Source organism: Electrophorus electricus, chromosome 4 (genome assembly GCF_041902795.1).
Source record: "Electrophorus electricus isolate QZ-2024a chromosome 4, ASM4190279v1, whole genome shotgun sequence".
Taxonomy (NCBI): Eukaryota; Metazoa; Chordata; class Actinopteri; order Gymnotiformes; family Gymnotidae; genus Electrophorus; species Electrophorus electricus.
Genome location: NC_137500.1, coordinates 27,407,324 through 27,477,644, shown reverse-complemented (window position 1 = coordinate 27,477,644; position 70,321 = coordinate 27,407,324). Strand labels below are relative to the sequence as shown.

The following is a 70,321-nucleotide window of genomic DNA, read 5'->3' as shown; positions in this document are numbered from 1 at the left end:
GGCGATACACCAGCACAAATTTAAACGCGCGCGAGCACACACACACATGCACACACATTACTCAGTAGACATTACTCACGGCTCACTAAGACTGCAGTAAATGCAATGTATGACTCAGTGTAGGACATCGAGAGAGAAAAAAACAAGCAAAAATGGCGTTCTGATAATCTGAGATCAATATCCAAAGCCCCGTGGAAGAAGGAAGATGATCGGTGTATTGGAAAGCGATCTGGGGGCTTTTTCTGTAATTATAATTATTTATTTTACTTTGGGACTGTGCCCGAATCCAAATGAATTTAACCATCGATCGAGCGCGTGCCTCTGCAGGGCCTCCATTGCTCATAAAACTCCGCGTTCTTTTGCTTCTTTATCTCGCGCTGGATCTCACACACATCCCGACTACCTCGAGTTCCTTCAGCAATGTTCTTTTTCACTGTTTTCACTTTGTTGGTCATACTTCTATCTCTATCCATCGCGTTTGTTTGTTTTGTTTAATGTGCTCTTTTATTCACCCAAAATCTCCACATCGTTTTATAAGGATAAGCAATAAACACCATTTTCACGCTCATGAATGTAAAAATACCCCCCCACACACACACACACAACTTCACAGTACTCATTGGATCTCAACCATCAGATGCAGTTTATCAATCCCCATGCAGCTGCTCTGACAGCCCAACACTAGCTGTCTGCCAACCTTCTATTGCTTTCATCGCGCGCACACACACACACACACACACACACACACACACACATTGAGAGAGATGGTGAGAGGAAAAATGAGAAGTTGAGAAATGGTGTCTAATATTGCTATTATTGTCATTTTAGTGTCTTCATTATCACTTTCTTTCTGTCATTACTGTAACGTCACTAAAGTCACTTTCAGGCCGAAACAATGCGCTTGGTCTGCCTTATGCTTTCTGAGCTTTGTGGAAATGCAGAGACGCTGGGTAGACTAGAGACAGACCGAGAGAACAGGGATGGATAACATCTGCCACTGAGTCTGTGCTGACACTGGCAGAGTATCGTTGCTGACACAAATCAGCTTTTGTAGCCTTTAGAACACAGTTTTGTAGACAGCGGAGTTAATAGCACATAATAAAGTCCACAGTGTTAAACGAACACCTACAGTGCTCAGATCGAATTAAACATTAAGATTTATGTGTAGTGCACTCTTATTTTGATATGTTGCATTCATGCTGCACCCTGCTCAGCTTTTAGAAATCATCCCTGTGTCACATGATCATAAATTAAGATTTTTGAGAAGTCTGATCTAGAGCCCATCTAGTCTAGAGGGCATCTACTCTACCAACAGGTAGCTTGAATCCAGACTCCTGGTGGTCCAAAAGAAATACACTTCAATGGAGGAGAAAAAGAAATGGAACACGAGAGAGAGAGAGAGAGAGAGAGAGAGAGAGAGAGAGAGAGAGAGAGAAAGAGGGATGAGTGGGATTGAGCACTGAGCCAGAGGGCAGTGGAGGGAGTACTGGGGAGAGAGAGATAAGAAAATGGACAAAGACAGAGAGGAAGGGACAGGGGAAAAACAGGAGAGGGAGAGAGAGAGAGAGAGAGAGAGAGAGAGAGAGGGAGGGAGAGAGAGAGAGAGAGAGAGAGAGAGAGGGAGGGAGAGAGAGAGGGAGAGGGAGTGTTTGGTTGGGATTGAGGGAAAGAGGGCAATGTTGGAAGCAGATGCAAAGATGTGTTCAAGATATTCTAAGACTTCAGTACTTTGGTATGTGTGTGGACTGAGAGAAAGAGAGAGAACTGGATTGGAACTTTGTTGAGTTTGAGAAGAGAGCTGGAAGAGAAGGGAGCTGGATAAGCAGGATCCCAGCACAAGGTCTGTTTGGCAGAGGGAGGAAGTAGCTGTGCAGAGCAGAGGGGAGGGGAGATAAAAACAGACTGATGTCCTTGACTGAGAAGCATGTATGAATTATTTACCCGAATAAGAAACACAAACCAATTTTCTGTATGTCAGCTGGGCTCAGTATCGACCCCTTAACCCTCCAACCCTACGCTTTGCACTCCGAAATCAGGCATACTCCCAGGGTGTGGATGTGTGTGTTTGTGTGTGTGGTGCTTTGCATAAGGTGTGTGTGTGTGAAGGTAATGTTTGTATGAGAGTGACTGGTATAAGATACATCAGAGCTATATGAGAGTCTGTGTTGTGTATATGTGCGCAGAGTGAGTTTGACATTTAATGTGCTAAAGTTGTGTGTGTGTGTGTGTGTGTGTGTATGTGTGTGTGTGTGTGTGTGTGTGTGTGTGTGTGTGTGCGTGTGTGTGTGTGTGCGTGTGTGTGAGTGAGTGAGATCTGCAGGAGAGTCTGGGTCTGAAGCCCAGAAAAAGACAATGAGAGAAACACAGAGGCAGAAAGAGATCAGGGGAAGTAGAAGTGTATAAGAACCCCTCCCGCCTCTCCCCACAAAAGAGACAGGGAGAGAAATGGAGACTGATGGGATACATGAGGGATATGGAATGTGTTTTATTCCATCCTGCCTGACTGACACTCTGTTTTCCTCTAAAAGTTCTGAACGGCGTGCGACTCCAGCGGACTTGCTCTTACGGGAGAGGGTACCAGAGGACGGCAGCGTCTCCCCGTCTCCCTGCTAAATCACTCTCCTCCATCGCCGCGGTGACCGGCTCCCGTCTTGTCCTGGAGTCGTGGGAAGCATGGCTTGGGACATGCCAACATGATTTCCTTCAGCTACACTGCAATTCTCTGGTGCATGTTCTTTTTCTCAAGACATTTTTTCCTCAAAATATGTTTTCAATTTGAAAAATGTTACAGCTGAAGAAAAAACCCACCTAGCTGCGTACTGTTCTATCACTCACAGAGTAAAGTAATTGGTTACTTGTACTGTAAGTAAGTAATTCCCCAGGAAATTATACTTTTAGTACAACTGTACAGACTTTAAAAAAAAAAAATGCTGTTTAGTTTTTTCCCCCCATGTAGTTTGATCCAAACTGCTACATTCTGCGTTTCAGGTGTAAAGTTTTTCCTTTCGTATGATTTTAGAGTTTTGTAGTATTTGATTTAGTTCTGATAACTGAAGTCTCCTTGGCTCTGGTCTAGCTAGCAGCCTCCTCAGCAGTTCTGGAGCTCAGTGTCCCAGTGCAGAGTGCGGGACCACATCCCTGAAGAGGGTGAGGTGGCTCGTAACGATGTCAGTCCACTGCCAGACATCTGAAGGTAAGAACGTGCCTTTCAGCTAGGACAGCACACGTCAAATGGCCTCTGAAAGACAGCGGCTCCAGTCACCAGCCTCAGTACTGTGAGATATGTGCTGTTTCATAATTCATGTTTTTATTAGGATGCATAAAAGCAGTTGACAACTTTTTAAAAACAGTTTAAAATAAATTTAGTTTTCTCTCCATGACAACTGTTGTCCACTTTCTCCAGTAGCTTGGCTTGGATTCCCTGAAATGTCCTATTAGTCACCACCCATCTCTTGGACGAAGCACTATCCTTTGCACTTTCTAATTAGAATTTAGCGTGTGAAAGAGGATACCAGATCCTTGTGGGTAACTGCAAATAACACAAACAAAATAACTATAACCTTCCAACTAACTCCCATCTGTCTTTTTGTTCTGAGTTAGCTGGTTATTTGAAGGTAAACTCGAGCTTTTCTCTGTCCCCTCCCTCGCTCCACAGATTCAGCCTCCTAACAGCAGCAAAGCCTTCTCAGGGGGAATGGCTACATTCTCTATTGGGATTGGGAGTGCCTGCTGGCCAGCCGGCTGAGACAAACACACACACACACACACACACACACACACACACACACACACACACACACACACACACACACACACACACACACACACACACACACACACACACACTTACACACACATGGAGCACTGGAGCTGTTCCAGTTAAGAAACTCAGTGAAATCACACATGTGACTTGAGCAAAAGCTCCTGTGTTTTGTCTTTCTCCATCTCCCTCCATGGCCCATGGGACCTACCCCCTCTTCACACACACACACACACACACACACACACACACACACACACACACACACACACACACACACACGCACACACACACACGCACACACGCACACACACAGTATAGAGTTGCACCCAGCACCTGTTGTTGGGTGATGGAAACGTGTGGCATTAGGGTGATGCTTTCAGCGCAGAGCAGACGAATTCAAGGCCTCCATCTCTGGGAGAGACATCACGTGCTTTGGAGCAGGAGAGAGAGAGAGAGAGAGAGAGAATGCAACAGATGGACAGAACCTTGATGGAGAGGTGACCTCTCAGAGGAAAAAAGGCAAGAAGAGCGTGAAAAAAGAAGACAGAGCGATAGATCGGATGTCATTCTGGATTAATGGTGAAGAAAGCGAGATCTGATAGAGGAGGGTAGCACGCACACAAAGTGATGGATGGAAAGAAAGGCAGATAAAAAGGACTGATATGCAAACATTCCGGAAGATAGAGAGAAACGCACAGAGTAGTAGGGAAGTATGTCTGAGTGAGAGGAGGAGCAGAATGGAGAGACTGGGGAAGGAGAGAGAGAAAACAAAGAGAAAAGAAATTAAATAGGGTGAGAAAAAGAACGAAACAGCAAGAAATTAATTTAGCGCCCCAGGCATTAGTGTGAGTAAGCGTCAGAGAAAGGGAGAGAGAGAGAGAGAGAGAGAGAGAGAGGAAGGGAGAGTAAAAGAGAAGGAGAGAGCGATAGAGCCACTGAGGGAGGAGGAGCGGAGAGCAGGCTAGCGTGACACTACAGCAGGTGTATTAAACATGCTGAACCCTTCAGAACAGACAACAGACCATAAATTACTGCAGCTTCTGTTATTAGTGCGGCACAGTGAGCACTGGAGTATAGAGACACTTCAGTTACCAGCCCACCCCCATACTAATGCAAGGAGAGAGAGAGAGAGAGAGCGAGAGAGAGGGAGGGAGGGAGAGGGAGAGGAAGAGAACCAGAGACAGAGAGAGAGAGAGAGCGAGGGGCAGTGAAAAGAATGCTAAAACAGAAGTAATTACAGCAAAGAATGGAAAATGGGATGAGTGGATGTTTAAATGACAGCAGGAAAAAGAAGAACTGTAAAGACAGGACGTGATGGAGAGAGATGGAGAGAAAGAGAGGGATTAGGAGGCATGAGGAAGGGGTAATGAGGGGGACCGAATATGAGGGTGCGCAAACAGGAAGAGCTTTCTGCTCATTAAAAACACAGGCTCCATTAGACAGTAAACTACCCGTTCGTGTGAGAATACAGTCTGAAATATCTTTCTCATACAAGTACGTGCACGTGGACGCACACACACACACACACACACACACACATACACACACGCACACACACACATGCATGCATACACACACACACACGCTCGCACGCACGCACGCACACACGCACGCACGCACGCACACACACGCACGCACACACACACGCACACACATACACACACACACACACACACGCGCACACACACACACACACACACACACACACACAGAGCGAGAGAGCGAGTATCAGAACTATATTTCTGTCTTTTTTACACACACACATAAGCATAGATTACAATAAGGACTTCAATTGCAAGAAAAAGTTCATGAACTCTTTTGAATCACCTGTGTTTCGGCATGCATGTCTCCTAAAATTATTGATTGTGGATATTAAAAGTTCATCTGTGTCATTTTGATAACTCACGTCATTTCTACAATGTATATCATAAAGATATAGCATAGTAAAATGATGCATGTGCTGATTGGTAAGCAGTCGGGGTTATTTCTGGAGAAGCGTTCACATTGTACAGAAAGAGCCCTTCTAAAGATCACTGGAGACAGCTGTTCCAATTTAGTTCAACCAGTTTAGTTCGACCTATCCCACTATATTAAAAATCATCTGTCCTTCATGACAAGATTCTGTTCTGTTCTGTGCAATATGGACTAACCAAAGTGATGCTGGAGAACCTTTAGGAGAAAAGGATTTCTAAAGACCAAAGCCTGCATGAGGGAAACCTCTAGCACCACTGCTGCCCTGCCTGGGTGTCCTGCAAGGACCAGTCCATCCACATGCTATTGAAATCCTCAAAAAAGAGACGTCCCTGGGGTGATGGCTGAGGGTCTACAGGCCCCTTTTACACACAGTATCATTTCATAAGACCAACACTGGGAAAGTGTTTTATTAAACAGGAGGCCACTACAGAGGAAATAACCACAAAGACATTACTGCTCATCTGGAGTCAGCAGACCTTGGAATACCACATCACTACCATAAAAATGCTCGCTGACATATTTTGCAAAAGTTGAGCTTTTGAATAAATTATTTGGAAATTGCATATTAAACACCTAATACCACATACCACCAGACATCAAAGCCTAATCCCAGCTGCAAAACATGATGGGGGATATAATGGCCTTGGCGTGACATACCATGGCTTGACATACCAGTGAATTATAATCTGTATGAGGTAGGTCTATAACAGTATGGTAGGTCTATGGCAGAATGGTAGTTATAAGGCAGAACGATAGGTATATGGCAGAATGGTAGTTATATGGCAGAGCGGTAGGTCTATGGCAGAATGGTACGGCTATAGCAGAATGATAAGTCTATGGCACAATGGTAAGTCTGTGGCAGAATGGTAGGTCTATGGCACAATGGTAAGTCTGTAGCTGAATAGAAAGTCTATGGCACAATGGTAGGTCTATGGCAGAATGATAGGTCTCAATCATGCCAGGCTGCTTCATGTAGCTATTTCAGAACACTAGAAAGACTGTTGAAGATGTTCTGTAGTGCAGAATGGCCAAGTCTGAGTCTATAGAATAAACAAAGAGTTTGGTGGCAATAAAGGATTAAATATTCATCATTGGACTTATTTGTTTCAATAATTTCTTCAGTATGACAGTGTGCTGTCTGTTAAATAAGAAACAGAAATAAATGAATATATAAACATCTTTATGATGAGGTCATTTTAGGTTCCATTCGTTCAGAAATTCTTGTAATTTCAGTGGGATCATAAAATTTTTTCTGTAGCTATCTCTGTCTTGCTCGCTTCCACACACACTCTCTTTCTCTCCTACACACACACACACACACTCTCTCTCTTTCTCTCTCTCTACACACATGCAGTCAGACGGAGAAGGGGAGAGAATAGCACTGAGCTAAAAGTGCACACAGCTCAATTTCACAGGCTCAGTGAGAAAGAAAAGAATAAAGTCTCTAACTCTGGGTCAGAGACTCACACGCGCACACACACACACACACACACACACACACACAGCCAGGAGAGATAGAGAAAGAAAGCTATTCATCTACATACACGCACACACACACGCACACACTCAGAGACTCAAATAAAGAGGATAAGAGACAGAGAGAGAGCGTCAGACAGACAGCCGGAGGAAGACATCCAGCCATGCAGCTGGCCGGTAATTCGATGGAGCAGGCTGACTGGAGACAGACGCAGGGACAGACGCACCGATGGCAGTGGTGATGAGGTCTGGCTGCCCACTGCCCTTAATGAGGTAACGGTGTGCTGGAATGATGGAGGCTACGCAGGCTGTGGCGTCCTGGGGAAGAGAGGGGACTGCTGGGAACTCCACCACACACACACACACACACACACACACACACACACACACACACACACACACACACACACCAGTGTCCCACTATCAGAACCTCTGGGTTTCTCCCCAGTTCTCTCCTCAAAACAGAATATGAAGTGTCTTCTACCATCACATTACGGATGCTAAAGTACCTGTGGAGCGTGTTTTGGCGACGACTCGCTGGTTCTGTATTGACTAGGTGGAGTATGTGTTTCTCAGCAAGGCTGCGGCTTCGTACAGCTGTACAAGTCAGCGTTTCTGTCCAGTGACAGTAGGACTGTGATGAACACAACACCTTCTTCATGACCCAGCACTTCTTCTCCATATCGATAGGTATTATTAAGAGATGTAATTATAAAGTCTCTCTCTCTCTCTCTCTCTCTCTCTCTCTCATTCACTCTCTCTCTCTCTCTCTCTCTCTCTGCAGTGCAGTGCTGGGTGATAGCTTTGCCTATCAGTGTATTCAGATCTATGAGGCATGGAAAGTGCCAGTGTGGTGCTAAGTCTGTCATATTCACTTAAAACACTATGACCCCCACCCACAGCCTCCACCCCACCCCACCCGAGAACCTACACTTTCCTGCTGCAGGTTTGTCGCATACTTGCTAACCATCCTGCACCTCAGTCTGAGAGATAAACAGCTCAGAAAATGACAGACACTACAGTAAACCAGCCATTACGCTGAGAGGCACATACAAAAGAACATATGTTTCACCAATCACACAGCCTGGACCAGTCAGAACGGAGAGCTATCACACTTCGTAATCCACCCAAGCTCCTGTCCAGCTCAACCACGCCCAACTTTGACCTCGTGACCTGGACGGAGATGGACAGATGTGGAACTAACTGAGGTAATTTCCTCATATAATCCCTGTTCAGCTGGTCCGACACTCATCCTGTTTACACTCTGACTGTTCTGGATTCAGCACTTTCTAAAAATAACGCTACAATTCGCCGCAAAGGCCGTGAAGGTTATGTCTCAGGGAAAATGGGAGAAAATTGCATATTCAAGGGAAATAATGAGATCTGGGGCTATATTTGTTCTACTCACCAGTAGGCATTTTTCAGAATCGCAGGAGTTAATTATGACATGCTTAGGTGATGAGTATCAGTCTTTAAGAAAAGTGTTGATTTTGTCACACTTGAGGATTAATTAAATCATATAGCCTGGGAAAAAAACAATAAAAAGAGGCGTAAGCCTGTTGAGAAGCATCAGCCTGTAAAATGAACAGATAGCGGAAGATTTCATAGCTGTGCACCTATGAGCAGGTCTGCTGTGAATTTATCTCTCGTTTTCAGTGCATTAAAGGACTACAGTATGTGCCAAGTTGATCAATTTTGCCAACCAACAAATAAAGTGAAGTTTGCATTGACAAAGTAATTTGATTAGTCTGCAAAGTTGAAATCTATCACATCAGCAAGATAAATGTTTAATGTGGATACAAACATGGTCTGTTCTTAAATGCTTAAAAGAGTCTTATGATCCACCCATTAACGGATTAAAAGCTTTACAACATCTGTCCCTCTCCAGCTCTCTTGCTCTCTCTCTCCTTTTCTCCCTCTCTCTCTTTCTCTCGCTCTCTCCTTCCCTCTCTTGCTCTCTCCTTCTCTCTCTCTCCAGCTTTACAGATCTCTCTCTCTCTCTCCATCTCTGCAGATCTCTCTCTCTCTCTCTCTCTCTCTCCCCATCTCTTTTTCACTCTGTCTCTCGCTAAGTGAGCATGAACAGAAAGGAGCTTCGCCAGGGACCGAGCAGGAAGGAGCATCTTAAAGCTAAACCTCCCCAGAGAGAGGATGAGGAGTGTGTGTGTGTGAGTGTGCATGAGAGAGAGAGAGAGAGAGAGAGAGAGAGAGAGAGAGAGAGAGAGAGAGAGCGTGACAGAGACAGAGAGAGAGAGCTAGAGAGAGAGAGACAGAGAGAGACAGAGAGAGACAGAGAGAGCTAGAGAGATAGAGTGTGTGTGACAGAGTGGAGGGGATGGGCAGAGGGAGACATACTTCAGTTTTATATGATCTCTTTATTAAACGATAAACCAGCAGACCTGCCACCTAGTAAGAAACAGAGACAGCTCACAATTACAGTGAGATTGAAGAACGCAGAGAAAAGGAATTAAGAACGCAAGAAGAGAGGTGAGTGAAGACGGAGGCAGGCGAAGTGAGTATGCGTAGCAGGCAGCGAGGTGTGGGTGGGATTTTTCGGGCCGCCAGACAGTGGCGAACGCACATTAGCACGAACCCCATCCACTGGGGTGTCTCTCTCTCTCTCTCTCTGAGTGTATTGTCGTTCTAAGAGGCCGGTATCCGGGAGAGACCTGAAACACACAGGTGCGTTCACTCCTGACGCAGACGCCCCTTCTGCCAGGGTGCCTCGGCTCAGCCCCGCGGTACCGGGTAGAGGTGGGGGGGACAGGCTCAGCGGTAGGGCGGGGGTTGGGGAGTCTGTAATCTCATCAGTGGTGTTGTGATTGAACACGGTGGGACAGGGAGCTATCTGATTAATAAGTAAATGGGGTTCGTGTGGCTCCCATATGTCAGAGAGAGAGGGAGGGAGAGAGGGATAGAGAGAGAAGGCGAGAATGAGAGAGAGAGAGAGAGTGAGGTTTCACTGGCGTGACTGCTGCCCTTATCAGAGCTGATGCTTTGATTTGGGCGCGATGCAATTAGAATGCTGGCGAACCCTGGGGAGTTCACAGACAGCACACCCACGTCACCCAACCATACACACACACAAACACACACATACACACATGCACGCGCATGTGTACATACACACACACACACACACACACATGCACGCGCATGTGTACATACACACACACACACACACACACACACACACACACACTCACTATGTAATAGATACTCTGAAGTCCTTGACATTAAACTTGTTCGGGGGGTATGTGCTTACACATCAGAAACTAGAGTTTATGTTTAGAATATAAAACAAACATGCACAACCAACCCCCCCCCCCCCCCCCACTGACACACACACACACACACCCTTGGAAAGAACCACACTCACACTGTCACGCCTGACTGTTTTTTTCTCCTTTTATTTCAGATGGAACATCTTTATGATACACAGCAACAGGGAATCGACCCTTTTGTAATTTTTTTATACACCTGAACACCTGATAGGAAACAGAGCACAGAGCAGAACCTGAATACCAAGATGAGTGTGTGGATGGAGGGGAGTGTGAGGAGAGTGAGCGGAGTGAGCAGAGTGAGGAGAGTCCAGAGCTCCAGGGTCCATAGGACCCCAGGGTTGATAGGGTAAGCTGCCCTGGTCACTGGGGTATTTTATTAAACTGAAACTGGGATTGGACTCCCTACCCAAATTCAGCCTTGGAAGAAAACTCTTCAAATAACGGAGGCTGACGTGACTAATTGATGTGAATTAGACGCGAGTTCCATTCGGACTCACCGCCTGGACATGAGATCAGCTCTCCCTCCGGGGCAAGGCAATGGCTGCCAGAACACACAACAGCCAGGACCGTCAAGTCTAACAGCTTGGCCAAGCTGGCGGTGCCAGTTACCCGTAGACATGTGAGGGTTCCTTCAGTTTTAGCTCTGGGAGTTTGAACTTTGAACCTTAATAAAAGAGGAAACCCAGTCTGAGAGAAACATGAAAGAACAGCAGGGTAAGGTGGGTTTAGAGTGGGTACAGTAGCAGGGTAGGGTGGGTTTAGAGTGGGTACAGTAGCAGGGTAGGGTGGGTTTAGAGTGGGTACAGTAGCAGGGTAGGGTGGGTTTAGAGTGGGTACAGTAGCAGGGTAGGGTGGGTTTAGAGTGGGTACAGTAGCAGGGTAGGGTGGGTTTAGAGTGGGTACAGTAGCAGGGTAGGGTGGGTTTAGAGTGGGTACAGTAGCAGGGTAGGGTGGGTTTAGAGTGGGTACAGTAGCAGGGTAGGGTGGGTTTAGAGTGGGTACAGTAGCAGGGTAGGGTGGGTTTAGAGTGGGTACAGTAGCAGGGTAAGGTGGGTTTAGAGTGGGTACAGTAGCAGGGTAGGGTGGGTTTAGAGTGGGTACAGTAGCAGGGTAAGGTGGGTTTAGAGTGGGTACAGTAGCAGGGTAGGGTGGGTTTAGAGTGGGTACAGTAGCAGGGTAGGGTGGGTTTAGAGTGGGTACAGTAGCAGGGTAGGGTGGGTTTAGAGTGGGTACAGTAGCAGGGTAGGGTGGGTTTAGAGTGGGTACAGTAGCAGGGTAGGGTGGGTTTAGAGTGGGTACAGTAGCAGGGTAGGGTGGGTTTAGAGTGGGTACAGTAGCAGGGTAGGGTGGGTTTAGAGAGGATACAATAACAGGGTAGGGTGGGTTTAGAGAGGGTACAGATGTGTGTATGGACAGGACCTGTACAAACACAACCCCAGATCTTTCCCACGTCATCACTCATGGGAAGCATCCTGTGAAACACAAACATCACAAAACTTAAATTGTGCATGCTGTCATTTCTGTGCCTTTAACTCGGCATGTTCGGTCCTGCTATCACATGACACTGCATCAGATCCGCTGTGAAATGTCTGTGGACAGTATGACCCATCTGCCCCAGGGGTGGCGAAATGTGCTTGGTCAGCAGTGCAGTGTGAGCAGAGACCCCCCCGCGTCAACGTGGACAAAGAAAGACAAACAAGAAAAGACGTAGAAAAGAAAGAACCAGAAATAAAAGAACATAAACGTTCACATAAAAGCTTAACATGACTCCAAGTCACGAAAAGAAAAACAACCACCAATCAGACCTCAATTAGTGAGAAATAAAGCTTTCACCACGACCATGAAGTGTGTGAGTGCACTCCACACAAAAAAAGGCTTAAATATGGCCTCTGTGTTTTGGCTTGTTTTCGAGAGTTCTTCATTAGGAAACATTAGCAGTGTTAATTATGAGCGTGTAATGGGGGGAACAGAGAATGCTACACTCCACCGAGCACACGGCACATGGCTACTGCTGGAGGACAGAGACTGAGGGAAGGAGGGAGAGGGAGGGGGAAAAAAGAGAAACAGAGTGATGGGGTAGAGAGAGAGAAAGCGATAGAAAGGAGAAAACGGAGAAAGGGACAAAGAAATTGAAAAGCTTAAGTCAAAGCTTGGTGAAAGAGGAAGAGTTGGTGTAATACTGAAAATAAGAGAGATGAAAGTGGTCGTGTGTAGAAGTGTTGGGTGTGTGTGTGTGTGTGAGAGCGCCACTAACAGGGCAACCCTCTGGGTTCATAGCAGTATTAGTGCCATAGTGTTAGTCAGGCCTGCTTTATTTGCCGGGTGCGGCTCCAATCTCATCTCATCTCAATACTGCTGAGACGCGTTCTCTCTCACCGACGTCTTTAGAATCTCGTCCTGTCTTCCAGAACTCCTAATCCTCTCACAAGCTTTTGCTCGCTCTCGCTCTCTCTCCCTCATGCTCCTCCTACTCTCTTCTGAGTCTTTCTCGCTGCCTCCTTGTTTTTACCAGTTTCTGAGGCTGTTTTTTCTCCTACTCAGAGCCTGCCTATCTCCACTGGCCCTGGACTCTCAGTATGTGAACTGAAACCTGCAGATGAACACACACACACACACACACACCAAGGAACGGGCATCTCGAGAGAGACTGAAGTGCTGTCGGAATGCCATGCATGCACAAACTCCATGTGCATGTACAACATTACTAAAAATAATATTAAAAATTGAGATTTATATGATGGTTTTCAAGACATTTGGAGTTCTTTCTCAGTGTCTCTCTCCACACCTCGATGTCACTCGATGTGTATCTATTTAATGCTTGGGTTATTTATTTATCTAAAACGCATTAAAGTGGCAAACACGCCTGCCCTGTCTCCTGTCCACTGACATCACTCTTCCCGTGACTTCCTTGCACCGCGCTCAGGGGACGACAAAGCGGGCCTGATAACAATTAAAAAATAACAACAGTCGTCATACAGGCTGACCAGCGCCCAGACGGACGCATCAATCTCCCTGCTCTAACGCGCCTGTTCTTAATTACGGCTGCTGATTGGATGGGCGCCCTGCTCGCATCACTGACCTTGCCGCACAACAGCAGAATAGCTGTTCAATCAGAGCCCTGCCTACGCTGGTCCCCTGCATAAAGGATGAACTTAAAGAGGTCATCGTTGAGACGTGTTTGTGCGGTGGTGTGACGACGGGCAGTGGTGTAGAGGGAGCAGCATGTGACCTCGTTACCTCGCATTAGAATCCTACAAGCCGGCGGAATCGGGAGGATGGGGGGGGGGGGTTAACAACGTTCCTACGTTCAAACCCCTTCTGGAAGGAAGGAAAAATGCTTTCACTTCCCTAGACATACATGAGAGGAACTGGAGAGAAGGAGGGGGAGAGAAGGCAGAAAAACATTAATGTCAGCAACAGATTTATAAGACACGGGAAACCGAAGAAGGCCGAGATGTTCAGCTGTGTGTTTGCGCTGGAGGGTCTATCCTCTCTCTCTGTTTCTCTCTCTCTCTCTCTCTCTCTCTCTCTCTACACCTCCCTCATTCCATTCCTTTCATTTCTCCACTCCATCAGAAGCAATTCTTCCCCCCCCAGAATGCACAAGATAAACAGGTTGCGTTGGAAGCCATTATCTCGGCGAAAGAGAACACGGAGGCCCGTGTGAGGCGTGAAGCACGCAGCGACCGACAGGCGAGTGCCAAATAACTTCCACTGCCCCTGCAGGTGCCAAAGCCTGACTGGAACTCCACACCTCCTGGGCAGTCATTTAGAGATTTATTTATTTATTTATATATTTATCTATTTATTTATTTATTTATTTGTTTACTTATTTATTTAGATTTTGTTAATCATAATCTTTTTTTTGTTTTTTTGTTTTTTTTTGTTGTTGATGTCATTATTTATGCCTTTGGGTTAGTCCACAGCCTGTGCTGACTCTAAAAATTAAAGAACATCGCAGATAAAGCAGTAAAGGAAAAGTGTGTGTGTCTGCACCAAGGCAGCGAGCGCATGTACGAGTGTGTGTGCGTCTGCATAACCTGACTTATGACAAAGAGGTAGGCGAGATGAAGACTCATAATTTGTACTATACCGATTTTTCTTTGATGTTGACAAAGCACAAACGTGAGTGTGAACACACGCGCGCGCGCGCACACACACACACACACACAGACACACACACTCACTCACGTGCACACACACATACACAAATTCTAGAAACAACAAGAAAATCCATAGGGTATCCAAATGCAAAATAAGTGCAAAAAAGACCGAGCAGTGAACTCAGAGATGTGTCATTTAAGAAAAGTGACACTTAGTCCACATCAGCACTCAGCCAGGTGAGTCACACAACAGAGGCCTTATTCTACCCATTTACTGATTCACTCAATAACAGTCGGCCGTTCCATGCAGTTCTGTTCAGTCCAATGAGTCACGAACCAAATGGCATGAATCACGATTCCCGTTCTGAATCATTCTGGCGCAGAATCAGAGAGTGATTCCCCAGAGAATGAGCAGTGAGCATAAAAAATAAAAAACCACACACACACACGTCCCTCTTTAGGAGAAGGAGAAACAGAGTGAAATGAGGCACGTGGGGGGGGGGGGGGCTCCTGTCCTCCTCTTCTCTTCCCTTCTCGTCTCATTCTCTTCTTTCTTTCGTTCTCTCCATCCCTCAGTAGAAAGTCTTAGAGTCTGGGTGCGAGTGATTATTTGAGGAGGGTGTGTGTGTGTGTGTGTGTGTGTGTGTGTGTGTGTGTGTGCGCGTGCGCAGGAGTGTGTATGAGTGTGGTCTCTACCCCCAGCGGAGAGCAGTTAGTAGCAGCAGGAAGAACAGAAGCAGGGGGGCCGATGGGGTCCAGGCCTGGTTCTGGACACGGTCCAGGTCATTGACCGCGGCCTTCTCTGAGAACGGAGGGATGACGTTAAACTCCTCTCCTGTCTCCATCTCCTCTTCTCCCTCCTCTACTTTGTGCTCCTCACTCTCCTCCACCTGAAGGGAGAAGAGAAAGAGAGAGAGAGAGAGAGAGAAGAAATGAAACACCTGAGAGGAAGAGGAGAGAGGGAGAGAGAGAGAGAACTGACAGTCACAGAAGACGGAGAGACAGAGAGAACAAGACAGCAAGTGTGACAGAGAGGGGGATTAGGAAGTAGTGATAATGGGGGGTGAGAAGATATAAAGAGAGAGAGGGATGGAGAGGGAGAGAGAGAGAGAGAGAGAGAGAGAGAGAGAGAGAGAGAGAGAGAGAGACAGACAGATGGGCATGAATAAATTAATACTAATGAAGTCTGACTGATGCACTGGCTCCTGCAAACACCTTTGGCTAATCCTTTCACAGAAGAAGAAGGAAAAGAGAGAGAGAGAGAGAGAGAGAGAGAGAGAGAGAGAGAGAGAGAAAGTGGAAGACAAAGAGAGACAGAGAGAGTGAATGGGAAAAAACAGGAGGAGAGAGAGATCAAGAAAGACAGAGGGGTGTTTGGGGAAGAGAGAACGATCTGGCTGAGAAAGAGAGAGTGAGGTAGAATGACAGCAGAAACAGAATTGAATCCTTTTTGTCTGGAGGCCCAGATTATCTCTAAGCTTCTGTGCTCTATGTATACAAACACACACACACACACACACACACACACACACACACACACACACACACACACACACACACACACACACACACACACACACATCAGAGCATACATATACTCCTGCATGCATGTACACACACATACACACACTGATCACAGCAGTAGGTGCTGTGCACAGATAAACAGTCTGTCACAGTGCCCAGGGGCCTCTGGAATACAAGCCAATGGGTAGAGAGTGTCTGTGGCTTCATTTGATGTCCTTCGTATACATAAACGCAGTCACATGGCCACCCTGCCAAATCCAAATATGGACCAGTGCCAGACATTCCACAGGACAAGAGAAAGCATCAGAGCCTAAGCACATGTGGCTCTGCTGTCTGCCACAGACAAGGATATCAGAATACAGGGAACACACTCTCATTCCAAAACATGTTCTGTTTGGTATGAACGTACACTGGGAACGACAGTTAACCTGCCTGGTGGTCGCGGTACTAGTCAATCGCAGGTGACAGTGATTTGCTGGTTATGAGGAGACAGTCTCAGCTGCACACAAGGATCCACACAAAACATGAGAACATCCAGGAGTGTGCGCAACCTGAGCACTGTCATCCTTAACACACTCATTCTGTCCTAGTTGCCTTTAAATGCAACTGAAAGTTTGGTATAGTGTGTGACAGAATCGAATCAATTCTGTGGAAACTCAGCATGTGGATAAAATCCCCCACTCCAACACAAAAAAAATGCTAGATACTTCTGAGATGCAGGTCCATGAGTCTGTGTATTTAAATATGAGGATAGTGACAAGTTAAGACAAGAAAATGGTCCAGAAAAATGGAGTCTAATCCTATAACATCACCACTGAGCTGTCATCACATCAGTGTAATTCTGGCACTTGGCCATTAGTTAAAAACCAAACTAATCCCTTATTCCAAGACACAGTATAATCTGGGAACACAGCACAAAGCACACCAGGTCAATATTGATTTAATTCTTCTAGCAGTCATTAGGCTGAGGGATGGAGAGTTTAGTAATGGTTGGAAACTGGGCTGGAGGTGGCAGAGAAGGTGCTTGAATGTTGTTCCGGGTTTACACAGAGATCAGCTCTGACTACAAATTCCTCCCCTGCTCTTTCTGTGTAAGGTGCCCTTTTCAGCAAGTGAGTCAGAAGCCTCTTCATACACATTTTCATGCATATTTTGTTTTTCATGCACATTTTCATACATATTTTCAAAAATACTGGCAAATATGACATATTAATAAATATTACCAGTACAGTTTTTTGTTAGCTTGCTTGCTTGTATATTTCATTCATACCAGATTAGTGATATTTCTGCCCCTACTGAGGTGCCCTGCCCATAGAGTCCTATAGAGTTCTATAGCCCATAGAGGCCTATAGACCATAGAGTTTTATAGCCAATAGATTTCTATAGCCCAAGGAATCCTATAGCCCATAGAGTTCTATAGCCCATGGAGTCCTATAGACCATAGAGTCCTATAGACCATAGAGTTCTATAGGACATAGAGTTCTATGGAGCACAAGAATCATCTGAAGAACTGAGACAAATAAAATGGAACCAGTCAACTAAAAGTACGAATTACCCAGTGAATTTATTCAGGAGGGAGTTCTGATAAAGTGACCCGATTTGTGTATAATTACAGAGTCAGAGATATAGTACATTTAATGCTATAGTTTATACTTTTGCACAAATTGAAAAAACATTCAACTTGATAAATGTCACTTTTCTCATTTTATTGCTATTATTATGATTTTTGTCTCTGTTCTTGACTAAATCTCCCATCAAACTCATTCCTCCAGCTCAGCTGTCACTCTAACCAGCCCCACCAACCACATTCAGCTCCCACAGCTCCCGCTGCGGTTGGACCCCTGAGCAAGGCCCTTTACCCTCAGTTGCTCCTGTCTAGGTCTGGGCTGCCAGGCAGTATCCTAGCCTGCTGGTGTTGATGGCATGGCAGTCAGCACTGGGATTCTGTACCGCTGTTCTGCTGTGTGTGTATGACCTGCTTTGTCCCTTTCTGGTTTGTTAGATTAACAGTTCTGTAGTTTTGGGACAGTTTTCCTCTTTGCTCTTGTTTGATAATAAACTTGAACTGGATTTTATCTGTGAGCATCTGTGAGCATCTGAACTCCATACGTTGTGTCACTTTTTTTCTGTAATAATAATAATATTAATCATAATTATTATTATCATCATCATCATCATCATTATTATTATTATTATTATTATTATTATTATTACAGTTTACTTGAACATTTCACATAGTATATACCAACACAGACCTAAGCCTATTTTCTGGGAGGTTTTTTTCCGCCTGGCTCATGATGCCCTGCGTACCACTGTAGTGAAGGATTCATTTAAATCAATACAGTAAACTAATGAAGGTACTCATAGAGCCTACCCTCCCGAAACATGCTCATTAACCACAGCCTCAACACCCACGGCACACTTCACCCTGCAGCTGCAATCAGGACACTATCTCTCTCTAAAACGACATTGCTGTTTTCTGAACAAACACCTTGGACACTGTCCCGCTCTAAAACTACATCTCAGTGTTCTGAACAGATACCTGGGACACTGTCCCGCTCTAAAACGACATCGCCGTGTTCTGAACAGACACCCGGGACACTGTCCCGCTCTAAAACTACATCTCAGTGTTCTGAACAGACACCTGGGACACTGTCTTGCTCTAAAATTACATCGCCGTGTTCTGAACAGACACCCGGGACACTGTCTTGCTCTAAAATTACATCGCCGTGTTCTGAACAGACACCCGGGACACTGTCTTGCTCTAAAATTACATCGCCGTGTTCTGAACAGACACCTGGGACACTGTCCCGCTCTAAAACGACATCACCGTGTTCTGAACAGACACACGGGACACTGTCCCGTTCTAAAACAACATCACCGTGTTCTGAACAGACACCCGGGGCTCTGTATCGCTCTAAAGTGAGATCCCCGTGTTTTAGCAGTTGGGCAGACGTGGGGATCACTAGGGACTACCACGGTGGAGTCAAACCACACTGTGCGTTACCACATCAGTATCTGTCACTAATATTCTTTTGCCCTCTACTTAGGCAGTATGTTCAAGTATCATGTTGCACTGGGTAGTGAAGTAGTGTGGTGAATATCTCATTATTGCAGTATATTATGAACTGTGTTCAGTAGCATAGTTTGGCAGCGTGTTGGTCAGTGTGTTCAGTACTTCAGTTTTGCAATTTTGCCAAAACGTGTGCCGAAACATGTGCTGAAATATGTGCTCAGCGGATTGTTTTTCCAACGTGTTCAGTACCCACCGAGTTGAGGTCAGGCAGCAGGTTAAAGTTCAGCTCGTCATGTTGGAGGTGGGGGGAAGGGCGAGGAGGGGGAGGGGGCGTGCCCTCTACAGGCCAGGGGGTGGAGCTTCCCATGTTATCGATGGCATTACCTGCACCAAAGAGGGGAAAACACAAGGGGCAAATGAAATAGCTTTGATCTTATAAGACCAATGTCCATCAAAGCAAAATTCGAATCTATGGGGGACACACAGATGATTTTAACATGAACTATTATGACACAAACTGATTATTCCAGAATTGTGCAAGTGGAATAACATATGCAGTAAATGATGATGATAAAAAAATCACAAATTCCACACACAACAGCTGAAGGCACAGGGCCTGTATAAACACCTAACTCGACATATATCAGTTGAATGCATTTTGCTTTTATAAACACCTTTACTGACATAGAGCAGCTCTGTGCATTAATAAACACCTTATTCGACATATAGGAGATGAATGCGTTCAGTCAGCATAAGTAAATTAATGTAAACTGAAAAACTCCCTTCCTCGCCAAAACGCTTCATATGGCTAAATAAATGAATAAATGAATGAAGAACTTAGTTGAATTGCTAGACTAGTATATGTGATGTTTGAGTACAGTACATGTTTTCGTGAAGGCGGGCCCCGCTGGGGTGCAGCTCCCCGTACGGGGGCCCCCTGCACTCACGTAAGCAGGCGTTGTTGGTAAACATGTGCAGGATGCGCAGACAGTCGTGGAGTTTGTTCCCACTGCTTTCACAGTTACACCACTGGGACACATCCGTGCTGCTGTTACTCACGTAGTTTGGTGTCATGATTGTACCTGCAGAGAGCAAGAGTGAGGGGGCAATGGAAGGAGAGAGATGAAGGAAGAGAGGGGGGGAGAGAGAGAGAGAGAGGGAGAGAGAGAGGGAGGGAGGGAGGGATTGAAAGAGAGGAGAGAGAGAGGGAGAGAGAGAGAGAGAGAGAGAGAGAGAGAGAGAGGGAGGGAGGGAGGGAGGGATTGAAAGAGAGGAGAGAGAGAGGGAGAGAGAGAGAGGGAGGGAGGGAGGGATTGAAAGAGAGGAGAGAGAGAGAGGGAGTGAAAGAGAGGAGAGAGAGAAGGAGAGAAAGAGAGGAGAGAGGGAGGGAGGGAGGGAGGGATGGAGGGAGAGAGAGAGGGAGGGAGGGAGGGATTGAAAGAGAGGAGAGAGAGAGGGAGAGAGAGAGAGGGAGGGAGGGAGGGATTGAAAGAGAGGAGAGAGAGAGAGGGAGTGAAAGAGAGGAGAGAGAGAAGGAGAGAAAGAGAGGAGAGAGTGAGGGAGGGAGGGAGGGAGGGAGTGAAAGAGAGGAGAGAGAGAGGGAGAAATAAGGAGGACAGAAACAGAAAGAAAAGGAAATAATAAAAAAAGAAAAGAAAAGCAGATAAGTGGAGAAGTACGAAATAAGGAGTGTGAGGTAAGACGGTGATGATCTCCCATCTGGGAGAACCTCCAGCTAGCAGCTCTAATTATGTTAACACATACAACTGCATCATCCCTGGTTTATATGACACATCTCTGGCTCCATTTGGTCTGGCTAATTCCACCTAAGTGCCTGGTGCACTGGTGAATCAGTGATGTTACTCTGGGGACTTAACCAACACCACTGGTTAGGAATGTTCCTAATTACCATACCTGTAGAGTCCTGTTCTGGCCCACCAACCCAGTCTAAAGGTGTGATCACTGATCAGATGTAATTAAGCCCAAGGAAACATGTCCATGCCCACACGCGCACGTGCACACGCACACGCACACACACACACACTTTGAAGAGGTCCTTCTTTGTGAAGTCCTGTTGTGTGCTACATTGCCATTTTGACCACCTCTACATCTTTTATGACAGTATGCCTCAGTTTTTTATATGCAATATACTTTGTAGAAATAGACCTGCTATATATACAGATATGCTTTTCCTTATATATATATATATATATATATATATATATATATATATATATATATATATATATATAAATAAATAGCTGCAGTCCAGGGTTTCTGGCCACCCACTGGACTGTCTAGCAGGCGTTTAGCTGCGTTTGCTTACCGATCAGTCCAGCATAGGCCTTCAGGCAGACTGCCCCGCTGTCCCGCAGACAGCCCGAGGGAGAGTGGGAGGAGGGCTGACAGTGCTGCTGGAAATCAGCCAATCGCGACCTGGGGCAGAGAGAGAGAAGGAGGGAGGGAGAGAGAGAGCAATAGACAGACACAGCAAGAGAGAGAGAGAGCGAGGAAGACGAACGGTTGAAAGAAAAAAAGGGACAGAGACAGACAGACATGAGAGTCACCAATGAGAAACAGAAATATATAAACAGAAATCAGCAATCAGCAGCCACTTCATAAGAAATGGAAACCTTTGGCTTACTCACACAGGACGCTTTATGAAAGTAGACCTCTCTTACAGGACGCTTTATGAAGGTAGACCTCTCTTACAGGACGCTTTATGAAGGTAGACCTCTCTTACAGGACGCTTTATGAAGGTAGACCTCTCTTACAGGACGCTTTATGAAGGTAGACCTCTCTTACAGGACGCTTTATGAAGGTAGACCTCTCTTACAGGACGCGTTATGAAGGTAGACCTCTCTTACAGGACGCTTTATGAAGGTAGACCTCTCTTACAGGACGCTTTATGAAGGTAGACCTCTCTTACAGGACGCGTTATGAAGGTACACCTCTCTTACAGGACACGTTATGAAGGTACACCTCTCTTACAGGACGCTTTATTAAGGTACACCTCTCTTACAGGACGCTTTATTAAGGTACACCTCTCTTAAAGGATTGTACAGGACACTTTAATAAGTTAGACATGTGTGTGTGTGTGTGTGTGTGTGTGTATGTGTGTGTGTGTGTGCACGTATATGTATGTATGTGCACATGCGTGTATATGTGAGTGTGTGTTTGTGTGTGTGTTTGTGTGCGCATGTGTGTATGTATGTAGGTATGTGAGTGTGTGTATGTTAGTGTGTGTATGTGTTTATATGTGTGTGTGTGTGTGTGTGTGTGTGTGTGTGTGTGTGTGTGTGCACGTGTGCATGCATGCATGTAGGTGTGTGTGTGCGTGTGTGTCAGTGTGTGTGTGCACCTGCACAGATCATCGCGGAGACAGTAGTTCTCCAACTGCAGACAGTTGGGCTGGCCGTCTCTCTCCTCGTATGAGCAGGACGGGACAATGGTCTTTCTTCTGCGCTCGCCACACAGTGGGTCAGTGCAGGAGCAGAAGAGCACGCCGAAGCTGTACTCTTCGGGCACGCGGTCCAGGAAGCGCCGCAGGGCCCGGTGGCACTTCTGCCTATTGCAGTGGTCTGAACCTGACGCCGGCTTGGTGCACGCCAGCACGTACTCGGAGCGCAGCGCTCCGCACTTCTCGAAGAGACCACAGTCCTGAGCCGCCTTCAGACAGCGGTTCTGTCCGTCCAGAGGGAAGGAGGAAACTGAGGGAGGGAGAGAGGCGGGGATGGAGTGATGAAGGTGTAGGGAGAGGTGTGAAGAGTCAGCAGGAGTGTCCGCAGGGTGACAGACAGTGTGTCACACACCTTTTTTGGCCTGATGACACAGAACACGGAAAGCATAATTTTCCTATTGAGTGCGGACTTTAGAAGAATATAACCAACTCCGAGCTCAGTATTGTCAGCTTCTCCTGGTACCACAACACTAGTATCACTCACTGTGATCGCATACTGCGTGATGCTAGTAATACCCTCACACACACACACACACACACACACACAACATATGGCCATGGTAACGTTTACTCCTTCTTTCCCACTTTGTCTTGTTGTGAAAGGAAAAGGGACTAAACTAACCTGAATGAGAAGCATACACACACACACACACACACACACACACCCTCCTCGTCTGACCACACACACCCCACTGGCTCACAGTGTGTAACACCATGTATAATAATGGAAGTGTATGTATTACTGAGGATGTGCAAGTACCTGCCACGATCGAGGCCAGTTTGGATGTTTCAGCATTTCTGACCAGCTCCAGTTCAATGTCTTCATATGGGGACATCTCAATATCATCATACCCTGGAACACACACACACACACACACACACACACACATATATATAGAGAAAAACACACACACACGCAGACACACACACAGGAACACACACACACACACATACAGGAAAACACACACACACACAGCCTTTTCAGTCCAGATACACACACCCTTTGTATCTGAGCCAAACAACAGGCAGAATATTCCACACTAATTAAGCCTGCAGAACTGCACCATTACCTTATCATTACAGCTAATTAAGACTCTGTGTAATCCAACCACACAGATTATACGATGCTTAATACATAATATCCAATATCCCACAGTTGTTACCCATATTTTAATAAGGATATTCTGTGTGTGTGTGTGTGTGTGTGTGTGTGTGTGTGTGTGTGTGTGTGTGTGTGTGTGTGTGTGTGTGTGTGTGTCTGAGGGTGTTTATTTCATGGCTTGCACAGTTCAGTGCACAGTTTTGTACTTTGGCTAAAAGTAGTTGACCAAAAACAGATTAACATGGCATAAGTGTGACATCACTAACATGCCATATGTGTGACATCACTTTGAGGTCCCATACACACGCACATTCCCCACACCACCTCCAATGTACACACACACACACACACACACACACACACACAAAGACCTCATGTTTCATCTTGCACATCAAAACAACACACAGTGTTATTTTTTTATCTCCATCTTGCATGCCAAAAAGCAGAAAGCCAACAAGCAGAGGTTCTGCTAGGCAGGGAATCGTGCAGCACTGTAGCTGAGGCCAGATTAGCCGCTCAGGATTGTGTGTCCCAGAAAGCCTGACGCATGACGCCACCCTGAAAAGCAGCAAAGCACCATGCCTGATGTCCATAGCACTGCAAAGCACTGGAGTCCACAGAACTGCAATGCACTGGTGTGCACAGCACTGTGTCTATAGCACTGGTGTCCACAGCACTGCCAACGCACTGCTGTTCTCAGCACTGTCTTCTACAACACTGGTGTCCACAGCTCTGTCCTCTACAACACTGGTGTCCACAGCTCTGTCCTCTACAACACTGGTGTCCACAGCTCTGTCCTCTACAACACTGGTGTCCACAGCTCTGTCCTCTACAGCACTGGTGTCCACAACACTGTCCTCTACAACACTGGTGTCCACAGCTCTGACCTCTACAACACTGGTGTCCACAGCACTGTCCTCTATAGCACTGGTGTCCTCAGCACTGTCCTCTACAACACTGGTGTCCAAAGCTCTGTGCTCTACAACACTGGTGTCCAAAGCTCTGTGCTCTATAGCATTGGTGTCCACAGCCCTGTCCTCTATAGCACTGGTGTCCACAGCCCTGTCCTCTATAGCACTGGTGTCCACAGCACTGTCCTCCATAGCACTGGTGTCCTCAGCACTGTCCTCTATAGCACTGGTGTCCTCAGCACTGTCCTCTATAGCACTGGTGTCCTCAGCACTGTCCTCTATAACACTGGTGTCCTCAGCACTGTCCTCTACAACACTGGTGTCCTCAGCACTGTCCTCTATAGCACTGGTGTCCTCAGCACTGTCCTCTATAGCACTGGTGTCCTCAGCACTGTCCTCTATAGCACTGGTGTCCTCAGCACTGTCCTCTATAACACTGGTGTCCTCAGCACTGTCCTCTATAGCACTGGTGTCCTCAGCACTGTCCTCTATAGCACTGGTGTCCTCAGCACTGTCCTCTATAGCACTGGTGTCCTCAGCACTGTCCTCTATAGCACTGGTGTCCACAGCACTGTCCTCAGCACTGTCCTCTATAACACTGGTGTCCTCAGCACTGTCCTCTATAACACTGGTGTCCTCAGCACTGTGCTGAGGACACCAGTACAATATCTTAGGGAGCTGATATTTTTATTTGAGAAAATGTTATTCAAAACTTGAGACCAATAAAAGTTGTAGCTGTCTGAGATAAAAACAACTACATTTTAATGGAATATACTGTTGGCCCATTATTTTTCTTTATCTTTTTTAGATATATATTCTGATGCCATATGTTGTCATATTGTAATGACTAACACCTGACACTGACTCCCTTAGTGCGACCCTCCTGGCAGAGTGACTGCATCTGCTAGTGTGTTAACTTTGAAGACAGACTTCAGCTGAAAAATATCTCCCAGCTATTGTTACATTGTCAAATGCCTTTAGTGAAGTTATTCTCCTGAGAACTAAACAACGACCTTAGCACTAAGTGTTTATCTTCTTAGCTTGACCCTGCAGTACACACACAGCAAAACAAGGACGCTCACTGATAACACCAAGAGACATGCACGCGCACACACACACACACACACAATTCAGCTCACCCAGTGGGAATCGCACGGTCCAGTACACTCTAAGACAGCGCAGCTCCATGCGAGAGCCACGCTGGCACTTGCACTCCTGCAGGGGGCGATAGTGTGCCAGGGCATTCTGCACATTCAAGCAGGTGTGGCGGGGATCAGGACCCAGCGGCGTCACGGCGTCCTCATCAACGCAGTACTCCAGCTGCAGGTAGAGCTTCTGACACTGCGGTTCCTCCATGCATTCCCGAAAGACCTCCATACAGTTCAGCGTGTCCGGAAACAGAGGAACAGCCAAGGATACCGAACCTGGGTGGAAGGATCGGGGGGCCATTCTGAATTACACTGAGATTCCAGTGCAGTAGATACTAAGTCTGCCCTGAGATTTCCTCAAGATGTCCCCCACCCTCACACACCCAAGCCAACTTAGAAAAGGATAACTACACATTTAATCATTTGAAATACAAAATACATATAAACTCTGTTGGAATTTAAATTATTTCATTAGCCAAATGCTAATTTGAATATACATTTTTTATTTAATCTTAAAGTTATATTAAGATTTATACAATCAAACCCAATCACATTCTGCTGTACAGTTATATACCGCTGTTATGCAGTAATGACATAAAATGGATATTTAGTGATATTTCCAGTGGAGTGGTATTTCCAGTTGCTGGTCTGTCCCCGCTGTTGATTCATGGATTTGATTTATGTGATTTTTAAATAATTTCAGAACGATTTGTGAAATAACCTCATTTAAAACCCCAATCACAACAATTTGATTGCTATTAAAAGCAAGCGGATAGCCTGTCCAACAACGTTGTTCTGGTGCCAGGGCTGATTAGGTACACACCTACTCTACAGTTGGACCTGCACACTGACTCTGCTATTTTTACAGACTCAGAAGTTAACGGAACGATGGCTGTCTTGTTGTTCTGTGCTTGCAAAGACCTGTTTCATTCCATAAATTACATTTAACCACTGAAAAATAGGAATGCATTATAAAATGATCAGCATACAGTCCATAATTACACCAAAGCGTGAATGATACCATGAAAGGTATTAGATTATAATACAGTGGAGTGTCGGATCTTAAGGTCAATTCAGTGCTCACTCACACCAGATTTCTTTTCTGCATTGTAGCAGGTTAATTTTATCGATAGGTAAAACCTCCCTGATAACAATATTACAACACCATCCACCAGAACTGGAGGGAGGGGAGGGGAGGTCAGCCCAGCTTTAGGGATTAAAAAGGTTCAAATCTTCAGGGTCAACAGTTAAGATGCGTTGGGCAAATTCATCAACGTCATCATACCATGTATGCAGTAAACACAAGTGACATACTTAAGCAACAGCTGTTCATACTGGATATCAGGAGTCCTCTAGCTGCTGCTAATTCCTCTGCTAACAGCAAACTATTTGGACTGTGGGAAAAAGAGCCTTTTTTCAAAACACACTCATGTATAAAAACACGGTATGACTCTAAAGACTGAAAGGCTATTATAGAGTTTTATACGCTGCTCTCCTCACTGGGGTCCTTCTGGTTTATATTACACTTCATACACTTTTAAAACAAAAAAGAAAGAATAACCTCGCGACCCAGACGTGAACCCTGTTGCTGCGTGGCCATAATGACAGCCTTTCTCTCCTGCCACAGCTCTCTGCTTCCTTCTCTATATCTTATTCCCCCACTCCCTCTCTCCCCCTTTATCTCTCTTTCTCTCCCTCTCTCCGTCTCTCCCTCCAGAGCAGCAGCAGGGCGTCCTAATTGCCGCGAGGCCTCATTTTAAAGTAAGTGCTGATTGAGAGTCCGTGGCTGTGGGCTGTAGACTAAACTGCAGTGGAGACGCTGGCCACAGCCTCTGAAGGGAGAAACAGAAGGGGGAAGAAAAGCAAGCCTGTCTCTGGCAGAGAGAACGCATGACCGCAGCAGCCAAAGCAAAATGACCAGTCAAACACAATTAGGCCACTCCGTCATTTATTTTGCCAGCTTCGTTCAGTCTTGAAGATTCTCCAAGCTGCATGTTTTACGATAGCCAGAGGGCTGTTTACATGTGGCCATGATGTGTGGCTTTTCTTGTAAAGATGGATGAAAGGGGATCCACAACCAATCCAAATGGTCCAGATCTGAACAATATCTAAAAGGTGCACACAGGAAGGGAAGAGGAGAAGCTTCCCAAAGCTCCAGTTTACCTGCATGTTCTCACAGAGAGAGGGACTGAAGAAGAGAAGAAAAATAAGACAAAAAAGGAAGAATGAGAAGAGAGAGAAAATCAAAATGTGTGTGTGTGTGTGGGGGGAATTAAAGTGTGAGAGAGAAGGAGAGAAACGGAGAGAGAGAGAGAGAGAGAGAGAGAGAGAGAGAGAGAGAGAGAAATAAACAGAATGACAGACAGTAGAAGCGGCACGCAAGGAAACGGGCTCAGTATGGAGGCCGATTGCAATCAGACACATGCTGGCCTGGGTATTACGGTGTGTGTGTATGCCTACTGAAATCACATTCAGAGAGCAGAAGTGACACGACAGACACACACACGCGCACACACACACACACACACTTGTGCATGCGTGCGCGCACTGAAGGGAGGAAGCACTAGCTGGCATTAGAAAACACTAAATAGCAATACAGTAAAGCACAGACCAATGTGTGTGTGTACAAACCAATTGCACTATAACCAAACAATTGTACAAACCAGCGTGTGTGTGTGTGTGTGTGTGTGTGTGTATGTGTAGATATGCATAGTTTATTGTATGCATGTGTGGTAGCACTTAGTGAGAGCAAACCGGTTTTCCAATATTACTGTCAATATGAGCAGAGGCACCATGATTAAATAACTGGTATAAGGCTGAACCACAATGGTAAACTTGTCAGGACACTTTATCAGTTAAAATAACTAACACAGCCTTCACATATAATTTCCTCTCGAGTGAAATTCACAAAAAACCAAAAACAAACAAGCAAAAAACAAAACAAAACGATGAATTACATTACATACAAAAAAACCATGAATTACATTTCAAACGCGAATTATACCACACAGAAAAGGCCATCTTCAGTTGTCTCTAATATATTAAGAAGGTAAGAGACGGCTCGAGACGGGGCGTCTGCGCGATGTTGTTTCGGGCCGAGCTTCTAAGCTTTTGTGATATGTGGGTCACCGCGGGCCTGTTCACTATTGATGACACGTCACATCAGAGCGTGGCGGCCGCATTAACGCGAGCGGGCACGAGAGGCCTTTGATTGACAGGGCAGAGAAACAGAACTCAAGCCAAGGCTCAAGAGGAAGGCTGAATGGCGTGAACGAGCTGAACGGGCTGCAGGGTTGCTGCGTGCTCCCTAATTTACCGCGCTTAGCCGACGACATCCGTTTAATGATAATTAGATATAACATTATGCTAAAATCAGGCCTGGGTGAAAATAGAGTCTCTCTCTCTCTCTCTCTCTCTCTCTCTCTCTCTCTCTCTCTCTCTCTCTTCTCTCTCTCTCTCTCTCTCTCTCTCTCTCTCTCTCTCTCTCTCTCTCTCATATATTCTTGGCTCGAGTCTTCCATCCGAAGCGCAAACCCAACACCATCTGCCATTTCCATGTTTGCGTTCCAAATCTTTGTTATCGACAAAACACACACGACCCTGAAGGCGCCCCAAACATTTCGTCTTCCCCCATATGTCAAGTTCGAATCTTTGGCAAAAAAATTAAAAATACATTTGTTAATGGCTCTGGTGTCCTGGTCCAGCAGCTGCGTGCATGCGTGCGCGTCTGTTTTCTTGTTCTGGCTCCACGCGCTTCACTCTCTTTGATCCGCCGAAAACGACGGAGTCATTAGCCTGTCTCTAGATGTGTCCTTGGCCGAGCTTGGCCGAGTAATCATCTGAGGCAGTTCTCAAGCGCCGTCTTTGCAGAAACATCCAATTAGTGGATGTACCCACGAAGCACCGCGTAACGTAAAAGGCAGCCTACCCCGGTCCCGCTCACAGCATAATGACATCCACCAGCTTCCCATTTTCCTACACAATTTTGTATTTGTGACACAGAAAAAAATCTACCAATATATCCACTGGAATCATCAATCGCAATCAAAAGGATCGGAACTGTTTCTGTAGTCCGTATTTCTTCCAGGCTTCTTTGCACGCTTATCAACATCTGTTGCCCAGAGGCAGACGCCAGGGCGGTAGCGAGGTGTTGAAGCTCAGAGTGAAGCTCAGGTAGCCTCCTGAACACACACGCACCTGGACATACGTCGGACTAGCGCAAGGCGCACATACCTGCCTGCGATAAGAATAGTCTGAGATTTTTGGGCGTTTGTACGTCAAAAGCAGGAGACTCTCCTCGTAAGGCTACGCTTTTTAGGCCCGTCGTTACATACGCTACCTAGAATAATATTATACACTCTAAAGGGTCGAACACACACACACACACACACACACAGAGAGAGAGAGAGAGAGCGAGAGAGAGAGCGAGAGAGAGAGAGAGAGAGAGAGAGAGAGAGAGAGAGAAACACTGAATTCTTGAACTTAATTTTTGCATATTGATTCTGTTTCTGTCTTGCGCTTTCCGCTATGTGCTCGTTCGTGAGATGAGAGAGGCCGTTCGTTACACGCGACTGATATACGACCCGACCCCTGGGGATGCACACAGCACGCGCGAACACATCAAATCTGCAATCATTAACACAGCTAATAAATAAACCTGTCGATCAGCGCGCGCATTACAGCGTGTCTAGCGGCATTGGAGCGCGACAAGCACCACTCAAGATGATGAATGCGATCGAAAACAAAAGCAGAGACACTCCGCCGCATCAAACTGACTCAGGTGAGCAAAAAAAGGTACTACATCTAAACAGACTCGCAACTGTTTCGACAGTGTATATTTATTGTACCCTTAGGAAAAAAAGTTACTCCTCGTAACATTACTGGTTTTCTTACATGTATGTGTAAGAGAGAGAGGAGATCCCCAACTATTTAGATATATACTGGCTGACAGAGGTCTCGTGACAAAATATGTCTCTGGAACCATATTTCTAAACTTCGCCTGCAGTCGTACTCAGAGTAAATCACACCTGTCTGTACGATCCTGCTTAACTGTTCATTTAGTCAAATGGTAAACCTATTGTCAAAAAAGCAACTAGGCTATTTCATACTGATTGATATCATTCGTAACATTCACACTCACACATTCATAACAGTCAGACAGAACCGGCTGCTAGGGTCATCTTTCATTAATGACCAATAGTTAACTGTCTTCAAAAACTATAGCTTTGAATAAAATAATATGTTCGGATAAATATACCTAAATTGTAACACTAAAATTAGTTACATCGCGTAGTTAATAATAAAACACTACACAAACTGTTACACAATAGTTTCATGGAGACAAATGTATGAAAATTAATTTAAATTTGAGTTAGTTGTCCAAACAGCTGTCTCGTGCCTCCAGTAGAAAATCCTTTTTTTTTTTTTTTTAATGACGCATCCTCTAAGAAGTCACAGGTGATATCTGTTTTGTTTTGCTTCGCTCTAGTTACAACGCACATTTTCATTGTTCTCGAGCACCGCATGGCACTCGTACACCGCTTTACTGGCGTCAGCAAGCCGCGCTAAACAAATGAACCCGGCTTACGGTCTTACCCCTAATGAAGAACAGGTTGAGAAGTATTCCTAGGCGAATCATCTCGACCGTGCGTGAGCCTGTCACGGGAGGCACTCGGGGGTACAGATGCTGAAGCTGGAGAGTTGCAGACTTTAAGCGCGCGCCTGGCCCCGATCGGTCCGTCGCGACCCTCACAGCGACGCCCCGCCGCCCACTACATGCATCCAAACGGGCGACAGTCCGACAGAAGGTCCGGGATCCTACGGGCAGACCTAATCCTCAAATATCAAATGCCGAAGATCAATTTCAAACTTGTCGGAACGTTATCCAGTGCCGTCGGTTGAGTTAAATGAGACGGACTAGCTGAACAGCCATTCAGATATTTAAAAACTTAAAATGATCCGTAACGGTTTTTATACATGCGGTAGAGACACGAGCGATGGGGTGCCGAAACGATGCTCGACTTGCGCACAAAAAAAAACTGAGCGCGTGTAAATGATGATAACCAACAGAGCGGGCGTCCACTGCACAACTCTCGCTGTCCGACGGAGTTGCACGTCTGAGCGTCGCCGTAATGGTTAATTCCCGTACCCTCCGACTGGGGCAGTCGCTATAACGCGGGCAAGTGAGCTCGCAAACTCAGGGATGAATTTCACATGTAGTTGCCGCCTCCTGATTGGTTCGACCATGTTCGGACGCATCCACGCGAAACCCCCACAGACCCTCATCGTGGGTAAAGGTGGGTTTTATTTTGCCTTAACAGCTTCAGGTAGCGGCCAGTGTACAAGTTACTTCTCCAATCAAAAAAACAAAACAAAAACGGTAACTCCGTGCAGTATCAAAGCAAGATTTTCTAATGGCTTTGATGTCTTAAACACCCCAGAAATAGCCAATCAGTTTTGATTTTAAAGTTCAGTAAATTGTACTTTCTTTGAAACCCTGATCACAGCTCACGGGCGTTAACGAGTTGCAGCGTTGTGTCTCTTTTCCGCTCAGCAGTGTTGATCATGCCACGGTTCCCGCAGATCAGCTACGCGACTAACAGCTCGCGCATGGCAATGCTTCACCTTTACAGTCTTTGGCAGAAACACATATATAGAATGACTTACATAGCGGTCAGTCGATCGCTGTGTGCTTTGTGCTGATTAAACCCATGACCTTGGTGTTGCTAGAACCTTATTCCGCCTCTTTCAACACATACACGAGCTTTAACTAGTCGGTACTTAAAAAAAAAAAAAACAAAAAAAAAACTCCAGCAGCACGTAGACGCGCCGTTATTACATTTCGGAGTAGCAGTGTACACACGTTTGCTCACACTAGGAAATCTAGTAACGCAGCACGTTGTGTTTGCCCCAATTAACATCATTTAAAGCATTTGGTGAGATTGCTAAAGCACGGTGTTACGGGAAGGGCCTGCCCTGGTCTGGGGTGTGTGTCTTCATGTCCTAACAAGCGCTACACCTGCGAGAGTGTCCTGTCTTCAGTTAGAGTCAGCAACTGGGGTTTTTACGTTAACACACTAACAGATGTCCATTACACTGATTGCCATAAGGTAGCAGTCTAGTCACCTGTGTGCCTATGTGTGTGTGTGTGTGGGGGGGGGGGGGGGGTGTACACTTTTGGGATGTCATTCACTTCTACTACCAGTGAATCATCTGGTCCCATTCAACTAATCAAGGGAAGTGTTTGAGAGAGCCTGTGTCAGCTGAGGCCTTTACCATGGAGCGATTTTTCTGAGTGCCTCCATCTGGTTGGTCATTGTGGTGCTGGAGATTTGCACACTGCCTGAACTCATCTCTTTATCTCTGTTTAGCTGTCTGTGCCTTTTCATTTGTATGTACAATACTGCACTGCTGTTTCTGTTCCTGGACAGGGAAACACCTTTCAGCCTTGATTTCATTTTTCCTCATTGTCTCAGGGGACCATGCTGTCCTGAGGCTACCTCTGTTGGACAGCCTGGAGCTGGGACGTTCCACTTATGATCTCCCCGGACAAAATCTAAAATTGGGCCATTGGGGGATGGAGTTCTGAGGCTCTCAGCTCTGCACGCCTTCCGCAGAAAGGCATCAGAAAGGCATCTGTGTCGTTGTCATCGGTTCTTCCCTGGGAAGTGCCCAGGCCTGAGGGAGGAGACCCCGGCTATCTCCCGAGATATCTCCCGGAGACCCAGAGATCTCACGACCAGATTCCCCATTCAAACGTAAGGCAGGGGGACATCTGCTTTATTACACGCAATTCTGAACCTGACTTCAGCAGAGAAACCTGCAAAATGGAAGTAAATAAAGGGCAGAATTCCTAACAGTAGGTTTGATCAGACATGATCAGACTCTCCAGTTAGAGTAGGTTTGATCAGACATGACCAGACTATCCAGTTAGAGTAGGTTTGATCAGACATGATCAGACTCTCCAGCTAGAGAAGGTTCTCTCATTCTTTCTCATTCTCTCTTTGTTAACCTCTCATTTTTAAACTCTTCTATTTACACCCTATCATAACCTTCCCCCATCATCCAGTCTCTTTTCATCTTTCTCTTTACCTATCATTCACTCCCTCCTCTCTCTCCCTCTCTCCTTACCTCTCTCTCTCTCAGTCCATCATTGCTTTACGATGCCCGTGACCTTTTTCAAAAGCACTTCTCTATCTGACTCTTATCTTGCAGTGAGCCCAAAGAAGCAGCTATTCATGAGGTCACTTCATAGAAGTGGACATTAGAGATAATGTACTTCCAGTGACTCAGGTGGGTCACACACACACACATACACACACACACACACACACACACACACAAATTCCTGCGCATGCGCACATACGCTCAGGATGACCTGCGTCAGCATAATCATCTAGCTTTCAGTGTCTGCCACTGAGGTGCAGACGGTGTAGCAGATGAAAACGTCCGTAGGTGGAAAGACCGAGTTTGCCATGACATGTTGAATGCAGAAAGAAAAAAGTGAAGTATTTTTTCCTCTTTCTCTCTTTCTCTCTCTCTCTCACTATCACAAATGCACACACACAATTTCTCAGTCCCACTTGGGCTGTATGCTTGTTAGTTCCACTTGAAATGGCAAATGACAAACAATCGGAGGCAGTGGAGCAGTGGTGTGCCAGCCCACAGAAGCAGAGAAACAAAACAAACAAGGCAATTACTGCAATTCACACTACACCACTCCTCCATGTTAAACACACACACACTCACACGCACGCGCTCGCACACGCACACACACACACGCATGCACATGCATACACACACACACACACTCACTTACATGCATGCACATCCGGGCACACAAGTCACTCTGTGTTGTGCAGATATATTGTGTGAAACACACACACACACACACACACACACACACACACGTTATCACACATTTGTAGTCATTCTTATGGAAATGCATTTCTTCAATACATTCTCAGATTTTATAAATGGTAAAAATGACAGTATATCGAAAAGTTATTCCTTCCAAATCTACAAAAACTACTACTGCATGTGGAATAAGATCATGCATTTATAAACAGAAAGAAAATATATATTATATATAAATATATAATTTTCTAAACCATATATGTGAGAAAGGCATGGCAGTTAATTTTTTCCTTACTCTTTTTTTATCATCTGCTCTGTGTGGCTTTGATATCCTACAGCTAAAAGAGGAACTTGGCAGATGTGTTTAGTTTACTGTCTCTGTGACTGCTTGCTTTGCCCAAGAGCCTCGTGCACAGGCGTACACACACACACACACACACACACACACACACACACACACACACACACACACACAAAAACAAACAAACAGAGTTTTACTTGTACATGAACATCAAACCCACATTTATTTTTGTACAATTGTATAGCCACCTTGGTCATTAATGGTTGTACTGTATAAATAAACTTTGATGAAAGAGAGCATTGAACACAACAGTACTAAGATTTAGAAGAGCAGGACCATGAGTTACTGAGACACTAAACATTAGAGACAGAGAGAGAGAGAGAGAGTGAGCTTTGGGGGGGAGGACCAACGGCTTCCTTTGAGGATAGTCTCTAGTACTAATATTGACCAGCATGCTTGAGACAGCGTAGACGTCAAACTCGACTGCGCTGATGACATCAACACAAAACGCCATCGACACATCTTATCAGCAAGGCAAATTACCAACATCTGTTCACCTGATTGCTAAAGCTCATAACAAGCAAGCAGAGGGAATCACAATAGACAGCTGTGCACACACACACACACAACAGTACATGCTATAAGTACTTTAGAGCATGTGGTGATATACACACACAACAGCACGTGCTATCAGTACTTTACAGCATGTGGTGATACACACACATGCACACACACACAAATAAAATGCAATGACACATTCTGAAAACAGCCCACAGAAGGCTTGAGACATAACAGGCCTGTGTTAAATTTTAATGTATGATTGTGCAATAAATTATCTGAATTCAAATAAAATGTAAATAAAGCTACTATTGTTGCTGTAAAGCAGCAAGATTCATGGTTTCAAATTAAAATCAGGTTTTGTTACAGCCACAACACAAGAATACATAAAGGTTGTTAGAAATAAATTCTGTATGTTTTATTGCTACAATATTTCTAAAAGGTCTCCCTAAGTTCTGTGACATGGATCATCACATCCTCTGGTCATCCACACCATTTCATCGCCTCGCATTATTTTTAAATGATCACTATGATCACTCTTTAGTCCCAACTCCCTAACACACACGCCCACACACACCTGACATAGAGGAAAAGAGGCCGTGGCCGTTTATCTGCATTACAAAGGGCCTCCGGTGAGTTTTCCAGCATGTTGCGTTTTTATTCTGAACTGGGCTATCAGCTCGCGCTAACAAGTGTACTTTCAATAAGCACGTGCTATAATTTCGACACGGCACAGGTCAGCGTGAGACACGTGGCAGGTCGCTGTGGCTGAACTAAGAGCAACGCGTCTCCCACGGTTACGGCCGCGGGAAGCCCCTGAGGGGCGAAGAAACTGACTGCCTCGCTTTGCCAGCTGGGCACTTACCTTTCAGTGTACAACTGGGCAGCAAAAACCCAGCAGTTAGAGTGTGTGTGTGTGTCTGTGTGTGTAGGAAAGTCTGCTGCCTTCCCCGCGCTGACAGGTAAATTACTGTTCTGCCTCCCCCTGCAGACGGTGCTTTAGTGGCTCACGAATGAATTAATGAATAACCTGACGAAAGGCAGAACGCATGAGTCCACTTGTGGGTAAGAGAACAATACATTTTAATTCACCTCCAGCACTGCCGAAGAAACAGAGGCAGCAGTGCCTGACGCGTGCATCTGGGGTTGGGGGAAGTGCGGAAGAGTTCGCGGTGTTCACAGCTGAGGACGTGAGAGGTGACAATGGACTTACTGCAGGTTCCTACAGTGAAGTCTGGGGATTGGAGTGGGACTAGGATCATCCATTGTGGCAGAACATATATGTGTTTATTTGGGCGTGTGATGGGGGTTGGGAGTGGGGGTTGTTCGTGCAGGGCAAGCCCCCGGCAACGGAAGCCCTGTCAACATGCAGATGACTCCTGACAGCAAAAAAACTCGTGCACTTGCACAAGGCTGAAAGGTCATAAATGAATAAAAGACAGAAAACTAGTTCATATTCAGTTCTATTTGGCCACAGCTCAGTGATCATTTACTCCACTACACTGCTTGTCAATTATTGGTTGGTGGGTGTGTGTACATTTGTTGTACCTGTTCATCAATCCCTTACACCAAATTAAGAATCCGTTATGCGGTTAAGAGTCAATAGGTGAGGCCGTATGAGAATATGCATAGCCAGAGAGCCAAGGTCACAACACCAGCCCCGAGCTTTAATATGCTTATCAGCAGGACTGCTCTCGGTGCGTGATTGAGTGTTATGTGCTTGGCTTAGTGACCCTCTCTGCATTACGAGGCGTTGATGTGCATACAGCCACTCATAAACAAACAGCACCTACACACCAGATCACATCATTCAACCCAGCCACAGAGACAGCAGGAAAAGAGAAAAGAGCGAGAGAGAGAGAGAAAAAGCGAGAGATTCTGCATTATACATCACCCTTATGTCACAGAACAGTGAATTTACTTTTGTCTATCCTCACAAATGTAAAACGTTTTAGATAGTAGAGAAACAGAGAAACGGAGAGAGGTTAGGAAAAGGGGCGAGGTGTGCCCGGGGAGAAGAGTGGGGGGCGCAGAAAGGAAGGCAGTGGTCCAAGTGCCCTTCTTCGCTTCTTCTCCGAGAGTGAAAAGGCCAGGGCAGCCTTTTAAATGTCTCCCCTGCAAGAACACGGTGCCAGCTGAGCTGCAGGGCATGGACTCCCAGCATGGCGTGGCACGCCACTGCCGCCAGGTGCCACTCTGCAGACGCCAGCTGCTGCCCTGGAGTTTTTAGGGAGGTGGGTAAATGTTAGTTAACAAAAGGAAAATAAGCTACGGAACTCTCATTTACAGCCAAGGTGGGAATGTTTGAACCATTCTGTTTAAATCACCTTTATAGTGTAAATGGGTTTACTCTGGAAGTTCCGTTTAGAAACCCCCAAAGCACAGAACAACTGTCCTACAAAATTAGAAGGTGCTGAATCCACGATCTACCAATAATTACAAGGTAAACAAAGTAATTATAGCCGAAAAGCATATTTCTTTAGGCTATCGGCAATTTACTTCTGCAGTAAGAGCTCCGACCACAAACACTACTTTCTTTAGCTTAAAAGCAAACCAAATGGCGTGATCGTTTTGTTCTAAAACTGCGTTGTGTGGGTTTTATGATTTACACCGGATAATTTATTTTACAGAACCGCCGGGTGCACTTTCAGATTTTAAACAGTGACTATAATCACCAGTGCGTTCACTGTAGCCCTTATTTCAGTCGCCATTCAGTGGCACCTGATTAGAACCGGTCTGTTCGAGCATGACCCTCTCGCGCTGGAGTACACATGATTACACGCGCGCTCGGGGTCCCTTGCAGCCTACATGCCTCGTCTTCTAACACTTCGAGGGTAATCGCCACTTGGACACGTTTTCTTGAACAAAACATTTGAACGAGCGCGTAAAGACGCCTGAGACATACATCTATTAATGAATTCGTCGCTTGCAATGCAAATGGCAGCGTGGTAAAGTGGGAGTATTCGCTCGCCACATCCATCATACGCATTCGCACAAGAGCGCACGAAAGAAAGCGGGAGCTCCCTCATGAACTATAAAATGGCGCGCGTAAAATCAAAAAGAACGTTTGCGTAAAGCTTGCCATCTGGAACGAATTCCCCGTATTAAGATATGCGCCCCGTCTTAGACTTTCATAGTAGGGTTCAAATAAATGCAATACACTAACCTGAACTGACGTGCGAAAATATTCGTATGTTAACTACTGAGCAGCCTACTACATATAACGAACACTTTCATAAAATGTCTGGGGAGAGCGTGAAGTCTATTTAAGGCTTCTGTTTCATATGCTGAAAACCCATTCGACTCGTGAAAAGCAGTCCCTTTGATCACGAGCTGCATCAGGTGTGCTGAAAAAAAAAAAAAACACAACCATGCTGCGCAAAGTCACCATGGCTGCAACGCAGCGTCAATGCAACATGGAGAAAGACACAGACCAAAGTACACGTTCCACAAATCGACCACATCTGTGCTTTTAGAATTACGTTTCAGAGAGCTCACTGCCTGGGTTGAATTAGGCTGCATACAGGCCTTCAGGACGCACCCCGCGAGCTCCGATGACTTCGGAGAGCCCTACTGGTTAATTAAACGAAATTCACTTAACGTTCGTCTCCCTTGCATATCCTGGATAAAAGGAAATCTAGTGCGCTCGGGCTTTCGCGTAGTCGTTGCCTGACATCTTGTGGTGGCTATTATAATAAAATCTCACATCCATCAGACTACGGCTGCTAAGGAAAGGCGTAATAGATAGTACTTAACGACTTTCCCTGCTAAGCAGAGGCGTGCGCGATTGTTTCGCTCAGTTAATTTATCTAACTGTATACCATATGCATGTTTGATCAAAATAAAAAAGCTTTGTATGTGTGCGTGATCTTTTTTTGTGAACTTGTGTGCTCCAACACACATGAGCAGTTACTTTGCTGTGAGTTGACTAAACGCTTCGATGGTAGTCGCCTTTGCCTCCGGTTGGTAGCAACACACGATTAATTGGAGCCTGAAAGTTAAGCGCGCTCCCGCTCCCGGTGCTCGTCCAATAGCCCCTCAAAGAAGCCGAAAGACAAACAGTTCTGAAAATGGAGAGAGGCCGTTTGCAGGTGAACAACACAAAGCCTGTTTGTTTTCATGTTTGAGTTGATAAAATATGCGCGTGCCTAACTCAACATTGTTGACTTCTGCCGCGCGGTGCACGCTTAACCAAGTTGGCGACTGAGGCACACGCGCTTGCCAGTTCGGAATGCGTGTAGTATGCAGTCATTCCAAGACGTTTAGTTTGAAGACGACATATCTGCACGGAGTCATTTCACATTTATATGCCTGAAAGCTGCACCGACGTTTACCCCTTTCTAAGCTTTTATTTTAACAATCTATATGAAGGGTTTAGCTGTGAAATATGAGCGCGCACGGTCTTTCAATTGATCATTTTATGTGAATTTCATCATCTGAATGATTTAATCCCACCGCACCCCCCCAGGTTTTGAGCACACAGAGACGGAGGTCTTTTGAAGACTGGCTTGAGTCAACGTCCATCACCTTGACACAGGTTAATGGTCAACGAAAATATGGCGGTCCTCCTACGGGTATGTGGAATTGAATGTCCGACCTGCTGCGGGTCGTGCATTAGCAGCCGCCTGCAAACTGCCCAAGCCTTTTCAATTAAGGCCCGACCCACGGCTATGGGCTTTCAGAGACGTTTCAGAGAACGTGAATAAGAATCACATATGGACAGGGCTGAGACGAATCAGACATTTTCTTTGTCATTAAGGCTTCAAGCAAACTTAATGGAAGCCCACAGAAAGTAGAACCATGTGTGAAAAATCATTTATCGGTGCTGTGACTGTTTGACTGCGCCTCTAGTTCAGAGTAGTTAGACAGCACTTAACAATAGCCAAAAGGCCCAGGTTTACCACCAGTTATGGTAACTGGTCAGGAAACTGTGTCCCTGAGCACTGTTCTATTACTTGAGACAATTATGTTCCATGTGCTTTGGCTAGAGACCCAGAGACTTAAGTTATAATATAAATAAACTGAAAGCTTTTCCGTTCCTCCCCTTAAGTGCTCTTGGTTTTAGAGTCTTAAATGCTGACGCTGGAAGGTTTTGGTGTTGTCTGAGCGCTAGCAGAGTGAATAACGAGGAACTTGCTTTGGGAATATGAGCTCAGGGAACATGCGGCCCTCTGCAGCACTTTGAGTCTGCAGGATGGGAAGTTGGGGACTTTGTGATGTGCACTTCTGTTGAACAGTTTTGCTTTTAAGTGTTTATTCTTTGGAAGCTGTTTATTAGTTGTCTTCAGTTTCGGATAAATTAATTTTATTTTTAATTTGTTATACTGAATGCTTGTATTTGTTAAATGACTCCACTGTTCATTCAGTGGAGATTTGTTTGAAAGGTTGAAGGGATCTGGGTGAAAAAAGAAGGCAAATGATGTTTACAGTTCAGTCTTTTGGTTCAGAGCCTTTTGGTGGATGTAGTGGTGTTTTATAATAAATTATAATTGACTCTCGCATCTCAAAATCAATACTGTACATGGTTATATTTGTGCTAAAGGTGATAAGCATATCACAGCACAGCAGGTGCGTTCCTGTTTCCAGAGGTGGTTTAGCAGAGGTAACCAATGCTTCTGCATGCCGCCTTTACGCAGTTTGCACTTTCAGTTGCTCTTTGGAGATACACTAATTTTGTTGGGCCCCATAATGTAGCCATAAGACTTGCTCTCGAGGTTTCAGCAATGAGAAATTTAGCAATTGTCCCTATGTGTTTTCACACATATTTTGAGAGTAGTTTCAGCGTGTTTTGTGTTTTTGTGATTTGTTTTACAACTAATGGTAAAGTATTAACACGTTTGAAGGAGAAGACGTCCATTAGGCTAGGGATGGAATGTGTACCAGTGTTCCCATTAAATGTGTTTTACTGGATGAGGGAGATTCTCCACTGAAACTCATTATTCTAAACTGTGGCTTGGCTGCGTGTGAACAGAAAGTCTCATCAAATGGAGTTACGTTTTAATGCCTGAGAGATTAATCAAACAGTGACGAAAGGTTGCGATGTCTCCTCTCTGGTCACATCCATGTCTCTGCTGGGTTCTCCTCATCGTTTTTACTTCACGTTATCTCCAATATGTGTTGCTTGGTCATGGGAATTGTTTAAGGGCAAAAATGGCAGAAATCAGTCCTGGAGTGTAGGAATGCGCTGTTTTTTCTGAGAGGCATGGTCCTTTTAGCTATGCAGTTCTTTCATCATCTGCCGTGATTTGGCTGTAGCCGCCGTGTAAAACGCTTTCACCTGCACAGCAATTGTTGACGTGATTAAGTAACACAGACTCGCTACATCAACGTGTGTCTCTTAAATGAACATGTTTTGATGAATTATTTAAGGGTTCATTTGCCCCAGAGTACTCCGTTAAAAAGGGATCAGTCTGACGTCACAAATGTCCTTTCTGTTAGAAAAGATGGGCGATATATTGTACAAGATGCATCATAAAGTTTGTATTGTCAAACGGCCCTGTGTTTTCCACACGTCTGGCAGATAAAAAGCACAAGACTCTAGTTGTGGGGTAAGAGTTCGTGCATACTAATGTGAGACTTTGAACTTCTTTCCTTCCCCTCCTATTCTCCCTCTCTCTCTCTCTCTCTCTCTCTCTCTCTCTCGTTTGTTCTGCCGCTCTACCAGGCTGGAGAGGTCCTGCTCCCGGCCCAGGCTGCGAGGTCTTCATCAGCTCTATCCCGCGGGACGTGTTCGAGGACTGCCTGATTCCACTCTTCCAGACTGTGGCACCGCTCTACGAGTTCCGCCTGATGATGAACTTCAGCGGGCAGAACCGCGGCTTCGCCTACGCCAAGTACGGGCGCCCTGCCGACGCCGAGGCTGCCATCCGGGCCCTGCACCTGCACCCGCTGCGGGGCGGCATGTGCCTCATCGTCAAGATGAGCACAGAAAAGAGGCAGCTGTGTCTAGGGGAGCTGCCCGCTGGCGTGAGCGAGGAAGCGCTGCTCACTGTGCTGCGCATGGTGTCAGACGGGGTCAGAGGAGTCACTGTGAGGGTGGCCGGGCCCAGGGGCAAGGCAACCTCCGCCCTGGTGTTCTACTCTTCACACTATGCTGCTTCCATGGCCAAGAAGGTGCTGGTGCAAGGTACGCAGAGGGGACAGGTGTGGGTGTGGCTAGCAGCCAGGGGTGGGATTAGCCGTATGGGTGTGGTTAATTTTTCCCAACTCTAATACACAAGACTTTTTTAGTCTTCCCACAACTTCAATCAAGTTGCATGGCACTCAGACACTTTCTGTGTTCAAATTATAATGAAAGGTTTATTAATGGAGGATTGAGATTATAATATTAGTATGGTTTACTAAGGGGAGGTGGAGGTTATAATATCAGTATAGTTTGCTAAAGGGAGATTGGGATTATAATATTAGTGTGGGTTTGCTAAGCCGACAGCTTGGAGTATCAGTATGGTTTGCTAAGGGAGCCAGAGAGAATCTTGTTGTAGTGAGCGCTGAACCCTCCATGGTAATGCAGCCTTATGAGCCTGGACACAAATGATGTCAGCTAGTTCAGTACTACACTGAACAACCAGAGAAATAACCAAGTTCACGCAAGCAAGTCCCAGAACGCATGCGTCTTAAGTTTACTTCAAAACTGTATTAAAAAAAAAAAAAAAAAAAAAAAAGTTTAAACTTTTCAGTTCCAAGCTTGCTCCTGGTTCAGATCCCAGACTACAGCTGTGTCAAACCCTCCAGAGCAGTAAACAAGCCCTGCCTAAGGTGTTGGAGGCTTTTGGCGGCTTCTGGTTCGGCTCGTCACGCTGCGCTGTGAAGAACGGGGTGCCTGCAGAGCACATGTCTCTCAAACATCACGCTGAGCAGATCTTCGCCTGATGAGTCTAATGCTAATTTATGCTAATCGGATGCAAATAAAGAATGCGACCGTGCCACATCATGACACAACAGTGATGGGGAAAATAATTAAGGCCTTGCAAAGAGCAATCAAAATCGGAACATAGCTCACTGACTAGCAGAACAGGATGACAGGAATTATTCCGATTCAAATTGGTTTTTTTTTTTTAACCTAATCTCATGAGGGAATTCAGCTATGTGAACATGCAACTATAGACCTTGTTGGATTGAAATACAGTAACTACAAATGCAGATGGTGTTTTCTGTTGCTTTACTAGTGTCCTTATGGGTTACACACATTACATTGTCCAAAAGTGAAGGTACTTTTAATTATAAGAGTTAAGAAAACTGGAACAATTTTAAAAATGAATATTAAACAGCTCAAACCAGGGAGATGTGTCCTGAGTGCAGGAAGGGAACGCACACACTTCCTAATGTTCCTTGCTTCAGAACACCTGTTTGAACTCTTGAATGGACTGATGATTAGTTTATGGATTTAATCGGACGTGTTTGAGCAACTCGTCACACACAGACGTAAATTGCAGTTGGAGAGTGTGTTTCGGTGTGTTGGATTAGACGAGCGCACTCTTCTGATTTGACATACACAGAAGTGTCCCATGGGCAGGTGTGGGCGCCCCTGCGTCGTCTTGGCTATGTTTGCACTGGCATTGGTGTGATCTGGGAAAGGGCCCCCAGCTGCAGCGATCAGCGTGGGTCTGACGGCAGTAAAATGTCACCCCTTGTTTCGCATGAGCACATTCACCTGTCAGACACTTGCTGCCTTCCCCACAAGCCAGCGTACGCGTCTCAGGCAGGTGCAGTAGCTTGTTTGTGCCAGCGTGGGCGCTTTCCCACATGCGGTGATGTTGACGTGTGCCATGGATTTCGAGGAGCGCAGTGACTGCGTTGCCATCCTATCTGAACCAGTTTAGGAATTGATACATCAGATTCAGGTTATTGCTCGGAAAACGAGGCTGTGTTCCTTACTAGGGCTCGCTGGGAAGGGATCAGTAGGGCAGATGCTGGAATTACAGGGAAGAGTGCATGCTCCTCAAATCTGTAATCCTCCACCTCCCTGTTTTTGAAAGGCAATAAAACTGGTGTTGAAGCTCTATAAAATGGGATTGTTGCTGTGCTGAGTTTTGACCCACTTTCAAGTTACAGGAGAGAAATATCTCAAGTTCTTCCTTCAGGGTCCTTTTGTAACAGAAACTATAATGAGAACCAGGCTCCTACATATGTTCTTTGCACCTTCTCCTCAGCCTTCAAGAAGCAGTATGGAGTCTCCATCTCTGTCCGCTGGTTCTCCGGCAGCTCCAAGCCCAGACATGACGAGAGTGAAGAAGAGGGTGCCCTCGCATGTCCGGGTCCTAAACCCGTCGGCCAGGCTCTTCTCACAGCCGCGAGCTTCCAGTTGGCAAGGTCTGCCTTCCGCGACCCCCACCCACAGCTCTTCTCGCGGGTGGTCGGGGGTCCAGCCCCCCAGGCGAGCAGCGGTGAGGCAGTGCCGCACGACGCCGTGGGCCGCCTGCGTCGGCTGTGCGAGCTGTACGGGCTCGGCCTGCCAATCTACGACGTGCGCTACCACCACACCAGCGCCGATGGCTTTCTCTGCGTCAGCTACAGCGTGCTGGTACCAGGGCTACCCATGCCTTTCTGTGGCGTTGCCCAAGTCCTCCCCGGCCCCAGCACCAACACCACGGAGGAGGAGGCCCGCCGCACTGCTGCCGAGCAGGTCCTCAAAGCCATGAGTCGTGCGTAGAGGTCATGACTCCCATGCATGTGGTTACTGCTGTTACTTCTCAGTTTGCATAAGCTTGGTTTGTTGTTTGAATTCTCATATTAGCCTAGGTTTTATCTTATGAAGTTTTATAATGTTTTAAGTTGTTTTGTAGTTTCCAGTTTGTACCTGCTTTTTGTTTGTTTTTGCATGTAGCCGAGTTCACAATTTTGACTGTGTTGCACATTAAAAAAAAAAAAAGTTGTTGGATACATTTTCTCCCTCTTCCTGCAGATATTAAAATTTAGTCTCAGGGTAGGAACACGACATTCTCTAATCCATTTAAAAGCAGTTGACTCCGGCAAAACAGACTCTAGCTGAAACTGTCTAATGAAGGACAGCTATGCGTAATTTGTGAACAGGTTTTAACCACAACTTTAGTAAGTTAATTATATATACTCAAACTCGACACGGGAGGACCACAGTGCTTACAAAAGCCATCAACGCATCTGTTGGCACAGGCTACTAGAAAAAGAACGGCACATTTCACGCTTACTCCAGTTTATTTTCATACAGGCAAGCAGTATACTGAGAGCAGAACAATTGCTATAACTCCTTACATATGGTGATGAGAACGTCTGAGTGTCAGGTGTGCTGACAATATTTAGTAAAGAGGGATAAACAGATCTATGGCAACTTAGAGGTCCTTCTCTTGAGCTCTTCAACTAGTTCTTCCCTGGGTACGTCGACCTGTAGAGGGTGAACACAGATGAGGTTAAGACATGGTTTGCGACCCTTGACCCTGCAGCGCTGGGACTTTATGACTGTTAAACTTGACTAAGACCATCTAAAGCATGAAGACTATTTTTGGGAAGTGGTATTTTCCACAGCCAAAGAATGACTAGCAAATTTATATTAATCTTACATATGTCGGTACTTTAGTAGAGGGTGTTTACTGGAAGCAGGTAGCCTTGTTTATCACCGAATATAATGTAAGAAATGCAGACAAGAGTTTGTTTTTTTAAATCACGCCAGATGACAAGTTAGGAAGGTGTTGGCCATACTGTAGGGCACTGTAGACCAAAGGTCAAAACCGCATTGGCAGTTAAAGGGGTTAAAAAGTAACCCAAAAATAACAAATAACTTTCTTTAATATAATGCTTTGCATTAGGTTACAGATAAGTATTTAAAGGGTAATAAGTAATCTGTAAAAGGATACATTTTTAAAGTAACCCTCCCAAACCCTGCCAATAATGTTATACTGTCAAGATGCTTCATTAGATGGTGCATAACTAAGTGTAATATTCTAATATTGTATAGTAATATTTTTGCCCAAGGTTCGTGTGACCAGGGCTCCTGGAGCTGGGCTGTAGTTGTACCTCTTCTCTGCTGGCCACTTTGCGCAGTTTGACAACTCCGTCTTTGAGCTCCTGCTCCCCCAGAATGGCCACCAGGGGGATGCCAGTCTCCTCACAGTGCTGCAGCTGTGTCAGAAGCTTAGGGTTCTTCTTATACAACACCTCAGCCTGGGGTCACCACACAAAGCATGGCTAAGTACATGACTGTTTACGCCCAGGATCACCAGATAGACAGTACGGTAAACTACTCTTCAGCATGGGGTCACCATACAGACAGTATGAGTAAATACAGTACTATTCAGTGTGGGGTGACTATACAGAGCACAAATAAAAATACACAATGCCCTGGTGTTGGCATGAAACAGAGCAATAGTGATGTAGGGCTGCTCAGGTTAAATATATAGTGATAAAAACAAGGTAGACTTGGCTGATTTTAAATATGGTAAAACAGCCAAACTTGTAATCACACACACACACACACCTTAATTCCAGCATTCCACAACTCAGTAGTTAGTTTGAGTCTCTCTTCCAACAGGTTCTTCTGTGCTGAGGCTACCAGAACTTGTGTTTCTGTCGTGCGCACTTTCTCTGCCAACAACTAGAGAGACAAGTGATAACCCATAACTTCACAACAGAGCGTTGAAAAATCAAACCTTGTTTTGCATCAATGACAGAATGCCACTGAAAGCACAACTTCTCTGGAGTCTTACCGGAGCAGCTTGAACATCTGAAAATCTGAGACATTTCCTAATAGATTAGATCAGTCATAAATACAGCATGTTTTAACCCTCTTGTAGGACATGTGGTAGCAGTGATGTCTCAGTAGTTAAGGTATTGGCCTAGTAATCAGAAGGTTGCCAGTTCAAGTCCCACCATTGCTGGGTCCCTGAGCAAGACCCTTAACCCTCAGTTACTCAAGTTGTGTTCAGTCAGAATTTTAAGTCTCTTTGGATAAAAGTGTCAGCTAAATGCTGTAAATGTGTGTGTGTGTCTTTAGCCTCATGCTCTCTATCGCCCCCATCAGACTTTATTGTTTTCCTCAATTTTCCAGGGACTTACCTCTGCTTTCTGTTCCATTATGGAGAAGATCCTTTCGATGCCGATACTGACGCCCACGCAGGGCACCTTCTTGCCCTTGGGGTCAAACATGCCCACCAGGCCGTCGTAGCGCCCGCCTCCTGCTACACTGCCCACGCTCACACTCGCCTCATCGCCAGGCAAGGCCCCATTCTGCTCGGCAACCACAGGCGCCTGAATCATCTGAGAGAGAACGGCCTCGTAGATCACACCCGTGTAGTAATCCAAACCCCGTGCCAGACTTAGGTCAAACAACACCTAGAGAGAGACAGACAGCGAGTGATAGTGAGTGAGTGTGTGTGTGTGTAAGAGCATGTCAGCAGTAGAACGTGCTACATGCAAAAAGGAAGTTTCAGAATGTCAGATTAAAACCCTTGGAGCCTAAATGCATATGCACCACAAATGCTAGCAGTGGTTAGCAGTAAACAAAAGGCAATAGTAATTTCTTTAGGTAATTTGCATCATGCTAAATTATGTCATTTGCATAATTATAATTTGCATAAACGACAAGTGACCCCCTACAGGCTTTCATACATTTTTAAGAAAGATTACAGTTTTAGGAAGAGTTGTTTAATACATTTTATAGTGGCTCTTATTTAAAAGAGAGAGAGAGAGAGAAAAAAAAAAACAGAAGAGAGGTAATTGAATATGGATGGTCTTGAATCCCTTATAATGTATTCAAAAATACAGACCTGGGTAGTTCAAAGTTTAAAAATTAAAAATCCTTCCCTAAATGTTGTCCAAGCTGCTGGGACTTGCTAATTACCAACATCCAACACGAGGAGTTCACTGTGAAATCAACTGAATGGTACAAGACAAGGGCAGAATTCTTGAGCTCAATATGTTCCTGCTACCAAATAAGTTCACATTCAGTGAATACCTACTGCATATGGCCGATAATTTGTAAGCACAAAAAATGATTTGTTTGATCTAAACTAGGTCCTACTATGCTTGTTTCACACAGTGAATTAATTTAACCATGTTGGAAACTGGTTTTCGCTCACAGCCCTGGTCCCAGGCTGTTATCAGACCGCGTCTGCATGCCTGACCTAGTGACCCTGCCAAACCCTGGCCTGCACACTCACCTTGTCTGTGACCTGGAAGAGCTGCAGGTAGCTGAAAAGCTGTTTCATGTCGGCGAGGCCGGCACAGGCCTGCTTGCTTTGGGAAAGTTTAGGGTCCTGTAACAGCCTCTCCGCCAGGTCCATCCCACCTGCAGAACACAGGGGTTAAAGGGTCAAGGGTCACAGCAGAGCATGTGCACATTTTTGGGTGACAGGCAAGAACTACAAAGACTTGGAGGAGGTAGAAGACCATGAACACCGATGGGTGTTTAGATGCGCAGAGATGCCCTGCTGGCTTAGAAGACCAACAGAGCAACACCAAATATGTTGTAACATAACGCCCATAGGATAAACGCCTCTGCACTCTGCACAAAACAAATAACAGATTCGTACAGCCTTGAAGGCGGAGCCTCGGGTCCCTCACTACACGGCCCAACCCATTAGAGGCACTACAGAGCTGGACCAGCTTTACTCTACTGGGATTCGGACCCATACTCTTTGGAAAGCTGCTTGTGGATCGCAGCTGCTGTAAAAAGCGCTACAATAATAAACTTTGCTTGCTTGCATGTCATCAACAAATGAAGTCGCATGGAAATGACAGAGTGAACAAGGTAGTCTCAATTCGTAAACACAATAAATGTTTTATATTATTGTTTTTATTTTGTAGAATGCAGAAGGATGGTATATGGATGTGTGCGGGTTTTTCGTTTAAAGCTTTGAGGTCCAGCCCAGGTATATCAGAGCAGGGAACACACCCACACGGATCACCAGCTGGTCCACAATTTAGTTTCGAACCAGCACCTAGCACACCTTAACCAGGCGGTTGGTCAACAACTGTAAAAGTCTGATTGGCTGTGATTGTGTAATCCTTCCCTCTCTTCTGTCTGAGCCACTCACCCTGCATGCTAACGTACTCGCCGATCTGATCAGCCACGCCCTCGGACAAGCCCTTCTCCTTTACCATCTCATTCTTGACATCTTCCCAGGACGCCTATGGCACACGCATGCACACACGCATTTACATTTACGGCATTTAGCAGATGCTCTTAACCAAACCGACTTACAAAAGTGCTGTCATTTACTCATAGAATACATCCTAGCCAATGCAGCAGGTTAGAGTCCAATACACACACACACACACACACACACACACACACACACAAAATTTACTTGCTTGTAAATGCAACTACACGTTGGTGCTTTTTACCTAAAAACAATTTGCGATTCAAGGTTTTCCTCCTATAACAGTCCAATTCATAAAGGGCTTTTTAAATATGCAAATGAGCTGAAACAAGTGTAATGCTTTTTAATTAGCAAATGAACAGTATCAAGTGTGTTTGAGAGGTCACACCCATAACATCATTAGTGTATCAGCTTCTAACACAGCAGCATAAGATCAACATACAACTCTCCTTCATAGCGTCAGAGGAGGCCAAACTTTGGATCAAACGTACATTATAAAGCGAACAGAGGAACTTTACGTTATATTTTCAATTGTGTAACAAAAATTATAACACTAAAATCAGTTTAAAATTAAAAGACATTGTAGATATTTTAGCATGTTCAAGCAAATTATCACCTGACTTTTGATTTCCTAAGTGGACAAGTGGCAGTCAGCACCCTCACCTTGTCCAGTTTGTCTACGGTCGAGCAGATGGTACGAAACTTCTCATCCGGAACGCCGCACATCGCAAACATTCCATCCAGGATACGTCTGTCGTTCACCTGTAACACCACAGCAACAAGACCCAGACTCTTTGATCCTCAGGTCTCCAGATAGCATCTTTAAGCTGCTGGTATCTGTTGGACGTATCTTTAAAGCTGCGTGTGGCTACTAACCTTAATGCGAAAGTCACCAAGGTCCAGTTCGCTCAGGATCTCATAGACGATCTTCAAACACTCAGCGTCTGGGATCATTGGGTCGTACTGACCTGCAATGTCAAAATCCTACAGCAGGAAGAGAGGGTTGTAGGTAGAGCCATTCAACCCCACACACAGGTTATAGTGTTGTTCTCTCTGCCTAGGTGTTCAGTGACCTCGGCGAGACGAGACATGTTTGCTGTTGGTTCCCATGAATTCTTAGTGTGTCTTAGTGTAAGCTACCCTTTTGTTACTGTGTGTTACATTTAAAACAAATAATTAGTGAACACAGAAATGAACAACTATTTGGGTCTCTGGTTTGGATAACAGATAGAAAAAAGTGTGCGTAGGAAGCGTGTGGGAGTGGTACTCACACATTGGTAGAACTCCCGGTAGCGACCCCGGGTCATGGCGGGGTTGTCTCTGCGGTACACTTTGGCAATGTGGTAGCGTTTGATGTTGGTAATTTTGTTCATGGCTAAATAGCGAGCAAAGGGAACCTGGACGCAGAGAAGGTAAGGAAGAAAACACACACAGCCGTGGTGACGCGGCAGGACACACACACACACACACACACACACACACACACACACACACACACACACAGACAGACGTGTTGACCCAGCAGCGCGCGCGCACACACACACACACACACATGGCTGTGGTGACCCCAACAACACACAAACACACACACACACAAACCGGCTCAGTAAATCAGAAGAAATCTCTCTTAAATCTGGTTAAATAGCAGGAAAGGATACTGTGAGGTCATATCTCAAAGAGAGTAGCTCTCCTCCCTGGTCCTTCAGGTCGTAGATGAGTTTGGAATCTTCGCCATACTTCCCTGTCAGAGTTTCCTGCATCATTTAGAACATCCTGTTAGTAACACGACAGCACGTCCCACTGGGATGCGAAGGGTGGCAGGAATACCTTCAGCTCAAAGACTGGAGTGTCGATGGTTTCAGCACCGTGGCGTTTAAAACAGCCGATGATGGTGTTGAAGACCTTTTCTCTGATGGCCATTTGTTTGGGGTTGTAGTCTCTGGTCCCCTACACACACACACACACACACACAGCAGAAGTAAGCTAAATAAAAGCAATCACAACCCGAGTATGCCTAAACGCGTGTCATAAAGAACAACACACACACACACACACACACACACACACACACTCCCACTCTCACCTTACTGTCCTTGACCCTACCTTGGCTGTTTTGAGAACAAACACATGCTTGCCGTCCTCCCCTCCGAGCTGAGCCTTCAGCTGTAACAGTTTGGCCACTTCCTCATCAATCTGTGAGATTTAAAACATGACAGTGCATAAAAAAAAACTATGAAAAACACTAAATAGTAAAAAGCCATGAAAACACAAAATACTTGTGAGCTGTGAAGAAGCTTTGCTTAATCAATGGAGCTGCTTCTCTTGCTGAACATAAACTACATGTTCACATCTACAGTGTTCACCATGCTCCCCAAATCACCAATCAGTACAGTGTTCACCACGCTACCCAAATCACTAAACATGTGTTCTCTATGTGTACTACTATATGACAGTATAAAACACATCACTGTTCTGCGTGTTTGGTACTGGTTATATAATGGGGAACACTACACATCACTGTTCTGTGTGTGGTTTGTAGTTTCCAGATAGCGGTGATATGAAAACTCCATAACAAACTTGCAACCATTATGGCTTAGAGACCAGAATGAGCAGAGAACAGCAGTCAGATAAAACTAGAACAACAAAATCCTCTCCTTTACTGCATTTACACACTTATCCTGACTGTGTTTCTAACCACATAAAAAACTTCAGAAATATCTAAGACAGCTTTACGAAGAAGAAAACTAATGTGACTGTTAAGAAGGCCAACATGTGTAAGAGTCCTAGGGCTGCTGAGCGCATGACAGGTGTGTGACACCTGGAGGCTCATACCTGAGACACAGTCATTCCAGAGAGGACACGCAGAGCGCGGAGACAAGGGGCAGCACGTCCAAGCAGCAGTCCCACACAGACACGCCCATAGGCCATCGCCACAGGGGCCATTTTGATGCAGGCCCACACACACACACAGATCAGGGCAGCCCACCAAAGTCAGCACATTCAGGAGAGGTCCGATTCCGTTCCACGGAGTGTGAGGCAGTATTCCAAGAGTTCAAAGTGTCAAGTAGTCAGCAGATGAGGAGGATAGGCATCGTGAAAGGTATCCGTGGCAACAAGCAGGAAGAACAGGAGAAAAGTGGTCAGCGACGTTATCACTAGGGGGGAGGGGCCACAAGTGAGGCATCATGGCAACAAGGAAGCAAAACATGGAAGGAAGGTGTCAAAATCAACTAGACACAGCATATACACTCACAGCATATACAACATTATTACAATCATCTCTGTCTCTTTCACTCACACACACACACACACACACACTTACCATACTCACTCAAATTTAAAAAAATCCAATAAAACGTGAATGCAATGCCGTACAACAAATAATAACAAATAAAAAAATAACAACAATGAAAGTGTGACAGACGTGTTTGTAGCATTTTTATCTGTCGGCTACGTTCAAATAGCTGCTAGCTGCGAAACGGCGCTTTGCCTTTCACACATTAAAACTGAGAACAAACAGTGCGCGAGAGATCACCAGCAGCACTGGGCGGCAACCCCACACCGCGTGTACTGGTGTATCCTACTGGTGTACTGGAGACCATCCGTTAGCTCCTCACAGCAAACCCTGAAGTGCTGACATTGCATCAGGAGCTTGGTTTAGCGGACTAGCTCAGAACCTGTGGCTTTATACACGAAATGCTGTGACTATGTTGGACAGGAGGCGAGATCAAAGAGTACGTCCACAGGGATCACAGCCTCGCGCGGACACGAGCGTCCGCTAGCTAGCCAAGCCAGCTAGCAAGCATCACGCACTAACCACGTCAGGTGGTTACACACTGCTGCGCTCGGAAAATCGTGAAAATGTGATTGAAGTTCCATTCCCACTGACCTGGTCTTTGCTGGCCTTTTCGGCTTTAAGTCTCCTGACAACCTCTCCTTGAGCTTTAATGGCTTCTTGTATCTGCGCTTTATCGGCCATGGCCCCTCAACGTTAGCCGGTGATCCGAGTGCGCAAACTCGTCGCGCACATAAGACGTCAGCAAACCATAGCCAGCGATAGGAAACAGGTCAAAAGGAAAAAAAGAAATACATTTAATAATTTCGTATAGGGAAATAATTAGCCTTTCGCGATTCAGTCTCTGGTGTTTTTTTTAATGATCTTAATTCTTTCACACGGCACTGCAGGCAAGGCGCACATGTTTTAGATGTCCAGCAGATGGCAGTGTTCGCCCGGTTATTAGAGACGCACAAAACCACGACGAAGGAATCGTTCGTCACGGGTTGTCAATTTGATCAATGTAAACGGTTACAAACAAAGTATTTGTCTAATTAGCAGTTACCCTAGTATGGTGAAGACGAATACGGTAAATATCTGTCAGTTATAAATGAATGTCTTTGGGTCATACTGAATGCATATTGATTGGTTGTGCAGATACAGTTAAGGTTTTGCTACCCAGAAAGCAAAAGAAAGGTGCGCTAGGATTAGCGTTAGCCGGCTAGCTACCCAGCTCTGATGCGTAATGGTGCTTTCAGGAAGGCTGAAGAAGGTGTATTTTCACCATGAGGAACGCTGAAGCGACATTTCCACTGTGTCTGTTAGACAGCTTAACTTGCAGGCTAGCTGACTTTCACACTCGTTACTAATTAGCTAGCTAGCTAGCTAGCTATATCGCTGTCAACCGTTTAAATGAGCTAACCAACTCACATTTCCAATAGAAGAAGAAATTGTGCGATTTATTGGTGTGTGTCGTGCAGTTGTAATGGACTCTTTTGGAATTCCTGTCCTACCTGGCTGTTTCAGTGCTAGCCTGAATATCTGCGCTTTGGGAAGATGAGTCCGACACAGTGGGACCTGCCTCCGGAGCTGTGCTGTAGACCCATGGCCTTCGTGGCGCTGACAGGCCTCGACGTGGTCTACAACGCGGTCCACAGAGCCATATGGGATGCCTTCTGTGCCAACAGGAGGGCAGACAGGGTGCCCATCTCCTTCAAAGTCCTTCCAGGGGACCACGAGTACCCAAAGTGCAGAACCAAGGTAAGCATTAAGGATGGGTTAAATGTTAAGAATGTTAAGCAACTAAATCTCTTGACAGATATTTTGCTCATATTAAATCATAGAGAGGCTGCACAATACAGACACAAATGCAATATTGCAATTCCTTTGCTCCATATTGTGATGTTCTTTTAAATATATTAAATCACATTTCTAACCTCTTGAGATGATAAAAATTGGCCTGCATCGTTTAACCCGAATAATTCACTTTTATTTTACCACACTAATGCCGTGATCCATAAAAGCACCACACAGCAAAATGTTTGCAATTACTACGTGGCTCTTTTATACATCGGAGTCTTCCATGACGTTGGTCTCGCCGATGCCGTGAGGTGATGCGTGGCCTTGCCATGACCTTGCTATGTCCTTATGTCCTACCAGAGAACCTCGTATGAGTGGTACATCCCCAAGGGCATCCTGAAAACGGGCTGGATGAACAAGCACCTGAACCTGGTCCCTGCCCTGGTGGTGCTGTTCTATGAGCTGGACTGGGATGATGCCCAGTGGAAGGAGAAGCAGTCGGAATGTGCCACTAAAGTGGAGATCGTCAGGTCGCTATGCCGCAGTGTGACCCTTCAGTCTCTTCTTAATTGTCTGCTAAGCTTGCGTCAAAGACGAGTAGTCCCTGTACCTTCACATATACAACATTTAGCAGATGCTCTTATACAGAGCGACTTACGAAAGTGCTTTGTCATTTCCATCCTAGTACAGTACAGCAGATTAGAGTCCAAGATACCAACGAACTAGAATACTGTTGAGATACAGAGATACTGTTGATGAAGTGCAAAATACATATGCGCTATGTAGCAGACAGTGACGGTGTTTATTGGTGTGAGTTATTAGGTTATACAGTGTGCTGAAATGGATGAAATGGTTATTTTGTAATTGAAGACTCGAGGTGGTTTGTTGCTAACGACCAGATCCATGTAACCATCTAATGTGTACTGTGGTTTTGTTTTTACACAGAACGAGTCTGCAGGGAAGAAACACTAAAGTTGCAGTTGTTTTAATCCAAAAGAAGACTCCTCTCCCACCCGGTATAGCTAAAGACCACCACATCTCAAAGGCTCGTGTTCTTCCTCGACGAGGGGGTGGGGCTAAAGGTGTGTCTGTGCCCTGGCAGGTGAGGACGTGGTGGCGTCGGAGAGGGCGGCAGCTCTGTGCAATGCCTGCGATCTCTCCGGGAAGTCTCTGTTTGTCCTCCCCCACACGGACCACCTGGTGGGCTACATCATACGGTAGGAGAAGCCGCCGACCTCTCCGTGGAGCTTACGTGTGTCGTGTGCGCGGCACCCGGTACTCATGCAGCGCTGCCTTGTGTCCTCTCTACTCTGTTTCCATGTGGCGTGTCTGCGCAGGCTGGAGAATGCATTTTATGAGCATGCTCAGACGTACTACTACAACGAGATACGCAGAGTGAAGTCGCACAAGGAGTTCCTCAATAAAACCACTCATCAGGTAGTGGACACGCAGCCTGGGCAAACTGGTAAACTTTGAGCTTTAGTCTTGTCCCTGTGGTCTAGATGGGGTCAGGCCATTAAGACACTTCTTGTATACGTGAAGATGTAGAAAAGAAAAAAGTAAAGTAACAAAAGTTACTAACAGTGTTGGGTTTTGTGAAGGTGTGTGTATATGTATATATTATTATTTTATTTTTATTTTTTTTTATATTAATTCTTCTATTGAGATGTTTTTTAAACAATCTGTATATAGTAATGTTAAACCTTTGTAGAATAGCATAATTTAATCTGAGTCTTTTTGTATAGGAGCAAAATTAATTTATGCTAAATTTGTTGATATTTGACAATACCCAAACCGCATATACACACGCCATGCTTATTATTAACTTGTAGGAGGAGACTGGAAATGGCAGTATTTGTCCAAGATCTCACTCTAATTGAATCCTAATCTAACTCTAATCCTAATATAACACTAACCACTAACCTAGCTCTAACCCTAAACCTAATATAACCCTACCCTAACTCTAGCCTAATCTAACCCTAACCCTATTCTAACCCTAACACTTCTGTTAAATGTTGTGTTGCAGCTGCTGTTTGTGAGGCATCAGTTCAAAACAGGCTTCTTCAGTGAGCTGAAGCAGGACACGCAGAATGCTCTCAAGTGTGTTTCTCACCTCCCTGTTCACACCTTCAGCTGACTACAGAAGGAATATGTGCCACAAATAGCCCAGTTTTCGACCTGTGTGTTTGTTGTTTAAATCTGTAGACACTATAGAAGTGCATATGGCCTCATCCACGAGCTCAGAGCCCATGAAACCAACATGCTGGAGATCAAGACTTTAGCCGGGTTCATCAACTACAAAGTGAGTCAGGGCTCGTTCTGTTTGTCCGCATGTGGCACAGGAACTGACACAGCCAGGCTTCCTGTTCTAAAGACCGTAGTCATTCTGACCAGCCTTCCCCGTGCGTCCCTCTGCCCCTCTCGCAGATCTGCAGGCTGTGTTTCCAGCACAACACCCCCCTGGACGCCATCGCCCAGTTCAGGAAGCACATCGACCTTTGTAAGAAGAAGCTTGGTAGTGGCGACTTGGCCTTCGAGCACACCGCCTGGATGTCCAAACAGTAGGAGTCTCTCATTCTACATGCTTCATTTATTGTCTGTGTAGACAGGGACCAACCAAGCGCACATACCTGTGAGGCTCACAACCTTAACACAGTAAGCAGAGACGTGGTCTGTGTTTGAACCCGAGAGGCTGTTTTTCCTGCGTTTGGTGTTTTAGCTGCTGTGCAGACGTGTATTAAGGCAAATGTACAGCTCCGTAAAGGCTGCGTTGGTCCCACTGCCCTCAGTTTGGGAACTTCACTGTACATACACGTGACCTTGACGCCTCAACGCTACAACACTACTAATCCTTTCAGTATATTAAAGAAGGGTTATTTAATATTATTTCAAGTTTAATTCACCTAATATGTAATGACTTCTTGATCTGAGTTCTGCTCTTTTACATTGCATTTTTTGTTGAGCAACTCTGTACTGTGAGTTGCTCAACACTTTGCGTTCTCTCTCTCTGTCTCTCTCTCTCTCTGTCTTTGTCTCCCCTTCTATCTATCTATCTAGGTTCCAGTCTTTTGGTGATCTGTTTGATGAGGCCATCAAGCTGGGCCTCACAGCCATCCAGACACAGAACCCTGGCTTCTACTACCAACAGGCTGCCTGCTACGCCCAGGAACGCAAGCAGCAAGCCAGCCAGTTCTGTAGTCATGAGGTTGTCTCTCTCTCTCTCTCTCTCTCTCTCTCTCTCTGCGGATGACCGCCTTAGTCATTCATATCACTCAAGCCAGACATTTCTGTCCTGAGATTCGATTATATATAGTGATGTAACACTTGTGTTAAAAGGACTCCTCAGTGTGTTGAGCATCCATAGTAGTGTTGCCCTGATGTAAGGACACATTTTGAGCCTTTTTCCTTCTGTTCACTAAGACGTTTCAGCTGATGGTGTAGAAAACAGCCTAGAAGAACACTAGAGTCCCTCCGATACTGCGTTGCTCCAAAATGAAGACTGACTTGTGTTTTGCTACTGTCCATAGCCAAATGTCACTTATCCCCTGCCGGATCCCCTGGAGACCCTGAGTGGCGTGCTGGACTTCTATGGGCAGAGAGCGTGGAGACAAGGCCATCAGAGTGAGCACGCGGTAGCACGTGGACACCATGCTGCACTGCAGCTCTGCGGTTTTGCACTCGGGCTGTGTGTTCTATGACCCGTTGTTTTGTCCCCATAGGTATTGACCCCCCTGACCCCGACAGAGAGAAACAAGGCGTCCTCGCTCTGCAGATGAAGGAGAGATCTGTCCAACACTCGGTCTGCTGTTTCATGCCGTAGCGTTTCAATCCATCGCCTTTTAACTCCGGAAGCTTTAGCATTAACCTAAAACTTTAAATGTGTGTGTCCTACAGGAGCTAATTATTGCACTACTCAGCAATGCTGTTGCACAGTTCAAGAAGTACAAGTGTCCTCGAATGAAGAGTCATTTGAGTGAGTGGGCAGTGTATTTGAGTGAGTGGGCAGTGTTTCAGGGATGAGAAGATAAATGTGTATAGTCTGCTAATGAACTGACTTTTGCAGTGGTTCAGATGGGCGAGGAGTACTTCCATGCCAAGGAATACACCAAAGCCTTAAAGTGAGTCCCTTGTCATCGGACTCGTCTCACAGTCAGTCTGTTGTTGGAGAGGGGTTTGTGGTGCCATTTGTAATAATAGAAAATGTCTTTAATGCACTAGAGCTGGTGGAACAAAGTTCTTGCCAATGAAATGTTGGAGTTACTTCCACTCTGAGAGGTGCACACTTGTGGAGATTTTGATATTATCATTTGTGTCCCACAGGCTGTTGGACTACGTTATGTGTGATTACCGGACGGAGCGCTGGTGGAGTCTGCTGACATCTATACTGGGCACTGCTCTGAAGTGTTCATACCTGACGGGCCATGTCAAAGACTACATCACCTACTCTATGGAGCTGGTGGGAAGAGGTGTGTGTGTGTGTGTGTGTGTGTGTGTGTGTGTGTGTGTGTGTGTGTGTGTGTGTGTGTGTGTGTGTGTAGGAGAGCGTAGTGGAGAATCATAGCCCTCTTCTGGAACTTCTCATCAAGAGTGGTGTGTCTGTGTATGTGTCCAGCTTCCACTTTGCGGGAGGATCAGAAGTCCAGGATTGAGAAGAATCTTATCCGAGTCCTCATGGTAAGTTCCCTTAACGAGAGTGTACTGAGGGTTTGGTTTAGTCCCAGTGCACGGGCAGGTTGCCGTGTGGCATCCGTGTTGCCGGTGTACCCAGGAGAGATGGGACAAGTTGTGCTGTAATGTAAAAGGTCAGCGGAGTAATGGGTCGCGTTTAGTGAACGAGGAGAGAGAATTATCTGGCTGTGAAATGCGGTCAGTATTGGGGAGGGCTTGTAGTAACTGAGCTGATCACTGTGTGAATAGCTAAACAACTATTGTGTGTAATGATGCTGCTAAACACGTATTTTATATCAGCATATCGTTAAATATAAAGGGTTAATGTCACAAAAATGACTGTGGCCCAACCTTCTGTTAAACCCCTGAGGTGCACCAGGAAATATCACTGCAGGAGAAACAGACTCTGTTGTGGGTGTTGTGTTTGTGTTCTACCAGAACGAGGTCCCGGAGGAAGAGCCGAACTGTGACGCAGGCTCGGTGAGGGCCGCACAGGGCCTGTGGGGTGAACGCCTCACTTTGGCGGCCGGGAACGAGTTCACCATCGAGGTGCAGGACTGTGTACCGTTCAGTGAGTGCAGACAAAGAGGAGTGTGTTTGTGTGGTATTGGTGTCATGTTCAACATCCAGACACAGTGTGGATGACTCACATGCATGCACACACACATACATCTTGTTGGTTAATCGTATTACAACATTGGACGTGATGCTGTGTGTAATACTGACCGATATCCTGAGATGTTCCAGATAAGTGGTCCGTCAGTGTAGATCTGAGCGTTTATAGGATCTGACAAACACGAATCATTAGGTAGAACAATGTGTGTTTAATACATTTCAGTCTTTTTTCTTATTGTCTAGCCACACATGTGCACCCACACGCATCACCACGAGGCATTTGCACGTCTTGGGAGCCACCAGGTGTAAAGGTGTTCGGTCCTAGCTGTGTGTGTATTAGGCCTGGGGCCAGCGTTGGACCTGGTTACTGTACTAAAATAATCGGTCGACTGCTGTTTGCTTTGTGCATCTCAGTCCAGTGCAAGGCCAGGTTCCTGTCTCCCAGCTTCCACGTGGATGAGCCCGTGCAGCTGCACGTGTACCTGCGGGCAGACTGTCCCCACCCCGTGCGCTTCGCCAAACTGGGCGTCAGCCTCAGCAACCAGGTACAGCCTTCCGATCTCACGTGCACAGAAACGCACGCGGTTTTCCTGCATAAAGGAAGAGAGAGGCTCAGCTATCATACGGGGCCTAGTATGACCACATGACCTCGTGTTTATCACTGTTATGTAACATACTGCTGCTGAAATGAAGAAGGAAACACAACTTGTTTTGTGCATTTAATGGAGCAACATGGCTAAAACCTGAAGTTTTAGATTTTTTGGAAGTTCTCCTCTGCATATTGAGGAGCAGGTGTTTTATTGGTCAAACCTTTTAAAAAATCTCTGTGTTGACTTCATTTGGTCTGTTGTTGTAGAGCAGTAGTCATCTTGATTAACTCGTAACCAGTATTTTGTGTGCGTGCGTGTTTTTCAGGAATATAACCAGTACTGCTTGGTGGAGGAAGCATGCAAGGTGAAGGATATTCTAGAACCTTCCTCTCAGGAGAACATGTGTCTGGTCCCCGGAAAGACCCGGAAGTACTGTTTCAAATTTGTGGCCAAGACTGAGGATGTTGGCCGGAAGATAGAGGTACAGAGATGTAGAGAGTCATGTCCAAACAAACGCAGGATGTTTCTGACCCTTCTGTAGTGAAGGAAGTTGTTTTGTCTTGTTTCTGAATGCTGTGTATGCGCGTGTGTATGCGCGCGTGTGTGTGTGTGTGTGTGTGTGTGTGTGTGATTTTAGATCACCCACGTGGACCTGATGCTGGGCGTGGAGTCTGGCCGCTGCGTGTATTTGAACTGGCGGGGCGGGGGTGGGGATGCGGCCTCCGCTCATGAGGCCTTACAGGCGTCGCGATCCTTTAAGAGGAGAACACGTCTCCCGGGGCAACAGCTCGAGTGGGACACTGTCTCCGTCCAAGCCAGCACCATGTGGGTTATCCGTGAAGGCCATTTATAGTGGTGTAGTACTGGCTTTGTCCAGCAGGTGGGAGTGAATATCAGCTCTCACTGAGTCTGGGCCATGTCCAGACGCCCTGCTGTAGTCATGTGACCCGGTCCTCACCAGGGAACACGTGTGTTTATTGGTGGTCATGGTTCTGAGGGGCTGGGTTTAGATTTGTTTTCCAGTAAGTTTTGGCAGACAGTCAATGAGAAGAAAAGGCAGAAGACGAGTCATTTCTGAGGTGGTCTGAGGTGTTGCTCTCTTCTCCGTCTGACCTCCTGATCACTTACAGAACTCCTCAGTGTAATATTATCTGTTGATGTCTGTCTATGCTGCACAGTCTGAAATGACCCAAGTGTAGATGAGGCGGGTGTGTTGTGTGGTTTCTTCTTCTGAGTGATAAACCACTGAATTAAGCTTCATGTGTCTGACTTTCTCTTTGCGTCCATCTGTGTTTCTCTGATCGTCTCTGTCTGTGTCTCCGTGACTGTCTCACTGGTCCTGTAGGGTCATATCCCGAGTGCCCCGGATCTCTGTGCAGCTGCGTCATGAGCCACCAGCACTGACCAATGAGATGTACTGCATGACGATCACCATCCAATCAGAGGAGGACACGGTGGCCAGAGACGTCTGTCTCACTGCTGGCCTCAAACCAGGTACGTACACACAGCTCAGCACAGGATTTGGTAAGGTATGCAGCACATAATTCACACACAAGTTCTCACACACACACACACACATACACACACACACACGTGTCACTCCACTGCTGCATTCCATTCATTGGCTTCCAGTAGCTGCATGTATCGGATATAAAACTTTGATGCTTGCCTACAAAGCCTAAAATGGATCAGCTCCTCCATACAGGAGGTGAAAGGTCAAAGCCCGATCCGTGCCTTGAGTGCTTTGAACCTCAAGTACGGCTTGTCTTGAAACACGATACTTCAAGTGTCATGGAAGACAAGCATGGAGACTATTCTCTGTCCTGGCTCCTGTGCAGACAGCAGAGTCCCTTGCGGTCTTCAAACGCAGACTGAAGACCTGTCTGTTTGTGGAATATTTAAATGACCACTGATCCTGCTCCTGTGTTGACTGACTAAAACTCTAGTACTTATTGTAGGGTATTGTTTATCTGTGAATATCTATATTTATGGCATTTAGCTGACTTTATCCAAAGCAACTCTCAATTCTGACTGAACACAACTTGAGTAATTCAGGGTTAAGGGTTTTGTTTAGGGGCACAACAGTGGTAACTTGGCAGTGGTGGGACTTGAACTGGCAACCTTCTGATTACTAGTCCAGTTCCTTATTGCATTAGTCGTGTTTCACACTTCTAGGCATCAGCATTGATCCCTGTATTTCTACAGTATTCTAGTTCGTTGGTATCTTAGACTCTAACCTACTGTACTGTATTAGGATGTGTTCTATGAGGAAATGACAAAGCACTTTTGTAAGTCGCTCTGGATAAGAGCGTCTTAACGCTGTAAATGTAGAATTCGGTGCATTAATTCACGTTTATAGTTTATACCCCCATGTGTTTTGTGGTTGTTACTGTTAGGTCAAGATGCAAATCTCACGCAAACAACCCACGTGACTCTGGACAGCTCTGAGGGGTGTGATGACGCCCACCCTGCACTGCTCACAGATATCGTCGTTGGAGATCTACAGCCAGGACAGAAGGTAGGAACTCACCCAGAGCATAAATACATCAGCCACGACACCATGCAGGAGTCACACTGAGCAGAAGAACCAAACGGGTTATCAATTAATGATTGTGTGTGTGAATAGATGGAGAAGAAGCTGTATGTGCGCTGTGTGAACACGGGTTCCAGGATTTTTCTCTTCCATGTCTCGTACGCCATCAGTAGCACAGTGGAGGGCAAAGACATTGCATGCAAGTGCCACAAGGTAAGAGCCCCCCTACCATACACTGGGCATGGGGGCCAGGGGGTGGTGATCCGCTGGGTGGGGGGCAGGATGTGGGGCTCAAATGAACTGCGCCTGGATTTTGAAACCTGTTTCTCATGTTTAGGATGAAACGGTTACCATAGACACAGTGGTCCCCTTTGAAGTGGCTGTCAAGTTTGTCTCCACAAAGGTACGGCCCGCCCTTGTGTGTTACTCAATCCTGTGTACAACATTTCTGACCAATACTGCATTAGAATCATATTTATAATGTATTAAAATATATATTGCAATGCAAATATAATTCCTGTTTAATTATAATGAATAATATTGGTGTAAATATAGATTTTGGTAGTTTTCACTTCTCTTTTGAAGACACCTGTATTATTCTTGTTCTGTCGGGTTTTTGTTTTAACCCTGTCGTATTAACTTGTAAAATAAAAAGCAATCATCCTTTCATCCCTCTCTCTCTCATCCTCTATTCAGTTTGAGCACCTGGAGCGCGTGTACGTAGATGTGCCGTTCCTCCTGATGGTGGACATTCTGAGCGCCTCGCCGTGGCCTGTGCACCTGGTGGACAGCCAGATACAGCTGGCCTCCAACATGGCAGCTGTCGACCTGCCCCAGAGCCAGGTGGCAGCAGGTGAGGGAGGAAGGCTCTGCCCACCCTTACAAACCATGCCCCCAGACATGAACATGCTCCAATAACCAGCAATCGAAAATGGATGGAGCTGGCTGGGGTGTGTGGGGGTGGGGGTGTTTTTATTTATTTAAAAAAAAAAAAAATTTATTTAATGGTCATGTTTGATATGGTACAGGTTTATTATTTATTAGGGTTATTTTCAGGTTATTTTGAGCATGTGTGTTTGGGTCTATAAAGTCACTGTATAAAAATGGTTCTCTAGTGGTAGTGAACTGTAATGCTGTGTGTGTTGGCAGTGGTGCTGCAGACCGGCGAGTGCGCGAGTGAGTGTTTCAGCCTTAAATGCCCTCCTGTTCAGAACGGCACCAGCACGGTGGCAGCAGGTCACTACCTCATCTCCTGGAAGAGGTGTGTCCACCCCCTCACCTGTCAACCGTGCGTCTGAGCACTCAGTGAGGCCATGGCCCAGGTCACTGCTCCTGCACAGCCGATGCAGGCCCCGTGGGAGCTGGGGACTGGCTGAGCTGAATTGGGAGGGGTCAGGGGTCACAGGGGTCAGGGGTCCTGCAGTGCTATGGCACTTTTCCAGGCTAGACTGAGTTAACGGCCTGTTTAAATTCCCTCCTCTGCACCCTGAGGAGTACATACAAGATCCTTATTACACACACATGCACGTGAGAATCACATCACACGGGATGTGAATTTCTGGATGATTCTGGGTAGACATGCAACATATTCAAGAAAGGAAGAAAAAGAAGTTAAACAGCTTTTGTTTGTTTTAATTGTTATTTTTTTAACACATGTCTGCTTGCGCCTTGGTAGAAACTCTGCCCACACTGAGACGCCATTGGTTAAAACGACTGTGGTCCTTCCACATGTTATAGTTGAGACAATTCCTCTGTACGTCCACGCTGGTGAGTCACATGGGTCCAACATTTACACTTGAATAGTGTATTGTAAGTATTAATAATAGTTACCGTTCCTGTTGTTCTCCCTCTCTCTCACCCTCTCCCTCCACGCACCTCAGAGCTGCCCTCCTTTGGCCGTGTACGGGAGTCTCTTCCCGTCTGGTACCACATTGAGAACCGGACGGGTATGGTCCAGGAAGTGGATGTGTCTGTGGAGCCCAGCGATGCCTTCATGTTCTCTGGACTCAAGCAGGTCGGTTCCCGGAGGTGACCGTGTCCCAGGCCAGAAGGTCACGCTTCAGATAAGGGCTGGATGTCTGTCTAACTTGAATTCTTTACTCAAAAAGGAGCATAAGTAACAATCCTGGAATGATGGCAGTCATTTCCAGTGTTTTACACATTATCTTCATGCTCTGGAGCAGAGTACATTTTGCTCCCTCACGCTGCGTGGGGGCGGAGCATGTGTGTCTGTTTCAGCCAGGCTCACGTTGCCAGATTCTCTAGGGAGAGTGTCTGGTGATTCTGGTGCCTTTTGCCCAATAACATGGCCAAGAACAAGGAAGTTTTGACTGACATGAAAACAGCCAATCACGAGGTGCGCGGGTGTGTGTCTAGGTGCGTATGAGGATCTTACCAGGCTCGGTGCAGGAGATGGTGTATAACTTCTACCCCCTGATGGCCGGCTATCAGAACCTGCCTTTGCTCAACGTCAGTGTCCTGCGTTTACCCAGCATCCCTAGCCAGCTGCTGCAACGCTTCCTCCCCACCCGCATCTTCATCAAGGTCAGGCCTCCTCTTCATCAGCACGAACCCTTCCTCACACTCTGTTACGTAATGCATTATATACACACAGGTTGTTAGAAACATCAGCATTGTAGTGTGCGTTGATGGTCTCCAAATTGATAGATGAACCACTGAGTGTGCAGAGTGACTGTGTAATAAAATGGTTGAGTTTACTTCTTACACTGCGTGTTGTGGCATCAAGTATGTCTGTATGCCGCATGTATGAGGAGTTTGCCTTCTTTATGACTCAAGGAACGATATTTGTGCTTAACACCAGTAAGCCTTATTTTAGTTGCCTTTTGCTGATTTGGCGATCAAAGTGGTGACACCTGCCATGGTGAGGCTTACCACAGGGAGTGACCCTTCACTGAGATTAGTGATGAGACAAACATGCTTCCCCCCCCCCCCCTTTCTTCCTTCACAGCCGCAGGGAAGGAAAGAAGACAGTTCTATTGCGGCAGCGTGAGAAACCTGCTGAACCCATGGACCTGCTCCCTGAACCCACCCACAGCTGTTCAGCAGATTCAGACTGGGGAACTGGTCTTGCATCATTGTGAAAGAAAACATTGCACCCAGAGTCCTGAGATTCTCCGAAGAAAAAAAAAAACACCACCTGACTGCTCTGATTAGTCGGACCAACCACCACCTTGGCCAAGGGTGTGGGGGGGTGAATGTAACTAGTTTGTGATGCAGTGACTTGTAACTTCTGATTTAATGTGTGGTATTAAACTGCTTTGCTCGAATCTGACAGATCAAAACTGATCTAGATCGTTGCTGTGATGCGCACCAAAATAAGTTCTATTCATGGCTCTTATCTGTCTCTCTCTCTCTTTCTCTTTTATTTAACTGCTTTAATTGTGATTCACCTGCTGCTGTTATTTATCCCATATTAGTTATGTCAAAAGTCTAAAATGTCACGTAGTAAAATAAATACTAATCATCTCTCTGGCAAATTCTTGAGTGAATAATTGTTTCCTGCTGAGGAGTAAATTAGACACGTCAAGGTCAAATATAACTTGTCACACCATTTTCTGCATGTCTGGGAAAGAAGTTTCCAGAGGAGGGAGGTGTTATCTCAGTTCTACACACGTCTGCGTCTGTCTGCTGTAGAGATGTCACGTGGCCATCACGCGTTCATAGCATATTTCCATTCTCTGTCCCAATCCCCATATAAAATGAAATGGATTTACACACTTTGTTCTTTGCTCTGTTCTGTTTTATACATGCTACTCAAGAGTTATACGAATTCTAAGCTGGTGTGGTAATGTAAGAAAGGAAACATCTGAATCTGATAATACTCCATATAAACCACCCCTAACCCAAATCCATATGCCTTCAGGCATTAATGTCTAAGGCGTTGGGGGCAGTGGGGCAATTCAGAGAATGTAAGGCCCCATAAACATTTGCTTAGATAAAGTATCTCTTTTCTCCACATCTGCGCTTGGCAGTTAAGGCAGAGAAGTCTGTAATGTAGAGGCTTGGCAAAGTTCACATGCTGTAACTGTAAAGGGAAATGCTCGGTCACTTTTCATTCTGCTTTACACACACACACACACACCTTTTGAAAGAACGTTACACAACGAACACAGCAGATCACAAGCTCGAGGCTACGGCTCTAAGTGAACAGCTCCAGTGAACAGTGCCACCCAAAGGTCTTGCTAGAATCAGCCTGATCACACCTTGTCATCATGGTCTTCAGTAGCATTTGAACGTTAGAGCCAGGTGTGTTGGAACTAAGCTATGTATGGGACAATATCTCCAGGACCACAGCTGGGCACAAGGGACTTACCATATCAGCCCTGCGTATCCTGTCCTACACTATTTACTGGTTAAATTCAGTAATAACATGCTAACATATGATTCAAAATATTAACTATTTTCATTCTCTTTAACCCCTTTAGTTAATTTCCCTGTGGGGATCAGTGAAGTCTTTTCTTTATGCCATTCCATGCCAATATTAATTGTGTAACTTACAGCAAGCTTTACTCCATTCACACACGTTTTTGTAATCCATGCATGTTTAAGTCACTTTTCAAAAGTCAGGCCACCACCTTGTACCTGGCGTTGCAGGGTGTCCTACCACAACCCGAGAAGCCGCTGTAGGCGTGAGCTGAACGCTTCAGGGTGTGGAGGCAGATTAGCAGGGTGGTGCTGAACAGCCAGCAGGCCTGGAGCAACTTATGGAGAATCACTTTCACAGTAGCTCCTGTCTGAAAACTGCTGTCGAGCTCTCCCAGCGTTGCAGGACTGCGTGCGGACGCCAGTACGTCTTGTGTACATGTAAGTTAGATGGCATGTAACTTACATGCTAAGCAGCATGTGACTGTGGAACTATTTAAGAGACATAAAAGTAACTCGTCCTTGCTTTGAAGGAGGACGGTATGACCTGTGTCAGCTGGTGTGCTTTGTGTTATGAAATGTGAAGGAAACTCCATCTACATTCAAATTCATTGTACTTTGGACTGAAGCCAGTGTCATTTTTCCACTCAGCAAGGTAGGTTCAATCAAGGTGTTCCGATGTTCCTCCAAGCCATAGATTAACATAACAGGTTTTCCCCTGGAGAAGAGTTCCTCCATTTTACTTCTCATGGTACATACACAGCCGACACAATCCAGTCAAAACAAGACTTCCTCACCAGCACCGGGTGTTTAAGGTAAATCAGTCTTAATTCAGATGATAGTCCTTAATTCAGCCTTAATTCAGGTCTGGAAGTTTGAAGAGTGGATAAAACATCATTAATATAGGGTCTTGTAAACTGCCACTCAGGTTAAAACTCAGAGACTCAACAAAGCAACGTTGTGTTATGTAAGCAACGTCATGTTACAGGTCAAAGTTCAATACGCAGTGAGTTTCACACCACCGCAGCTGTTCCCCCTTCCTGCCTGTGTCTGGCCACACCCCCTGCCCCTCCCACATTACTCAGCATGTTTCTGAGTCTAGAAGAGCAGGAATCTAGATTTGATCAACTGCAATGGGGCTCGACTGGCTGATGCTCCCAAACTAGCACTTCGATCTTCAGCTCTCTGGTGGCTGGTTCCTGCGTAGCCCCCCCACGGCTGCATTTCCTGGTTGTTCCTCAGAAGAATGCCTTCTCTGGACTACGATGAGGTCACTGACTTCCTGGGCGACTGGGGGCCATTCCAGGTCAGCATCTTCCTCCTGCTCAGCCTCAGTACTGTGCCCAATGGCTACACTGGCATGGCCATGGTCTTCCTCGCCGACACTCCGAGCTACCGCTGCAGGATGTCCTAGCCGAACGCCAGTGGAGACGCTCTGAGCCCGGCGGACTTCGGGTCCGGTAAGGGTTTCATGGCCAGCAGCTGTCTACAGCACCAGCATGTGAACGAGAGCTCAGAGGAGTTCAGTAACACCATGGAGCCGTGTGTAGGAGGCTGGGACTAGAGCACTGAGCACTATTACTCAACTATAGTCACTCAGGTAAGACACACACACATTTTCACTCACATGGTGCCTTTCTCATACCCAAGGACACTTTTACAAACACTACTGAATATTCAAAAGTAAATCGGCGGTAAATGTTAACATGTTACACTGAGGTCTGGGAACATTAGTGCTGTGCTGGAGGTCAGGTCTGCATGTGTGTGTGATTCTAGTCCGCTGCCCACCTCACATAACCCGTTTATCAGCGGTAGGGTTGGACTCTGATCCTTCTCTCGTCAACACGCTGCTCAGTTTTCATGCCAGCCTGTCGGATCGTGCCGCTGCTGTGGAGAGACGCTCGGGCTCGCTCAAAGGCTATGCAGCGACCTTTACACTGAAACGCCGCTAAGATCTTTAAGATTAAAGCCGTGTGTTTATAAAGATGTGGTATATTGTGATCAGTAGCTGTGTTCTTCACTTAGAGAACATTACAGATGTCATATAAAGACAATACTTTGGGTGTTAGTCCTAAAACGTTTAACATTCAAGGTCCTTTTAGGAAGAAAGAACAGAGACAGCTGGCTAGTCATTACATCTCTAAACTTAATACTTAACTAATGTGTTGAATCAAGTGTGTTTGAGCAAAGTAATCCCCAAACTGGGCTGGATTCTGGCTTTCTACAGCTCCCAGTGCTCAGACTTTGCTCAAACTTTGCTTTCGAGCTGAAACAGATCACAACTGAGAGTGTGCTCGTCTCAGAGTGTGCTCGTCTGAGAGTGTGCTCGTCTGAGAGTGTGTACGTCTGAGAGTGTGCTCGTCTGAGAGTGTGCTCGTCTGAGAGTGTGTTCGTCTGAGAGTGTGTACGTCTGGAGCGTCTGGTGACGGTCTGAGCGTCTGTACATGTGTTCCTCCACAGTGGGACTTGGTGTGCAGTGATGCCTGGAAAGGTCCCTTCAGCTTGTTCTTTTTTCTTCCTGGGCGTGTTCACGGGATCTTTCGTGTCAGGAGAATTATCTGACAGGTAATGAGAGACAGAAATAGAGGAGACAGACAGCAGCCCCTTCTGTGGATTACAGTAACGGATAAACAAGTCCATCCTGCTTACTGTTTCACTGTAAATAAAGGAGTAGAAAGATCTGTGACGTGCACTCTACAATACTTTACCAACATGCCCGGTCCTGTCAGTTTTTCTTGTTTTAAAGTTGCAACACTCAAAACATGCACTGCCTCTTTCTGATTCCTCAGGCCTGGATGCACTATGAAAGGCTATTTACATGGTCTCGTCTACCTTTGTGTCCTTGCCGTTTCGGCCGCAATTTTGTTCTTTTCGTTACTATGTCGATCCAGACTGCGTGCAGCCTGGTGCAGG

At 45.8% G+C, this 70,321-nt stretch overlaps 4 protein-coding genes and 1 pseudogene across 6 annotated transcripts in view; 3 read left to right on the top strand and 2 right to left on the bottom strand.

The window, feature by feature from the left end:
• Positions 1–10,607: 10,607 nt before the first annotated feature.
• Positions 10,608–32,258, bottom strand: gfra3 (GDNF family receptor alpha 3). The gene is made up of 8 exons (XM_027017109.3): positions 31,357–32,258; positions 25,753–26,037; positions 23,361–23,453; positions 22,502–22,850; positions 21,467–21,576; positions 20,088–20,222; positions 19,394–19,524; positions 10,608–15,490 (listed from the first exon to the last, which is right to left on the bottom strand). Exons 1-8 carry the CDS (start codon positions 31,397–31,399, stop codon positions 15,293–15,295), a joined length of 1,344 nt encoding a protein of 447 aa, XP_026872910.2. The 5' UTR covers positions 31,400–32,258; the 3' UTR covers positions 10,608–15,292.
• A 4,842-nt stretch (positions 32,259–37,100) lies between these two features.
• Positions 37,101–45,252, top strand: dnd1 (DND microRNA-mediated repression inhibitor 1). The gene is made up of 4 exons (XM_081713026.1): positions 37,101–37,121; positions 39,945–40,050; positions 42,141–42,602; positions 44,626–45,252. The coding sequence occupies exons 1-4, from the start codon at positions 37,101–37,103 to the stop codon at positions 45,123–45,125; spliced, it is 1,089 nt and encodes a 362-aa protein (XP_081569152.1). The 3' UTR covers positions 45,126–45,252.
• Positions 45,253–45,627: 375 nt separating this feature from the next.
• hars (histidyl-tRNA synthetase) lies at positions 45,628–53,594 on the bottom strand. Of its 2 annotated transcripts, XM_027017066.3 has the most exons (14): positions 53,435–53,570; positions 52,378–52,700; positions 51,649–51,738; positions 51,373–51,492; positions 51,204–51,299; positions 50,817–50,942; positions 50,422–50,529; positions 50,209–50,307; positions 49,480–49,573; positions 48,604–48,731; positions 47,501–47,776; positions 46,923–47,039; positions 46,463–46,609; positions 45,628–45,833 (listed from the first exon to the last, which is right to left on the bottom strand). In XM_027017066.3, exons 2-14 carry the CDS (start codon positions 52,486–52,488, stop codon positions 45,771–45,773), a joined length of 1,575 nt encoding a protein of 524 aa, XP_026872867.2. In that variant the 5' UTR covers positions 52,489–52,700; positions 53,435–53,570; the 3' UTR covers positions 45,628–45,770. The 2 variants fall into 2 exon arrangements, with proteins under 2 accessions (XP_026872867.2, XP_026872868.2); XM_027017067.3 differs by lacking the exon at positions 52,378–52,700 and having other exon boundaries at positions 53,435–53,594.
• A 147-nt stretch (positions 53,595–53,741) lies between these two features.
• trappc11 (trafficking protein particle complex subunit 11) lies at positions 53,742–66,522 on the top strand. The gene is made up of 30 exons (XM_035534585.2): positions 53,742–53,909; positions 54,347–54,580; positions 54,980–55,149; positions 55,565–55,635; positions 55,722–55,836; positions 55,957–56,056; positions 56,646–56,719; positions 56,825–56,921; positions 57,047–57,180; positions 57,677–57,824; positions 58,147–58,240; positions 58,339–58,418; positions 58,514–58,592; positions 58,683–58,737; positions 58,940–59,085; positions 59,232–59,293; positions 59,726–59,858; positions 60,317–60,447; positions 60,818–60,973; positions 61,130–61,317; positions 61,838–61,986; positions 62,889–63,010; positions 63,119–63,238; positions 63,363–63,428; positions 63,722–63,878; positions 64,175–64,286; positions 64,701–64,792; positions 64,906–65,039; positions 65,402–65,569; positions 65,994–66,522. The coding sequence occupies exons 2-30, from the start codon at positions 54,377–54,379 to the stop codon at positions 66,033–66,035; spliced, it is 3,399 nt and encodes a 1,132-aa protein (XP_035390478.1). The 5' UTR covers positions 53,742–53,909; positions 54,347–54,376; the 3' UTR covers positions 66,036–66,522.
• Positions 66,523–68,514: 1,992 nt separating this feature from the next.
• The window catches only part of LOC113581747 (organic cation/carnitine transporter 2-like), a 7,684-nt pseudogene continuing 5,877 nt past the window's right edge, over positions 68,515–70,321 (top strand). Inside the window, exons 1-3 of the transcript XR_014123323.1 lie at positions 68,515–69,008; positions 69,869–69,970; positions 70,254–70,321. The exon at positions 70,254–70,321 is cut by the window's right edge and continues 89 nt beyond it. The product of XR_014123323.1 is annotated as an organic cation/carnitine transporter 2-like (transcript). The remainder of the gene's footprint in view (positions 69,009–69,868; positions 69,971–70,253) is intronic.

Excerpts from the sequence above, each read along its gene's own strand:
- hars (XM_027017066.3), bottom strand. The coding sequence starts at position 52,488 with ATGGCCCCTGTGGCGATGGCCTATGGGCGTGTCTGTGTGGGACTGCTG. Across the intron at positions 51,300-51,372 it reads CTCCAGTCTTTGAGCTGAAG|GAAACTCTGACAGGGAAGTA; the intron begins GTATTCCTGCCA and ends TAAATGATGCAG. Across the intron at positions 45,834-46,462 it reads AAGTGGCCAGCAGAGAAGAG|GTCGACGTACCCAGGGAAGA; the intron begins GTACAACTACAG and ends CACCCTCTACAG.
- trappc11 (XM_035534585.2), top strand. The coding sequence starts at position 54,377 with ATGAGTCCGACACAGTGGGACCTGCCTCCGGAGCTGTGCTGTAGACCC. Across the intron at positions 58,241-58,338 it reads GTGGAGACAAGGCCATCAGA|GTATTGACCCCCCTGACCCC; the intron begins GTGAGCACGCGG and ends TTGTCCCCATAG. Across the intron at positions 60,974-61,129 it reads ATGTTGGCCGGAAGATAGAG|ATCACCCACGTGGACCTGAT; the intron begins GTACAGAGATGT and ends GTGTGATTTTAG.
- dnd1 (XM_081713026.1), top strand. The coding sequence starts at position 37,101 with ATGCATAGCCAGAGAGCCAAG. Across the intron at positions 40,051-42,140 it reads ATATGGCGGTCCTCCTACGG|GCTGGAGAGGTCCTGCTCCC; the intron begins GTATGTGGAATT and ends CCGCTCTACCAG. Across the intron at positions 42,603-44,625 it reads CAAGAAGGTGCTGGTGCAAG|CCTTCAAGAAGCAGTATGGA; the intron begins GTACGCAGAGGG and ends CCTTCTCCTCAG.
- gfra3 (XM_027017109.3), bottom strand. The coding sequence starts at position 31,399 with ATGATTCGCCTAGGAATACTTCTCAACCTGTTCTTCATTAGGG. Across the intron at positions 23,454-25,752 it reads GACCGTGCGATTCCCACTGG|GGTATGATGATATTGAGATG; the intron begins GTGAGCTGAATT and ends TGTGTGTTCCAG. Across the intron at positions 15,491-19,393 it reads TGCTGCCTGACCTCAACTCG|GTGGAGGAGAGTGAGGAGCA; the intron begins GTGGGTACTGAA and ends TTCTCCCTTCAG.